Source organism: Nicotiana tabacum, chromosome 7 (genome assembly GCF_000715075.1).
Source record: "Nicotiana tabacum cultivar K326 chromosome 7, ASM71507v2, whole genome shotgun sequence".
NCBI lineage: Eukaryota > Viridiplantae > Streptophyta > Magnoliopsida > Solanales > Solanaceae > Nicotiana > Nicotiana tabacum.
In genome coordinates, this window is record NC_134086.1 from 8,784,734 (window position 1) to 8,856,822 (window position 72,089).

Genomic DNA, 72,089 nt, shown 5'->3' on the forward strand with positions numbered 1-72,089 from the left:
CCATCCGATTACCCTTTTTCGCTTTTGAAGAACCGCTAAGGTGGCCTCAACCTACATGTTAGTAAGGCAAGAAGAAAGAATAACAGGTAAAGTAGAATTTGAACCCAAGAATTCATACCTGAGGTGTAGATGAAGTGGCTTCAACTCCAACACCGGTGGCTCCTCAATCGATGGCTTTGTTGGTGGAGTTTTGCGATTTTCAATATCTAACTATAGCCTTCTAGGCTCATAAAATATGAACCCATACCATGCAATGCATTCACGCACTCCACTCTACTAGCATCATCATTGACATCCATGTTAAGAAGCACGGCCTCAAGAGGATCTTCAACATTGATCATGGAACTTGTGTCATCCACTATCATGGTTGTGACAATGTCCACAAATGAACACACCTCTGTGCTATTGGGTTGTCTCATTGATTTGCAAACATGGAATACCACCTTCTCATCTCCCACTCGGAATGTCAACTCACCCGCTTCAACATCAACCAATTCCTTCCAGTAGCTAGGAAAGGTCTTCCAAGAATAATCGGCACTTCAAAATCCACCTCACAATCTAATATAAACAAAGTCGGCCGACAATATGAATTTATCAACACGGACAAGAACATCATCGATTATGCCCAAGGGTCGCTTTATCGATCGATCCACCATTTGAAATCTCATTGAGGTAGGTCGAGGTTGCCTAATTCCCAAAGTCTTGAAGACCGAGTACGACATCAAATTAATACTAGCCGCCAAGTCACAAAGGGCCTTAGCAAAATCCGCACTTCCGATAGTACATGAGATAGTAAAAGCTCGGGGATCCTCAAGCTTGGGTGCCATTTAATGCACTATGGCACTCAATTGATGAGTCATCTTAATTGTTTCACACTCCATCGACCTCTTCTTTGTAACCAAATCTTTGATGAACTTCGCATACCCCGACATTTGCTCAAGTGCCTCAACCAAAGGGACATTGATTGTGAGGCTCTTCATCATGTCAATGAATTTTTTGAATTGATTGTCACTCTTTTGCTTTGCTATTCGTTGAGGATAGGGTGGAGGTGGCCTAGGCAAAGGTGCCTTGGTTTTTTGTACAACCGACCCAGGCATGTCAATCATGTGTTCCCTAGACGGGTTCACGGCATCTTGAGTCTCTACCTCGGCTTCATCATTAATATCGATCCGCACATCATTGTTCATATTTTGATTAACCACATCATCAACAATCAAAGGTACATCATCATCCCGCGACTCAACATCTTCATCCATAACTTGCTTTTGCATTGAGGCATTCATATCACCGCCTCTCCCATTTCTTGTCGTAACCGCCATCACATGATTATTATTCCCACCCTTCGGATTCACCACTGTATCACTCGGTAGCGCACCATTTGTATGAGTATTCAATGTTTGAGAGATTTGGCCTAATTGCAACTCCAAGTTCCGGATAGATGCGTTATGCAAAGCTAATTGGGCCTCGGAATCTTGGTTCTTTTTCATCATTTGCTCGAACATGCTTTTAATTCTCCCCATATCACTTCCGGACGAAATCGGACCTTGAGTAGGAAAGGGGGTGGATTGTTCGGTTGTTGGTACATGGGGGGGCCTTTGAAAGCCTTGCCCCCGGTTGCCTTGGTTCCCGCTATTGTTCCACCCTCCTTGATTGTTGTTGTTGCCCAATTATTGTTACTACTATTCCAATTTCCTTGGTTTCTTTGATTACCCCAATTGTTGTTTTGGTTGTTGTTATTCCAATTACCTCTGCTTTGTTGTTGATTGCCCTAATTTCCTTGAGGACGCCATTGTTGATTTGAAGAGTTACCTCTATTCCCTTGGTAGTTGTTAACATATTGAACCTCTTCTCTTTGATCATCATAGCACTCATTTGAATAACCACCACCATCATTGTTGTTGTCATATTGTTCACAATTACCTTGAGGTTGTTGTCCTCTTTGCCTCCTTTTCAACATAGAAACACCTTCCATTGCATTGACTTGGCGCGGGTTTTGGACTTGTTGCAATTGTGCCTTTGCCAATTGATTCATAGTTGTTGTAAGCTCGGCGATGGCTTGGCCATGATCGTGCAATTCCTTGTGCAAATAGATCGCCATGGGGGTCACCTTGGGGCACATTTTCTCTTCTTTCCAATGTCGAAGAGGTGTCGGCCATTTCATCAAGTACATAACATGCCTCTTGGTAAGAAAGTTTCATAAAGTTCCCTCCTGCCAATTCATCCCATGTTGTAATAGAATGATTGGGGAGCCTTTCTAACCAATCCAATGTTTTACCCCGAAGAGAGAACGGGAAAAGCCTCAATCTCAACGCATCCTCAGACATGTTTGTCTGCTTTCTACCCCAGCATGTATCCACGAACCCCTTCAAGTGCTTGTAGGCATTTTGATTGGAGGCACCCGTGAAATACCCTCTTTGCTCGAGCAAGGTCAGCATAACATTTGTGATTTGAAAGTTCCCTGCCCGGATTCGGGGAGGAACAATAGCATTGGCGTATCCTTTATTTGGTAAAACTCTGGGAGCCACTCTCGGCGGTGCCGGAGGAGGGTCTGGAATATTGTTGTTCTCATTTGCATTTACATTGGCATTTCGGCCTCTCCGCGGAACATGAGGTAAGACCTCATCTTGTTCTAGATCCTCTACCTCCTCCCCCCGCTATCACATTGCCGAGAGGGTCATTTGCATAAAGAGCCATAGTACTTGATGGATCGACACAAACAAAATTAGTAAACAAGAAGGAAAGAGAAGCAAAACACAAAACTAACCAAACAGATAGTCAACACCGTAAGATCCCCGGCAACGGCACCAAAAAATGATCACTGCCGCCTCGACACGACACTATGGTAGGAAGAGTGGGTCGCAATAGCTTTTACCCGAATAGAGGTCCGAGATTGAATTTTCACAGGGAGCTAGTCGTGGAGTTGTATTTTCTTTCTAGCCAAGAGTTGCGGTTGTGCTTCTAATGTCACTTCAAACAATTTTGGATTTTCTAATTTATAACTATTTTTATAAAACTATTGAATGGCACTAAATTATACTACGAGAATATTTCTAAGTTGTATTTAATGTGAAGAAGGGCACTAGGGTCGTGGCATTATCTTGGTGGCTAATTGACAGGTAGATGTTACTTAGGTTCGATTGACTTATTTGGGGCTTATGCTATAACCGTTGCACAATTTTACCCACTCTTACACCTCTCGGTAGAGAGAGTGATTTTGCCCAATTGACTCTCTCAAGACCAAATGGGTAGGAAAATTAGACCAAGCAACTAGGGTTCAAGTAAGGTGATTACTCTCTCGAGATTTAACCCGTTAATTGGGACTATCATTTCTCATGAGTCCATCCCAATTCCTTGTTGGGTCAATTTTGGGGTCATAGACTCTCTTTCTCAAGAAGAGTTAAACCCACAAAGCTTGAATCAGTGTTTGCAACCACTAATTCTAAATTAAATCATAAAATCAACCCAAATAACAAACACCCATAGTCAATCTAACCCTAGATGGCAACACCCATCAATTACCCACACTAGGGTTGAGCCACAACCCTAGCTAATGGGTTTAGTTACTCATGCTAGATACAGAATTGAATAAATAGATGAAGAACTAAACATATTAATTAATTACTGAGAAGAAACTACAATAATCTATTGTTAATGGGAAGCAAATATGCCAAAAATGGCTACAACACCAAGCGCAACTTCTGTCTATCATTCCTAAATATCTCGATACCTAAAAAAAATAGTAAAATGTTCTATATATACTAGGCTAAAAAACCTGGACAAAAATACCCCTGCGGGGTTAGTGCGAGCCGCGCAAAATGGACCGCAGCCGCATTGGCTCTTGGACTTCAACTATTTGCTAACTTGGACTAGGGGATGCGGACCACGTGGAAGTGTACCACGACTGCGATGGCCACTGGCGCGGTCTGAGCAGACGTGACCGCGGACCGCGTGAGGATAAATGCCCTTTGCTGAATCTTATAAACGCGGACCGCACAGAGCAGGAGTGCGGCCGCGAAGCTTCACCAGGGACCGCGAGAATCCTACCACGGTCGCGTGACTTTAAGTTTGAAAATGTCCAGTCTCTGAACCTCCTAGTGCGGCCGCGGTCACTGTTGTGCGGTCCGCACTAGCCCATTTTTTCTTCAATTTTCTTGGTCTTTGGTACTTGATCAGGTTTCACTCCTTTTTGAGCCGATCTTTGACATTTCGTCAATTTGTCGATCAAACCTGCAATCAAGCACAACTTGTGAGCATTTTGGAGCTAATTTGTAGCAATTTATATTAAAAGCTTAGACAAGTAGGGGCATAAACACGTTAAAATCCTAACTTATCAGCAATCAGGTGCCCACCTGGAGAACAAGGGAATACAGTTCAAGTTTCGGCAATCAGGCGCCCACCTGGAGAACAAGGGAATACAACTCAAGTTCTGGAAATCAGGCACCCACTTGGAGAACAAGGAAATATAGTTCAAGTTTTGACAATCAGGCGCCCACCTAGAGAACAAGGGAATACAGTTTAAGTTTTGGCAATTAGGCAACAAGGTAATACAGTTCAAGTTTTGGTAATCAGACACCCACCTGGAAAACAAGGGAATATACTTCAAATTTTAGCACTCAGGCACCCATCTGGAGAACAAGGGAATACAGTTCATGTTTTGGTAATCAGGCACCCACCTTGAAAACAAGGGAATATAGTTCAAGTTTTGGCACTCAGGCACCTATCTGGAGAACAAGGGAATATAGTTCAAGTTTTGGCAATCAGGCGCCCACCTGGAGAACAAGGGAATACAGTTTAAGTTTTTGCAATCAGGCGCCCACCTGGAGAACAAGGGAATACAGTTCAAGTTTTGTTAATCAGGAGCCCACCTGGAGAACAAAGCAATTCAAGTATCGGTAATCAGGAGCCTACCTAAAGAATGAAGGGAAAGCAGCAATGTTCGAAGGAAGACGGTTCAAATTCAGCAACCAGGCGCCCACCTGAAGAAAAGGGAAAGCATCTCAAATTACAATTCAAGTCGGCAACAAAGGAACTTCACCTGGAAAATACAAGTCAACAAGGCAACATGAATCATAAGATCAAGATTGAGGATATAGATAGGATTTTTGTAATGCATAGATCATAGTTTAGTCTAGCTTCTTTTATTTTGTCATGGTGTAATAAGGGATTCAGTAAGCAGTAGCAGCAACAGCAACAGTGAAATCACAGCTTCATGGTAGTCCCTGCTACCGAAACTTCCTGAACTATACTGAACTGATTCCTTTATAGCTAAGAATATGTAGGCAACCTCGGGAGCAGTGTGCGGTCAAATCTTTCAAAATTGCTTCCCCCGGAGTATTCAAGCGGGCAAAAATCGCTCGTATCCGCTCACTTTATATTTGCACGAAAATTCTTTGTGTTTTCGAGCAAAGAGGGCAGCTGTGAGCACGTGATCTTTGCCCTATAGGAATTACTCCCATAAATACAAGAAAAATAATTTTTTCTAATTTTATAGGATTTTGTAAAAATTTGTGTTGATTATGTGCATTTTTCTGTTCATGTTTATTTTTATTAAAAATCATGAAAAGCCAAAAAAATACATTGCATTCGTATTTAGGATTTAATTTCGCATTTTTGGATTAATTAGTAATTTAGTTGTTTTACAAAAGTAAAAATCATAAAATAGCTTTATTGATTTTTTCTCTTTTAATTTAGAATTAAGTGATGTTTATAATTTTCATAAATAGATAATTAGTCTAATTTTACAATTTAGATAATTTAGGATTTTAATTTTAGGATTTCATTAATTAAAAAAAGAGATTAAACAAAAAAAATAAATAATAAAAGAAAGTGGGAAAAAACGAATTTTGGAAGGGGTCTAACACATTTGGGCTGCTCTTCAATTGGTCTTAATCCCCAGCCCAAAATACCCCTACTCAGGCCCAATAACCACTAAACCCGCCTAGCCCCATCGGTCCGACCCGACCCGTTCCCAAAAATTAACAACACAAAAGAAACAATGGACAGAACCCTAAATCCTAAAGACCCATCACGCCTACTATTCTTCTTCTCCAAAACCACCGAATCCACTCCCAAAGATTGCCAAAAAATTCAGGTGAGTGAGCCCCAATCTCGCCTCACGCGTTCCCCCTCTCTCCTCGTCACCATATTTGTAACGGTTTCTGATAGATTCTCTCATCCCCATCTCATTCTCACGTGATGGAATCCTCTAGAAGGCATATGTTCGATGAATGAGGAGCGTGGGATCGATTTGGATTAATCCCAGCCCCTCATTCATCAGGTGTTTGCCTGATAACTAGAGGATTGTGTGGAGAGATTTGAATAGGAAGATTTTGGAGAGGATTTGAGAGGAATTTTCGGAAGAAAATTAAGTTTATAGAAATATTCTTTTTCTACTCTACTGTCTCTCTTCATCCTGAGTTTAATTCTAGTAAAACAATAATACAAAAACATGTTCAATATTCTATGATTTCACTGTTGTTTGGTTTACTGTCCACAAGCTTCAAAATATATAGATTCCGTCTCTTATTTTAATCCGAATTTTGTTTAAAATGGAGTTCAATTGAGAGATAGTGGAATTCGTTGTTGCTCAAGGCATCGATTTGTGGCTGTTGTTGTTCTGTGTTGATTTCAGTGTTGAGGCTAGTTCAATTTTTATTCCAGGTTCACTTCTGTTCCTCCTTTTATTTCTGTTGTGAAGTGAGCCATGGACGGACTGTAAAAAAAATTCATTTAAAATAGTAGATGAGGCTTGTGTGGTTATTTTCGATTTTATTTACTGTTCTGCTTTCAACTTCTTCCATGATTTAATATGTTGGTTAATGAATGTTCAGTTGATTCTCTGATATTGAAATTCATTTAAACATGTAGTTGCGTGTGCTCATCCGCCTCATCTATCACTGATCGACCATAGTTTAGTTTTGAAAATGTTTGAGAGTTGGTTTCTAAATGGTCTGAAGGTTGACTTTGCTTGGTGTTCTTTTATCATAAGCTGTCGGAGTTGGTTTGTTGTTACCAGTTGAATAAGTTTGAATGACTCGTGTATTTTTGAAGTTTCATGCCTATTTGTGTACTAGCTGCCAGTCAGTCAAGTTGCTCGTAGTTTTCGTTTATGCCTAAATGCTAAGAATGTACAGACTATCTTAACGCTTGGATTCCAATCAGTTGAATTAGCCATTTGTTTGCCCACATTTCCAGTGATCTGTTTTCACCCTTGGCTAATGTTGGCACCATTATATTTTTACTCTACTGGAATTGGGACTAAGGATGCATGTCTTGCTGTTTACTGAAGTCAGATTGGTCATTTCTTTTTGTAAGACCAAATAGATGGATTATTTCAAAATGAGTTATATAGTCTGCCAAGCCTTTTTATCCATTTGTTCCCTTTCTTGCTTTTTTAAAACATGATTTAGCTGAGTCAGGCTATTTGAAGTGCTAGTTTCCGTTAGAGTGTTTGCATTTGGCAGCTGTGATTGTGATAATCTTTGTCCTTAGATTTTGGTTTAAAACAGAGGTTAAGTTAAAGTTGTCGTGCGAAATAGGTATGTGCAGAACTGCATCCATTTTTTTCTCTTTCACTTGAATATCGTTCTTGCATTTGGTCTTAAAATAACTGAATCATCTTCCCTTGAAGTTTCATAGTTTTCTATTGCATACTCACCGATACTCGGACGTGAACTGAGCATTGAACGATTCCTTGACTGCTGCTAGTTTGAGTTCTTAATTTACAACTAAGTTTTGTTCATTCTGCTGGTAGATAGTTGCCTCATCAATTTGAGCTTCACTTATGGAGTTAACTATTAAATCGTTCTTAAGAAGTTAAATATTTTGTAGTTTTCCCCTCTTAGTTTCTCCTTATCTCATTGGAAGTAGTATTTTGATATGAGTGTTTATCTTACCCAGTTAGATTTGTTTGGCAATGAGCAGTAGGCTATCAATAAACATCTTTTCAGCCTTCTTTGGCAATTGATTTCTTAGTTTGCTTGTTGTTGCCGATGCGTGCTGTTTTTTTTGGGGGGGTAATTTCCATTTCGTTGTTTATTCAGTGACAAGATGTCTTTTATGTGCAATGTGTTTGTGAAAAGTTACGTTTTACTTATAATGAAGTACGACATATATATTGATTATCCAATCCCTGCAACACTAATGTCTTATCAATAATTTTCAAACTTTTGCTCTTAATTTCAAACAAGCTTAGGAAATAACAACTTATGAATGTTCGTAGAAAAACCTTTGGGGCCGTTTAAAATAATATTTTGATTATGTATACGTTCGCGTACCATAATTATGATTTTTTTAATCTAATTCGGAGTATGCGTTTGCGCAACTTTGAACAAACTTTCTTAATAATAAAGTGGTTAATTCATATGGTTCGAGGTGCGCCATCCGCAATTTAATCATACATGGCCCTCGTATTAATCTCATAACCTAGATGTGAAAAAAGAGAATGTTCGTAGATGCCTTAGGTGCGCTTAATATATCGTTGTGATTGTGGACACGTTCGCGTGACATGATTACGATTTCTAAAAAAATAAAACCGGAGTATGCATTCGCGCAACTTTGGCCAAACTTTTCCTAATAATAATAAAGTGTTATTAATTGTGGACACGTTCGTGTGACATAATTTTTGACGTACCAAACAAATGGGTACACGTACGCGTGACCCGTTTCAAGATAATTTTAATTAAAAGAGGCAAATACATATAGGTTCTAAAAATGAGTAATTAGACAATTTAATAAGCCAAGTATAATCAAAGCGACCGTGCTAGAACCACGGAACTCGGAAATTCCTAACACCTTCTCCTAGGTTAACAGGATTCCTTACCCGCATTTTTGTATTTGCAGACCGTAAATAAGAGTCAAATTTCCTCGATTAGGGATTTTAAACCGGTGACTTGGGACACCATAAGTATCCCAAGTGGCGACTCTGAATTTTAAATAAATAATCATGTTTCAATTGTCATGTAAATTGGAAAAACTCATTATGCCCCTTTCGGGGGTAGTAAAAAGGAGGTGTGACAGTCACACTTAATCAAGAGCCACTACTTATCAAAGAATATTTTTCACAACAATATAACTATTTTATTTTTCTTATTTTTTTTCAAGTGGCTCTTACTTATTCAAAACCGTGCACCGTTCTCCTAATTTCATTAGTTCCACTTAAAAGCCAAACCAACCACCCCACACTTTAACTTTTCCCAGTTTATCATAATTAAAGTGCTTATGGGAGGTAAAAAGGTTCAAACAGATGGTTCATTCAAACAATTGGGTAAGGTTTGTAATGTGGTTGCCATGAAAATAGGATTACAGGCTCAAAGGGTTAACTACGGTACATAACAATTAGATGGGTAAAATATACATATCTAGTTCAACAAAGAAACGCCTATATCACTTTCAAAACTGAATAAAACTACTATTTCTCTTTGAAAACACATAGGGCAAGTTCTAGGCACCAAATGCAGTGCATATAATACAAAAATTCTCACACACACATGGCACATGACTCACTCCAAATTGGATTATCAGAACACTCTCGTCTGTGTACTTAAGTCAAGTTAAGAACATACAATTTAAGGTACTCTAACAAGAATCAACAACTGAGACTAAGCATCACACTAAAGTGTCTACTGTATTCCAGGTTTAACAATGTTAAGAGATCCTCTTTCCATCTCACCTCATAGGCCATAAGTACCTAAAAAAAACTAACTACACCCGGTTCAAAGAAAACCCTTGGAAAAGAACCGCGGTCCAAAGAAAACCCAAGAGGGAATTAATACACTACCTACAAAAGAAAATCTTTTCTTCTCTTTTTCTTATTTTTTTAATAGACTTAGACCCTCAAGAAACTCGTCGAGTGATATCCATCGTCGGGGCAAGTCGAATCACACATTTAGACAAGTAACTAAAGACCAAAATCAAGCTATGTTCCTACATATATACAATATACAAATGAAGTATCCCCCACCCCACACTTAAATTTATGGCATGCCACCATGTCATACAAAATAAAGAAATGCGAGGTAAAGGAACTTCCTTGACAGATCAGTCCTGATCGGAGACAGTGTCAGGGTCAATGTGACACACCTGCCCCAACGCACGCAGCCAGCCCTGGATTTTCTTCTCTAATTTAGCATTTTGGGTGACCAAAGCATCAACTCTAGTCCCCAAGTCTGTGACAGTGGTACACATCCCTGCCATCTCCTGCTCTAAGTCTGCTAACCGAGTAACCCGACTAACCCCAGACGGTCCTGCGGCTTCCGCAACATGCTCATGGTGGGCGACTTAGCTCCCACTTCCTCCTGCTCATCCTCTCCCTCCTCAGGTGCATCCGAGTCATCACTATTATCACTAGGTGCCACAGGGTCTTTCCCAATAGTCACCTTATCCGCTCGAAACTTTGCCTCTTTCTGCACTTTTCCATCGACGCTCAAGTTCTCCAGCACTCGAGCTGCCCAGAATAGCCTAGTGACTAGGGAAGGGAAGAAGAAACCATACCTCTTCACCGGACAAATAGTAAATATCTCCTCGTGAATAATCTTGGCCCTGTCAAAATTGTGGTCATTCATGAAACGCCAAATCAATGCAGCTCGAGGAGCATTCACTTCAGTGGTGTTGGAGGACGGGAGCAGACGGTTATTGATAACATACATCCAGCACTTCCTTTCAAAGGTTAGTGCCGCGGAATGGAACTTACGCCCATGTTTCACCCACACAATTTCCTTACCATGCACACATATTATTTCAAAGAATAAATCCAATTGGGTGTATCGTCTGTCGTGGGCTTCATAGCAGTCCTCCGCCTCTGCCACAGGTGTGGGCATCTGATATGCTCTCCGAATGGCCTCAATAAAGGCATCCACATTCTTCTTGCGCACTGTGCACACTCCGTTCACATATTCTTTAATATTGGCATAAATTTCACGCACAAACCATAAAATTTACGTCATCTGGTTCTTCAAAGAATATATCCAGCCCGCACCGGACCAACTCATTGTACAAGTTGGGACAGCCATATTTGAGAGACCCTATATCAATACCCCTCTCCGGTATGGGTTTCTTGGATGCCTTGTCACCCAAACGGTCCTGAGCTTTGGTGGAGATGAACTTGTAACTATCATAAAGATGAGCATGAGTTGAAACGTGTTCTCTAGAGGATCCAGCTTGGCCGCTATATTAAGCACTGGTGGTGCGGCATTTCCTGGGGGGCGCCATACTACCTGAAATAAAGAACATTAGTAGCGAAACACAAGAGATATGAACCAAAGGCGTTTACTCAGGCTTCATCTGCACAATTGGTCACAATTGACATTAACAACTCACTGTAGCATTTTAACAAACACTTTATAAGCACCATTCACTGGAATCCCCAATTAACAAAGTTATAAGCCAAATCCCCCCACAATTGCTCCAATGTCACCCACACATGTCAAGAGACACATCTACATTAACCTCAACAAAGCCACTAGAATACAAGAGCACATTACACAAGAAATCTACTAAAAAAAAAGAAAACTACTACATAACCAAGAACTCAAATGTCACGACCCAAAATCTAACCATGATCGTGATGGAGCCTATCGTGTTACAAGGCAAGCCTATTCCCAAAATATTACTACTAGTTTGATTATAAGAATTTAATAAAACATTTGCAATAATTTGATTCTTGATAAACTAAACCAACTCTAAATATATATAATATAAAATATGAAAATGAGTCCCAAACATCGGTGTGTCACTAAGCCATGAGCGTCTAAAACTATAAACTAAGATATATAAATTGTCTAACTGTCCAAAAGAAGAAATGACAAGATGAGTAACAAGGCCCTACGGACGCTAGCAGCTACCTTGCAGTCTCCAAATATAGTCGGCCTGAACTCAATGAGTGTCGCGCTCTAACTCACCTGGATCTACACATAAAGTGCAGGGTGTAGTATGGGTACAACCACCTTAGTAGTAACAGAAATAACTAAGAAACTGAGCAGTAGTGACAAGCTAAGTAAAACAGTCCAATTATTTATTTTCACAATTTTAAAAAAAATAAGCATGAATAAATATGTAAATTCCATAACTCAGTTAATACCACAAAGAAATTTAACAGATAAATGCAGCAACAACAAAAGCAAATGCAACTTCACAGCAATGTCACTCCATCACTCAGCACTCACACTCAGCAATCAACACACAACACTCAATACACTCAACACTTTGCGCTCACTAGGGGTGTGTACAGACTCCGGAGGGTCTCCCAAAGCCCAAGCGCTAAGCACGGACAGCTCACGTGCCATAATATCAATACCTGGATCTGCACGGTCAGCTCACATCCTACGCGGACAAATTACGCGCTATGGTATCATTACCTGGATCCGCACGGTCAACTCACATGCTACGCAGACAATTCACGTGTTATGGTATCAATATCCTCACAACCAGGCCCTCGGCCTCACTCAATCATGTACCTCACTAGCCTCACCATCATCAACAAATAAGGGGGCACAACCCACATCAAGTATCACAACATATTAACAAATAATAGAGACTGGTAAACATGTACAATAATTTCTATGACTGAGTACAAATAATGTGAGCATGAATAAAGCCTAATCATGATCTCTAACATGAAGGTAGACAATGTCAACAACAAGTAACTACGTAAATAGAAATGATGGCCATGAGGCCTCATGGGATGGACCAAGTCTCCATCCCTCGAGGTATACACCAACACGCCCGTCACCTAGCATGGGTATCACCTCCAAACAGTCACAGGATATCAAATTCTCTGGGTTTATACCCTCAAAGCCTGAGTTAAAACTGTTACTTGCCTCAACCGCATAAAATCCTACTCTGGGATGCCCTCGTCTCTAGACTCGGTCTCCAAAAGCACCGAGTCTAACCATAATCATATTAATACTATCAACATGTACTAAAGAATCGAATTCCACAAAAAAAACCTACAAAATATGCCAAAAATCCAAAATCGGCCAAAATCCTGTCCCGGGACCATATCTCGGAATCAGTCAAAAATGATAGAATAATAATCCTCGTCCTCTTCCGAGTCTAACCATATAAAATTCATCAAAATCGGACTCCGTTTGGTCCCTCGAATCCTCACTTAAAACTCTCCAAAACTAAAGCCCTAACTCCCTCAATTTCACTTTGAAATCATCAATCAAATTCCAAAAACGATGATGGATTCATGAAATATAACCAAAACCGAGTAGATAACACTTACCCCAATCCATATAGTAAAAATAGCCTCAAATATTGCCCAAATCCGAGCTCCCCAACTCAAAATATGACCGAATGAACAAGCCCTTATTTTATATATTTTCTGCCAGCTATTCTACCTCGTTTCTCATTTTAAGTAATCCCTAAACTCGTATTTTATGCATCTTATCGATTCCTTGTGAAATTCTAGTCATGTTAGGCTTTTGAATCACTCAATTTTACCTTATAATGAATGAGATATGTAGGTTTTAATATTTACAAATAGTGCAGATTTTTAAATACGCTTTCAGTGGCAATTTTGTAATTAATCTAAAAAGAATCTGGCAACCTAATTTTTAGTAAAATGACCATAAAATCCTCATACGATGTCCAAATTCGATGATTTTTTTTTTGCTATGGGTCCGTAATTATGATACGGATCTAATGCTTCAATCAAAAAAAAAGAAATCGGAGCTCATTTGTTCAATATGATATCATTTATGCTTGAAGAAACGACGCAATACAACGAGCGCAATACATAAGAAACTCACCTGACGCCCTCGGAGCCTCAACCAATAATTCCAATGAGTCATATATCACTACCCAAACTTAGTCGAACCTCCGGAACGCCCAAAACAACACCAAAACACCAAATCAACCTCGAATTCAAGCATAAGAATTTCTAAACTTCAACTTTCGCCAATTCAAGCCTAATTCTACTACAGACCTCTAAAATATATTCTGGACACACTCCTAAGTCTAAAATCACCCAACAAAGCTAATCGAATCGGAAAAATCCAAATCCCAATTCGTTTACTCATAAGTCAATTTTCGGTTGACTTTTCTAACTTAGCTTTCTAACTAAGAGACTAAGTGATTATTTCACTCCAAAACTACTCTGAACCCAAATCTACCAACTCAATACAACTCGAAACAGTTGAACAACACATAAATACACATAAATAGGGGAAATGGGGCTATAACTCTCAGAACGAACGACCAGATCGTTACATTCAAATATCCCAACAATAATTGAACAAATGACCTTACCTGGTGGAGTTGTAGTTAGGTTATGTGAGGGGTAGGGGAGAGTGGGTGTGTTTTGATCGGTGATTTGGGAGTATGAGGGTTGGGGTTCTTTGGGAGAAAGAGAGGAGTTGTGTATTTTGATTTGTGAAGGAAGGTTTAGGATGTTAGGCGTGATTAAAGAGAAAAGAGGGGGGCGGTAATAAAAGTTAGAATATTAGAAGTATAAGAACAAAATAAATAAATAAAACTTAAACTAAAGTGGTAGGCATAGCAGTCCGAGCGCGGCCGCGCACGCGAGGCAGAATACTTGGCGATATGCGCGGTCTGAGCGCGGCCGCGCACGTTGAGGCAGAATAGTTGGTGTTTTGCATGGTCTGAGCACGGTCTGAGCGCAGACGCGCACCTGGGCTTTGAGATTTCTCAAATTTTTTTACCTATACCTTTAGCGCCTGATGGATTTTGTCACTCGCCCAAGCTCACCTGCACTTGTTAGTACTTCCAAAAATCAAAATAACAAATTCTATCTATACTAAAAATTACTACACATTGGGTTGCCTCCCAACTAGCGCCTTAGTTAATGTCGTGGAACAATAAATACAACAAATCAATGGGTTGTCTCCCATGAAGCGCCTGATTTAACGTCACATCATGGCACAGATAAGCGCATTTAAGGTATGCTCAACTTTGGAGGCTCGATCATTGACACTTTCTTTGCTTCCTCCATGCCCACATAATGTTTTAATCTATGCCTATTGACTCTAAATTTGTGAGAGTCATTACTCGCAACAATCTCTACTGCTCCCATGGGATGAATTTCAACCACACGAAAAGGGCCTGACCATCATGATTTCAATTTGCCCGAAAACAACCTCAGACGTGAGTTGTATAGTAACATCGTATCTCCAGGTTTAAAATTCCGCTCAATAATATTCCTATCATGTATCATCTTCATTCTCTCCTTGTATAATCTTGTGCTCTCAAAAGTGTGATATCTAAACTCATCCAACTCATGCAATTCTGTTACTCTACTTGTTCTAGCTGCTTCACTATCAAGATTCAACTGTCTCAACGCCCACTAAGCTCTATGTTCCAACTCTACGGGTAAATCGCCTTCCCAAACACCAATTTTTATTGCGACATGCCAATTGGAATTTTGAAAGCGGTTCGATACGCCCACAATGCATCGTCTAACTTCCTTGCCCAATCTATTCTAGAGGGAAAAAACCACGGCCCTAAGAAGAGCAACTGATATCACTATAGCAAGAAATTTTACACTTTGTAGGTCCGAGTAAAATACTCAAAAGACCACTACAACACTCAAAAGAAATAACCCTCTTTTGATATCCCCATCTCACTACAATATCGCTCACTCTCTATTTTTCTCATAGACTATTTTCTTATACCATGTCTGTGAAACCTCACTCTTTCTTTGTCTCTTTGTTGCTATGTGGAAATGAGAGTTGAAGCTCTCCTTTTATAACCAAAGCTTCACTCTCTAAAGCCTACCATATTTGGCAATTTACACACACTTTTCTCAATTCAACAAAGTTGGCTACCAAACCAAAGAAATTTAACAGGGTTGGCTTCCAAATCAAACCAAGTCAACAAGGTTGGCTACCAAACCAAAGAAAACTTTTATTAGACACATGCCTAATACTTTTTCAATGAGATGGACATCATCAAATGGTACATGATGAGCAAGAGTTTGTAATGGTGTTTCAAATTTCAATGCTCGATATGACATTTGATTCAATAAATAAACAACAACAACTGCATCTATCCAATAAAGTCGAGGTACATGTGCTACTGTTAAGAACGCTCGAGCTGTTTCAAGAATATGTCTATTTTTCTCTCCGCAATACCATTTGTTGTGACGATTGATAGCAAGTAGTTTTATGATACTTGCCATGTTCTTTAAAGTATTCTCATAGCTCTTTATTGTCATATTCCCCACCACTATCAGACCGAAGAATTTGAAGTTAAACATAGAAATGAATCTTGGTCATGTTATAGAAAGAGCGAAAAATTGCAAATACCTCATTCTTATTTTTCATTAAATAAAGCCAAGTCATACATGTACAATCATCTATGAATTTCACAAACCATCTATAACCTGAGGAAATCGATATAGGAGTTGGTCCCAAACATCCAAGTGGATCAACATGAAGGGTGTCTCACCATTTTTTGAACTTATTGGATAACAAAAACGATGACGTTTGGCCATGATACAAGGTTCACACCTAAAATCAGATTCACTTATGTTGGAAAACAAACTTGGAAACAAATGTCTTAAGCGAGAAAATAAGGGATGTCCCAGTTGACGATGCCACAACCAAATCTATCGTTCTTTTTCACCGGTCCCTCGTCCAATATTTGCCTAGCCAAGGCTGATATCATCCATGTAGTAAATCCCATCTCTTTTAGTACCACGACCAATAATCTCCTTGGTGAGAATATCCTGAAACAAACAAAACTTAGGGTAAATTAGTGCACAACAATTCATTTCCTCAGTAGCTTGGCCAACAGATAAAAATTTAGTTGAAAGAGATGGAACTAGAAGAGTGTTTGGTAGTGAAAAAGAGGGTGATAGTGCGACTTTTCTAGCCCCTATAACTGGATATGTTACTCCATTAGCATTAGCAATGCACGTTCTTTTTGGTTGACTGGATTCAACAAAGTTTCTTGAATCAAACGTCAAGTGATCAGTCGCCCCTGAATCAATAATCCAATCAAGGTTACCTGAATCATTAAAATCCATAGATATATTCACTGCACGAAAAGAAGAGTCTGTTTGTTGAATAAGTTGAGAATTAATGTTTGTCGTAGCAATAAGGAAGTCTCTAGTGTTCACTAATGCATCTCCACCAGCTTCATGTTTGCTTTTTGCCTTGATCTTATGCCACCATTTTGGATATCCTGTCAACTTGAAACATGTATCTTTAGTGTGCTTCATATTTCCGCAGTGTGTGCAGCGCCCATCCTCTGATTTTGACTTTGATTTTGCTGATGTACTAGGCTTCCCATTTGAGAGTTGATGAAGTGAAAGTTGTTGATGTTGCTTCTGTCCTCTCTTTGAGATCATAGCAGTAGCACCAGGAACAACATCTCCCTTTGTTAACATCACCGTTTGTCTTAGATCTTAACGGCGAACATGGGCAGAGGCCTGTTCCACTGTAGGAAATGGCTGAAGTTGAAGCATATCCCCTCTGATCTTGTCAAGACGATCATCTAATCTATCCAGAAACATGTATACTCTATCTTCCTGTAAAATAGAGTTATACCCTTTTTTTTCACGACCTAAATAGTACAAAAAAAATTGAGAGCTATTGTTGGTTTGTGTTCAAGCAAAGTCTTCATTGATAAAATACATAAAAGCCACTCAATATAAAGATGAGCGATTATATAAACATAGGAATGAGGTCCTAGATAGTAAAAGCAAGGATATGACTATTGATAGAAATTATAATCTTCGATTAGGTGATAGATCATGTGTAGCATATGTAGATGGGTTGAGACGGGTTATATACTCTTGATTAAGCCCAAGACTTTTGATACACGAATATGCACGATAACCTGAAGCACTTATATTGGTGGGAAGGAAAACAAAATTTACTAATTTTATTTATAGTTATTGAACTTGTCAGCAGGACAAGGTTGAACATCCATGGCCCTCTGGCCTACTACAGTAACTAGAGATCCCATAGTAGAAACATGAAAGAGTTATCATGTATTTTGTGACGGGGCTACCTTGAATGCTTATAGGTCATGAAATTATGTGGGTAATTGTAGATCAGCTTATTAAACTAGCATACTTTTTATCGATCAAAACTACATACAGTGGGGCGAGATATGCGTAAATATACATGAAAGAAATTTCTAACTTCACACGAGATTCCCGTGTCCATCATCACTAGCAAGGATCACAATTCACCTTACACTTTTGAAAATCATTTCAAGAAGTATCAGGTACACGATTAGATCTTAGTATTACATTTCGTTTGTAGTCAAACGGGAAGTCTAAGTGTAACGATCTGACCGGTCATTTTGAGTTTTTGCACTTTGCTCACCAGTTCTCGGGTATGTGTTGCCCCGTGTTATGGATTATGACGCATGAAAACTGTTGGTTTTGGTTTTTAGGGTAATCAGAATGAATTTGGAAGGACGGTTCTCAGTTTGAAGCTTGAAATTTGAAAGGTTTGACCAAGATTTGACTTGTTTGTATATGATCTCGGATCGGAGTTTTTATGAATTGGTTAGCTTCGTTAGGTGATTTGGGACTTAGGAGCGTGATCAGAATGCATTTTGTAAGTTCGTGGAATATTTAGGCTTGAATTGGCGAAATTGAGATTTTGGCATTTTCCGGTTGATGGGTGAGATTTTGATATAGGGGTCGGAATAGAATTCCAAAAGTTGCAATAGCTCTGTTGTGTCATTTGTGACGTGTATGCAAAATTTTAGGTCATTCGGACGAGGTTTGGTAGACTTTTTGATCGAAAGAGTAATTTGAATGTTCTTGGAATTATTAGGGTTGAATCCGATTTTGGTGTTTTGATGTTGTTTTGAGTGTTCCAAAGGTTGGAACAAGTTTGAATGAGGTTATGGGATATGTTGGCATGTTTGGTTGTGGTCTCGAGGGGCTCGGGCAAATTTTCGGATTGATTCTAGGCTATTTTTCCTTCATGTTTCACAGCTGTATTCTACTGATATCTTGTGCCTCAGTCCTTTATCGCGTTCGCGAGGCACGTGTCATGAACGTGTAGTGTATTCTCATGGCAGTAGAAAATTTCTCTTCGCGATTGCGAAGTGTGTCCCACGTTCGCATAGTTTTAGGGGAGGACTTCTTCACGTTCGCGTATGGCATATCACGTTCGCATAGAGTCGGGCTAGGAGCTGGGCTGGAGGACCTTTCTTCATCGCGTTCGCGAGTCTTGGGACGCGTTCGCATAGCTCTGTATCCAGTGTGTATCGCATTTGCAAGGCTGGTGCCGCAAATGCATAGAGCATTTTGATGGTTGGTGTTTTTGTTCAACGCGAACACGATGGTTATCCCGCGTTCGCGAAGACGATTTTTGATGCATTTGCAGAATGTTTAAATAGCCATTGTCCGCGATTTTGGGGCTAACTTTCACCATTTTTGGGCAATTTTGGAGCTTTTTGAGAGGATTTGAAGAGGGATTCATGAGATAACACCAGGAGGTAAGATTTTTGAACTCAATACTCGATTCTTGTATGAATTCTACCTAATTAATCATGGAATTTAAGTCTAGTATTGAAGAACTAGAGCTTGTAATTGGAGACCTAGGATTTGGGATTTGAGGGATCGTTTGTAATTGGATTTTGGTACTTTTGATATGTATGAACTCGTGAGAGGATGAGGATTTTATTGATGTGACTTTTATCGAATTCGGAAACATGCGCCCGGGGGCCGAGTTTGAGCAATTTCAGAAATTCTAACGTAAATTGGATATTTTTGAGTGGGCTTTATTTCCTTAGAGTATTTTGATAGTTATGTACTGGTTGTGGCTAGATTTGGAGCACCCGAAGGTCGATTCGTGAGGGTAAATGCATCGCGGGCTAGAGTTGGACCGGATCGAGGTGAGTAATGATTGTAAATGATGTCATAAGGGTATGAAACCCCAGATTGCACATCGTTGTGCTATATTGAGGTGACACACACGCTTGGTGACTAGCGTGGGGTCGTGAACTGTTGGGGATTGTGACTTACTCTGTGCCGAATGACTATTTAACTGCGTATTTGACTAAAATCTATTTGCTATCATCATGTTTTGGGCTGAATGCCATATTTTGGCCTCGTACCAACTATTTGAACCCTTAGGGGATTTTTATTAATATTTCCTCAGTATTTTGACTTTATACTTGAACTCAGTCATGCTATATTTTACTGTTTTCATAACTTAGACATGTTTACTCTATTTTTAACACTTAAATGATATTTTAAATGATATTTTGGGCTGAGCACTATGTATCACGGTTGCCCGAGTGGCTGTGAGATTCTGATTGAGTAAGGCCAAGGGCCTATGTTTTGAGGGAACACTGATATGATTATGAGGCTGAGGGCCTGAGATATGTACGCCACAAGGTGGCTTGTTGATATGAGTCCGAGAGCCTAGTGATAATGCCACGATATGGCATGATATTGCACTTGGGCCGTAAAGGGCCCCTCTAGGAGTGTACACACCCTAGTGAGAGCGGGTACCCATTGTGATGTGAGATATAGCTTGAGGGGCTAGTATTGTTCTAAGATATTGCCCGAGGGGTGGATTTGTTGACATTGTACCCGAAGGGCGAACCTTTATGTGTTTAACTTTCTTATTTGCCTGTCATTTACCTGCTTAAATTGTTGAAAAGGCATTTCATGAAGTTTAAACTGAGCTAAAATGATTTTTACATATCTTTACTGATTCACGGTTTTACTGGATTTTACTACTTCATTATAGCTTGTAATATGCCTTACGTGATTTCTTTCTTTTAGTCTTTATTTATGATTATTACTCACTGAGTTGGAGTACTCACTTTACTCCTTGCACCTCGTGTGAAGATTCAGGCGTTGTTGATCCTGCTAGCGAGACTTTAGAGCTCCTGGTAGACTTCGGAGTTCACGAGGTAGCTGATTGGCGTCCGCAGTCCCGTGTTTCTCCCCCTTTATCTCATTTCTTGCTCTTTCAGTGATTCTGTAATAGTTTGTAGACTCTTTAGACTTGTGTTAGAAATGATAGATGCTCATGGCTAGTGACACCCCAGTACAAGGCTGTGTTGGGTTTATTTTCCGCAAACTGTACTATTAACTGCTTGCTTTGGGATTATTTATTATGTTTTAAACTTAATTCTTATTGTTTAATTGCTTAAAACTGAAATGGGTAAGTGTCAGCTGGCCTTGTCTTCACGAGAGGTGCCATCACGACCGGGTCCAGGTTTAGGGTCGTGACAAGAGTGTATCAGAGCCTAGGTTACATAGGTCTCATGAGTCATGAGCAGGTTTAATAGAGTCTTGCGGATCGGTACGGAGACGTCTGTACTTATCCTCGGAAAGCTGCATAACCTTTAGGAAAAACTTCACATTCTTGAATTCTTATCGTGCGTCCTTGATTCAGGTTGAAAAGTAACTCATTGAATTCTTTCCATACATTCACATGTGCGCATGAGCGCTCGGTATCAGATCTGCATCAATGGCTTGTGATTCCCTAATCGAGGGGTGAGATGCGATCTCTGTGTGTTGATGTTGGGCCAGTCTGGAAGACTTGGGGCCGGAATTTCACTTATAACTTGAGCCCTGAGTTGTTGATTGCGTGAGCACATGCTTCTGGATCTATATGTTCTATTGTGTCCCTATTAAGGGGAGTAATGACTGGATAGCTACATGATGAGTATGTTATGACTGCGAGGTGTATTCATATGATTTGGAAATGACGAAAAGGGTGTACTGGAGGATGGAAGAACTATCAGGTACTTGATTTTCATATTGATTTGAGGTATAGCCCCGAGTTATGGGAATGTGAAAAATCTTTTCATGTTTCCTAGCTGGGAGTGAAGTAATTTTCATGTTGCGGTATGAATTCAGACTCTGGAAGATCAAGCGACTGCGTAATGTCTATAACAGTGGAAGGTATACAGAAATGTTAGTTCGAGGCAAAACAGGTAGGTTATTTCCTTCGGAGTGTTCTGAAGCTGTGTGATCCTTATGTTGACGGTTAGAAGATCTCATTTACAAGTGAAATATATGTGTTGAACTTTAAATTTGGGGTCGCTTAAGAGAGTGGGTTTAACTTTTATGAGAGTGAATGTGAGATGTGCAGAAGATTTAAAGTACCAGATGGTCTGTGTTTCACAAGCTTATGAAGGATTGTGTTTAATCTTACTATGGTATTATGGTAGCAATAGAGTATATGCGTTATGAATTATTGAGTGTCTTGTGATATATGGCTTCGAGCCAAGTGGGGGGGTCTGCTATTTATCAGTTGATGGCACGGTTATGCGCTATGTTAGTTCCAATTTGAGGCATGCGGGTGAATCAGTTATGGCTTACGGGGATTGAGACCGAGGATGGCTCGAGTAAAGTAAAATTCTTGGCAAAGGTTATAGTATGCTTCATAGGTGTGTGAAAATTCACGGAATGTCTTTAGTTGTTGTTGGTAAAAGATGCTCGGTGCATAGAGCAAGAAGTTGCTTGGTTGTTTTAGGATGACATTACACTCTGCGGTGTCGAAGTGCTAATGAGGCAGAGGTTGTTCGGTTCGTTTGATTAGGTTAATTGCAGTTTGAGTAGAGTGAATGACTCTCGATAATGGTTCTAATGTGTTCAAGATTTTATATGTAATAATATGAGATTTTCAAGTGTATAATTTGGCTAGAAACTGAGGTTTACATTGGAAGGTGCCAAGACTTGTGTCATTTCTATATCAATTATAGAATTCTATATATCAATATTAGGAAGGTAATGGTTCCAGATTCGCAGGAATTCTCTTCGGGGTAGGTATTTTGAACGTGGTGCTTTTGGTAACATTTAAGAGAGTACTCAATGGCTTGTGAGCCTTAGATGGTGTGATTTTATGCTTGGGTCTCATGTGGTTAGTCTGGGTTGAGGAATTGTGGTGCTACAGCAAGAGGGAATATCAAGTTGGAGGTAAATCAGAAGGAAACTCAAATAGATAGGGTAGCCTGGTAGTAGGCCGGATCGGTATGGTTAGGATATGATTAGCTCTTTGGATGTTTATGAGGTAATGCATTATACAAGTGTTTCACGGCAATAACCCAAGTGGCCTGCGTAGCTGGGTTGAGTTAGAAGGTTTCAGTCCTGACGGATTAGTGTTTTACAAATGGAATTCGGAGAGTTCTTGATGGTTTTTACCACAGTTAGAGATGCATATTTTGTACGAGTGTGAGGAGCATGGGATGTATAGCAATTTTCTTCTAACCGGTGGAAAGTTCTTGGCTAGTTGAGTACATAGTTGCTTATGGCTCTGAATAGATATGAAGTCCTCATGTTTACCTTAGGACAGTATGGTTTATGCGGTATGTGGTGTAGGCTTGAGATTTGCATGTGTAAGGTCTCGTTCAGTTCTGAAAGGAAAGTCATAGAATTCTTAGGCAGCACGGCCAGCTTTAGATAATTAGAGAAATGAGCTTTAGATAATTGGAGAAATGAGCTTCAGATAATTAGGGAAATGATATTATTAATTGGTGTGGCTTGACCAGGGTATACGTTTCAGATAAACGCAATGTGGCTAAGTTGATGGTACTTTGGTAGTATTGCGGCACTCTCTTGTTAGATCGACTGTTGATATTCGAGTTTCCTTGGTGACATAGAAGAATTTTAGAGTATCTCTCGTGGAATGATTAGGTATTAGAGGTGTGGTATGTATTCGGACAGAGAAATTGGGATCGGATATGGTGATCCGTGTGCTATATGGATTTGGAGATGGGAAGTTCTCATAAATAGGTTATGTTGTGGTTATGGGTCATGTGTATCGGCACTGTATAGTGACTATCGGGGTTTGGAGACCCGAGTGGATCTTTTGCTGTTTGGTATGTTAGATTATAATATAATATTAGGTACAGACTGGTTGTCTCTGTGTCGTTTTATTCTGGACTATTGCGCTAAGGCAGGGCTGTTGACTATGCCGGGAATGCCACAGATTGAGTGGCGAGGTTCGACGGATTATGTTCTAGTAGGGTGGTTTGATATTTCGAAAACCCAGCGGATGGCTAGGAATGATTGTCTTTCTTATCTGGGCTTTCGTGATAGATATCAGTGCAGAGACTCTTACCATTGATTTAGGTCCGGTGGTGAGGGACTTTTCGGGTGTGTTTCTTGTAGTCGGGCATGTCACCGGGCAAGGTTGTCGATTTTGGTATTGATTTGATGCCAGGCACTGGCAGAGTTGAAGGAGAAGCTTCAGGGTTTCTTTGATAAGGGGTTCATTAGTAAACCTATATGGATGTGTGTTCTGCATCGAGACGGTTTTGTTGACTTGAGTTGCTATTGGTGAGGGATGTGTTGAGTCAGTTGTTATTGAGCTATTAGTGTTCTGAGGTGATCTATGAGTTACTTTTCTGTGTTGCGAGGCACTATGATATGCTGGTTATAGGCACATGTGGTGCGGTTCCTTTGGGGGTTTTGTAGTGGAAGTCGAGCGAGAAGAGTATTGGGTATTGCTCGACGGACGGCGTATCAGTTATGTCCTTTCGGGTTTGTGTAATGTTATGTCAATTGCTTTGCGATGGTTATGATGATTTCTTTTGTTTTAGACATCATATTGCGCATGGTTATCAATTTTGAGCATAATGACTTGAAGTGTTTTATATGGATTAGTGTTTGGATGAGGTCGTGCATTAGAGAGAAGCTATGTGAAGGTATGATCCCGCGGGTTAGATTTGTGTGTTTTGTTTCTATGATGTGTGACGGGTTCTCAGCATTGTGTATGGTGGTACTGGTGAGCTTGCGGTACAACTCATTCATTTGAGTCACTTTTCATGATTTGAGTATGCTCAGATTGTTGCTTATTAGTGCGTGGATTGTGCAAGTTGCGGCTTTAGTCTGTATTGAGGTGTCATGTCACCAGAGTGGTTGTGTTGGATTAGATAAGATCATTGGGATCTTTAATGAATACAAACGGATTCGATTTCAGCATGTTAGAAGAATAATATCGAGGTTCGACTGAAAAATTTGCTATGGTCTTTGCCAAAAGAGAAGTGGCTTCATGAATGGTTGATCTGAGAAATGGTTATGGATTACTGCGTGTTTCATTTATCATTAGCAGTATATGAAAGTGTTGGAATGAGACTTTAGTTGATATGAGGTTTTCTATCGGTATTCGGTTGTTGTGTGCAACTACTGTGATTGGAAGTTATCGCTACAAGTGTTGGAGTTATGTGTTATATCATGTAATTGCGCCTGAGGCTACATGTATGGGTTATTACAGCTTGTTCGGGATTATGCAGACTATACATGTGAGATTTTGATCTTGTGGATGATTTCAGGAGTGGAAATGTGGTTCTAAGGTTTATGGGCTAGGTTGGATTGTGAAATTTCAGTTGCATTGTGTTATCGGACCTATATGAGATAGGGTGATGTGGGATCACCCCGGGTATATGCATGGTAAGGTCATTCATCTATTGGTTGGCTTTTGGAACAACTTTGGGTACGTTCGAGGACGAACGTATGTTTAAGTGGGGGAGGATGTAATGATTCGACAAATCATTTTGAGCTTTTTCACTTTGCTCGCCAGTTCTAGGGCATGACTTGCCCCGTGTGATGGATTATAACTCATGTAAACTGTTGGTTTTGGTTTTCAGGGTAATCAGAATGAATTTGGAAGGACAGTTCTTAGTTAGAAGCTTGAAATTTGAAAGGCTTGACCAAGATTTGACTTGTTTGTATAAGATCTCTGATCGGAGTTTTTATGATTTGGTTAGCTCCGTTAGGTGATTTGGGACTTAGGAGTGTGATCAGAATGCATTTTGGAAGTCTGTGGAAGGTTTAGGCTTGAATTGGCGAAATTGAGATTTTGGCATTTTCGGTTGATGGATGAGATTTTGATATAGGGGTCACAATGAAATTCCGGAAGTTGCAGTAGCTCCGTTATGTCATTTGTGACGTGTGTGCAAAATTTTAGGTCATTCGGACGAGGTTTGGTAGACTTTTTTATCGAAAGAGGAATTTGGAAGTTCTTGGAATTCTTAGGCTTGAATCCGATGCGATTTTGATGTTTTGATGTTGTTTTGGGTGTTCCGAAGGTTGGAACAAGTTCGAATAAGGTTATGGGATATGTTATGTTTGGTTGTGGTCCCGAGGGGCTAGGGCGCATTTTCAGATTGATTCCGGGCTATTTTTCCTTCATGTTTCACTGTTGTATTCTGCTGATACCTGGTGCCTCAGTCCTTCATCGCGTTCGCGAGACACGTGTCGTGAACATGTAGTGTATTCTCATGGAAGCAACAAATTGCTATTTGTGATTACGAAGTGTGTCCCGCATTCGCATAGTGTTAGGGGAGGACTTCTTGGCGTTCGCGTATGGCATATCGCGTTCGCATAGAGTCGGGCTAGGAGCTGGGCTGAAGGACCTTTCTTCATCGTGTTCACGAGTCGTGGGATGCGTTCGCATAGCTCTGTATACAGTGTGTATCGCGTTTGCGAGGCTGGTGCCATGAATGCATAGAGTATTTTGATAGCTAGTGTTTTTGTTCATCGCGAATGCGATGGTTATCCCGCGTTCGCGAAGAATGTTTTTGATGCCTGGGCAGAATGTTTAAATAGCCATTGTTCGCAATTTTGGGGCTAACTTTCACCATTTTTGGGCGATTTTGGAGCTTTTTGAGAAGATTTGATGAGGGATTCAAGAGATAACACCTGGAGGTAAGCTTTTGAACTCAATAGTCGATTCTTGTGTGAATTCTACCTAATTAATCATGGAATTTAGGCATAGTATTGAAGAACTAGGGCTTGTAATTGGAGACCTAGGATTTGGGATTTGAGGGGTCGTTTGTGGTTGAATTTTGGTACTTTTGATATGTATGAACTCGAGAGAGGATGAGGATTTTATTGATGTGACTTTTATCGGATTACGAGACGTGGGCCCGGTGGCCGGGTTTGAGCAATTTCGGGATTTTTGATGTAATTTGGATATTTTTGAGTGGGCTTTGTTCCCTTAGCATATTTTGATAGTTATATACTGATTGTGGCTAGATTTGGAGTACCCGGAGGTCGATTCGTGAGGGCAAAGGCATCGCGGGCTATAGTTTGGACCGGATCTAGGTGAGTAATGATTGTAAATGATGTCCTGAGGGTATGAAACCCCAAATTGCACATCATTGTGCTATATTGAAGCGACGCACATGCTTGATGATGAACGTGGGGTAGTGCACTGTTGGGGATTGTGACTTAGTCCATTTCGAATGACTATTTATTGCGTATTTGACTGAAATCTATTTGCTATCATCATGTTTTGGGCTGAATGCCTTATTTGGGCCTCGTTCCAACTATTTGAACCCTTAGGGGATTTTTATTAATATTTCCTCACTATCTTGACTTTATACTTGAACTCAGTTGTGCTATATTCTACTATTTTCATAACTCAGCCATGTTTACTATATTTTTAATACTTAAATGATATTTTAAATGATATTTTGGGCTGAGCACTATGTTTCACTATTCTCGAGTGGCTATGAGATTCTGACTGATTAAGGCCGATGGCCTATGTTGTGAGGAAACACTGATATGATTATAAGGCCGAGGGCTTGAGATATGTACACCACGAGATGACTTGTTGATATGAGGCTGAAAGCCTAATGATGATGTCACGAGATGGCTTGATATTGCACTTGGGATGTAAGGGGGCCCTCCAGGAGTTTGCACACTCCCAATGAGCGCGGATACCCATTGTGATGTGAGATATAGCCCGAGGGGCTGGTATTGTTCGGAGATATTGCCCGAGGGGCGGATTTGTTGACATTGTGCCCAAGGGGTGAACCTTTATGTGTTTATTTTTCATATTTGCTTGTTATTTACCTTCTTAAATTGTTGAAAAGGCATTTTATGAAGTTTAAACTAAGCTAAAATGATTTTTTACACATCTTTACTGATTCACTGTTTTACTGGCTTTTACTACTTCATTATAGCCTGTAATGTGCCTTATGTGATTTCTTGCTTTCAGTCTTTACTTATGATTATTACTCACTGAGTTGGAGTACTCACTTTACTCCCTATACCCCGTGTGCAGATTCAGGCGTTGTTGATCCTGCTAGCGAGAGTTGAGAGCTCTCGATAGACTTCGGAGTTCACGAGGTAGCTGCTTGGCGTCCACAATCCCGTGTTTCTCACCTTTTATCTCATTTATTTCTCTTTCAGTGATTCTGTAATTGTTTATAGACACTTTAGACTTGTGTTAGAATTTATAAGTGCTCATGACTAGTGACACCCCGATACCGGGCTGTGTTGGGTTTATTTTCCGCAAACTATACTATTAACTGCTTACTTTGGGTTTATTTATTACATTTTTGACTTATTTCTTATTGTTTAATTGCTTTAAACTAAAATGGGTAAGAGTTGGCTAGCCTTGTCTTCACGAGAGGCGCCATCACGTCCGGGTTTAGGGTCGTGACACTAATCGTACTTCGCAAATCTTGGAAGACATGTTGAGAGCTTGAATATTTGCTCTCGAAGGTTGTTGGGATGATTTCCAACCTTTAGCTGAACTTACCTATAATGATAGCTTTGGGTTAGAGCATGGCATCGTATGAAATATTGTGACGAATTCGCTCCCTTATTTGATGATTAAAAACAATGAGGCTAATGTATTGGGTTCAGACTTAGTAGTATAAGAAGCTATTGATAAGTCCAGTTAATTAGATAGATATTACTTACATCACAAAACAGGCAAATCAATAGCCAGTTAATCAGATAGATATTACTTACATCACAAAACAGGCAAAAGTCTTATGCAGATAAGAGAAAAAAATAGACTTAGAATTTACAGCTAGAGACCGAGTGATCATACGAGTCTCCCTTGTGAAAGGTGTGATACAATTTGGAAAAACAGGAAAGATAAATCCAAGGTTTGTAAGATTGTAAGAGATACTAGAAGGGGTGGGGTTATTTTTTTGTTCTTTCTTTTCTATCTAGTGTTCCATGTTTCTATTCCAAAAAATGTATATTGGACTCATCTCAGGTGCTTGAAGCATCAATTACGCAACTTGATGAAAAATTAACTTATGACGAAGAGCCATTGGCTATTGTTGATAGACAAGTAAGAAAATTACGATGGAAAGAAATTGTGTTCGTGAAAGTATTATGGAGAAACCATACAGTTGAAAAAGCTACAATGGAAGTGGAAGATACTATACGAGTCAAGTATATGCCTTTATTTAAGTCTATAGGTATGTACCTGAGCTAAATTCGGGGACCGAATTTCATAAAGTGCAGAGAATATCATACCCCATATGTAAAATAAGGGTATAATTAATTTTTTTTAGCTAGAACTTAATTGAAAAAGACAAAAAAAGAAAATAAGATAAATAAACAAGTAATTAAATAACAAAAAACTAGGTGGGTCAAAGCCCACCAAAAGAGGAATGGTGAGGAATGGTGTAACTGGAAACTAGAAAGGAGTTTTGAATCATTTTTCTTATAGGATTTTAATACAATAAAAAAGAAAGATTTGGGGGAAAGGGAATACAGCCTTGCCATGTCTAAAACAGAAGCTACACAAGTGGGGGCAAAATGGGACGCAGAAGAGGAACAAAGGAAGAGAAGAAGAAGAAAGAGGTTGGAACCAAACTTTAAAATTTTTAAATACGTACGAATTTTTACGGGTAATACTCGAACTTATCATATGAGTTCTTTTTCTTCTTGTAAATTTTTTAAATCTCGTTTCCATTTGAAGGATTCCACAATATATAGAAAATTAATAATCAATAAGAAATACTATGGCAGCAATGATATTTTAAGTTACGTTTGATACCTATGTCCAGGAAAATAATTTTTCTTCTTCTTTGACATTATAGAAAATAAACTATATGAATATTTTTTTTAAGAAGATACTGGACTAGTTTAGGTTATTTCAGAATTAAACGAGATATCGTCAGAGTTAGGTATACTAGTTGATCCGCACAAAATAAGTCATATCCCGTGGAATGAAAACAAGGAAAGAATTATGTTCAACAAAATTTAACTGACTATGCTTGTCACGACCCAAAATCTAAACATGTCGTGATGGCGCCTATCGTGATACTAGGCCTTCCACTTATTTCCAAATACTCCATTTTTCCAATAAAAACTTAAGAAAATCATAATTTTAACAGAAATCCAATAAGATAAAGTAGAAATCCAAAATCCAACGGAAAGAAACACAATCTCGACCTCGAGTGTCACTAAGTCATGAGCGAAAACTACTACATCTGTTCAAAATAACATGACCAACACGGTTTGAGAATATCCAAATAAACAAACTATAAAGGAAGATAAGGAAAGGAGAAGGCGGAACTGCAGTCGCCAAACAGCTACCTCACAATCTCCATAGAAAGTCTCCAACTGGCAAGATCAGCAACCGCTACCGTGCCCCGAGATACCTGGATCTGCATAGAGGGGTGCATGGAGTAACGTAAGTACGACAACTCAATAAGTAAAGGGTCCAAACTATGGACTGACTGTAGTGACGAACCAAACCTCAACATGTAGCAATATTTAATTGTACAGAAAAGTAGACATTCTTACAGTTCAAGTACATCCTCAGCAGTGAATAAACACATTATGAAAAATGCAGAGTATAAAGTTTAGGAATCCCTAAGTACGAATGCACAGATAGCAAGATCACTGTTACATATAATACTTTCACTAACAATGCTCAACCACTCGGTACTGTATATGGCCCATTCGGCCTAGAGAAGATCCATGCCGAAATATATATATATATATATATATATATATATATTATATATATATATATATATATATATATATATATATATATATATATATATATATATATATATATATATATATATATATATATATATATAATTGACTATAAGTCACCCAGTACCGAGGAAACAGGCCAATCTAGCCTCATGGATAAGATCCATCTCTATACCAATACTTCGGACAAGATCCATGTCCAGGGAAGATCCATCCCTCAATATCATCAACTGCGTGCACTGGGGGTGTAAAGACTCCGGAGGGGCTTCTCTGAGCCCAAGCGCTATATCAATGCCAGCGAAGGCATGATCAATATCTTGCTGCGGCGTGCAACCCGATCCCATACTGTCAATCAATATCAAGCTCTCGGCCTCACTCAGTCAATACTCTCTAGTCTCACACACGCAGACTAAAAATGTCATGATACAGGCCCAAACGATGATATGATATGTCAAATAGTAATAATCGAGACTGAAACATGATATAATATGCATGAACATGACTGAGTAAAGATTATAAATGAAGCTAATGACATGACAGCAAGAAACGACCTCTTGGGTTTCAATAGTGTTGGCGTGAAGCCTTAACATGATAATTAGCATGATTTGTAGCTCATTTGCTTAATCACATAATTACAACACAGATATCAACACAAAAGAGTCAATAAGCGGTGCTATGGAATGATCCAGGCCGCATTTCTCATGGCACATGCCCACACGTATGTCACTTAGCATTGCGCCACCTCAATAGTAATCATAGAACACATAGTTCGGGGTTTCGAACCTCAAAACCAAGTTTGGAAGCGTTATTTATCTCAAGTCAAGCCAAGCTCTAGCCTGCGATGCCCTTACCTCTCGATTCGGCCTCCAAATGCCCCGAATCTAACCAAAATCAGTATATAACCATCAAAATATGCTAAGGGAACAAAGTCCACTCGAAAATAATTATATTACATCAAAATCCTGAAATTGGTCAAAACCCGACCCCGGGCCCACATCTCGGATTCCGATAAAAGTCACAAAACTAGAATCTTTATACTCTCATGAGTTCATACATACCAAGAATGCCAAAATTCGACCACAAATGGACCCTCAAATCCCTAGATTAAGATCTCCAATTTTCAAGCACTAACTAACTTCAAACTTAGGCTTCAAATCCCCCAAATTTCATGTTTAATTAGGTAGAAATCATAATAGGATCGAGTATTAAGTCCATAAATCTTATCTCAAAAACGTTCTCTTGAATTCCCTCTTCAATCTCCCTCAACAAGCTCCAAAACCGACTCAAAAATGGTGAACTATGACCAAAAATCGCAAAAATGGCTTTTTAAACATTCTGCCCAGCGATTTAAATTCCTCAATCGCGATCGCGAAAAATGCCTCGCGATCACGAAGCACAAAAGCTGACTGACCTCAATTAACCTTAAACGATCGCAATAAACTCCACGCTATTGTGAAGCACTGGCTCTGCAAACTTACGCGATCGTGGCCTCCACCACGCGATCACGTAGAACAACCTGCCTACTCCTCACCAGCTCCCCTCCTTCTACGCGAACGCGACCCTGACCCTACGTTCACGAAAAATAACTTCATAGCCTATCGCGATCGTGCCCTGACCTCTGCGATCGAATAGAACAATTTTCAGCCCTACCCAACTGATCCTAAGTGATTGCAAACACTCTTATGTGATCGTAATAAACAACTATCTGCAACAGACTTGAAGGAAAAATTTGCAACTTTTCAAACATGAATTTGATCCGTTTAACCATCCGATACTCACTCGAGTCCCTCGAGATCTCAACCAAATATGCCAACATATCCCATATTCTCATTCAAACTTAGTCGAACCTTAGAATAACTTAAAACAACACTAAAACACCAAATCAACCATGAATTCAAGCATAAGAACTCCAAAAACTTTCGAATTCCGATTTCGATCAAAACGTCTATCAAACCTCGTCCGAATGACCTGAAAAGTTGCACACACATCACAAATGATACAACAGACCTACTCCAACCTCCGGAATTCTATTTCGACCCCTATATCAAAATCTCCCCTATCAACCGGAAAACATCAAAATTCCAATTTCGCCAATTGAAGCCTAAACCTACTCCGGACCTCCAAAACACATTCTGATCACGCTCCTAAGTCCCAAATCACCTCCCAAACCTACCCAAACAATCGAAATTTACATCTGAGCCCTTTTTCACATTAGTCAACGTCCGGTTGACTTTTCCAACCTAAGTTTACTCAAAAGAAACTAAGTGTCTCATTCCTTTCCAAAACCTCTCCGAACCCAAACCAACCAACCCGATATCACATAATACAATTGAACAAGACAATAAGAAGCGGAAATGGAGAAAACGTAGTGATAGCTCATGAAATAACCGGTCGGGTCGTTACAATACTAGTGCTCGTGGAGTTAATACATAGACTGGATTTGTAAAGATATAGGTAGCTGAAGAAGTCGAATGAAGTGCTCGTAGCAGCAAGTTCAATATTTTTGCACAAGTACTGTGAGTAGTAATCTCAGCGCAATTTGTATTTTCATAACCTGCATGATTTATACATTATTTTGAAAATAAAATGTATTACCAAATGTTTGAAATTGCATGTGGGATAAGTCCCTTACTTGATATGGTATTGAATAGTTTACCTGAGAGGTTTACAGTTGTTTAAAATGTTCTTGTTGTTACTAGACATGTTTTACTATTACTTGAGATATGATTACCGCTACCGAAATCGGATACATGATTTGATAAGAATTAAAATGCCCTGTACTATTTTGGAAATGTTTTTTTTTGTGAATATTTATTATTTACAAAGAAAAGTATAAATGGGAGGAGACTTTGAAGGATCCTGTAGCTAACAGCGGGTTTGTTAGACCTGCACCTTGTATTTACAGATTACCGATTACAGTTATAGCCCTTAATGGGAAGGTAAAACTAGCATACAATTATAATTTTCCCTCAAGTAGGGACCTACAGTTATATTTGACTCCTTTTACGAAGGGGTCTACACAGTGATACAGATTACATGATCCTTTCTTGGAAACCTCCCAAACATAAGATTTCATATGACAATATTTGCAGATTTTGTTACTGAATTGTTAATTGATTCCTGCTTACATGAAAACAAACAAGATGGATTGTTGTTACCAATTCTGAAAAAGGAATTTATTTCATGATATTTTATGATTATTATACAAGCATGTTTTCTAACTTGTCCCTATTAAGAACGGTTGTGGTTAAGTGTTATTACTCACTGAGCTAGTGACTCACTCCCCGCTGCTATTTTTACAGAGGCAATAGTAATTGCAGGCGAGGATTCCGTTCATTAGAGTGCACTAGTTGGCAATCCTGGTTATTCACGTGGGCAAAGATTGTTATTTATTTGTTATAGTCTTTTTCTTGAAATTCTTAGAGTCTCTCCAATTTGTTTTGTTAGTATCATGAGTATTCATTCATTAGTTTAGTCCTATGACTAGTATTGGACTCTCTTATAGTATTTTGGAGATGAGTTTAAGATTACTGTGTTGCAAGTGATTGATTAATAGTAGGGAATAACTATTTGATTAGTTGATGAAGAATATAAGATATTTTTGTTGATATAGGTTGGTTTTGTTATTGATTTTTGAGACATGGTAAATTTTTGGATAGTCCTAAAATAGGGAAAATTATGTCCGATTTTCTAAAAAATACCGATGAGGCTTACTTGGGAGTACTTGCTCATAAGCGCCGGTCATGATCCTAAATTAGGTCGTGACATTTGTCCATCGATTTCACATTTCATTGGACTTGGGCGACGAAAATCAAATTCTCTCCATAGACCTTGCAGGTTGTTGTAATAGGTCACAATAGATCCTCCACTTTGTTTGTGTTGCGTCACCTTCCTATTAAGATCATAAACCTGTGAAGTGTCTCCACCGTCAAAATATGTTGTAGCAATAGAATCCCATACAACTTTTGCTATTGGAAATCTGACGTAGTTACCAATTAGACTTGGATCCATAGAGTTGATCAGCCATCCCTTCACCACAGAATTTTCTATTATCCACTTCCTGAAACAATGATTTGTTTCAAAAGGTTGTGGGAGATCTCCATTTATGTATATCTCTACAACTTGGGACCAAATTCCATAATTGGTGTCATTTAACTTGATGCCAATCAGTGCTGCTCTACGTTCATGACTGGTTATGGTTGGTGTTTGGCTTAACATCTGTGATATTCTAGATGTTAAATCGATAAGGACTGAGTTCTCACCTCGGGAGTCTTCTGTTGAGGGTGTAGATTCTCCCATTGCTTCAATCTCTCGTCTCTTTATTATCTTTCTTCCTGTTATTCCTCAGAAAGATGCATCCTAGAGCATACGCCTACCCTCTGATACCATGTCAAGAATGGTAATCTTTTATTTCATACTATACTCCTAAAATACAATGAATACAAGCTGTTGTTTATATAATATATACAAAGGATCTATACTTCGAAGGTAATAACTATTGTACATAAGTTTAGGCTATGAGCTTGGAGTCTATAATTGAAGACAAATAAGAAGGAATCCATGTAATCTTTCCCTAAAATCGTTGCACAAATCTTTTGTTACAGCTCATGACAACATCAAATGTGATGACCCGACCGGTCATTTTAAGAATTAACGCCCCAATCCCCTATTAACTGCATTCCTCATGTTTGTTTCTACTATTGTGAGCTGGCGGGATGATTTATTTGGAATTTCGGAGAGTTTTGGGATACTTAGTCCCTAAATGAGAGTTTAAGTTGTAGAATTTGGGCCATAGTCGAAGCAGTGTGAAGATGACCTCGAAATAATTTCGACGGTTACGTTAGCTCAGTTGGGTGATTTCGGGCTTAGGGGTGTGTTCGGATTGTGTTTTGGAGGTCCGTATCTAATTTAGAACTGAAATCCCGAAAGTTGAATTTTTGAAGTTTCCGGTTCGATAGTGAGATTTGGATCTAAGGGTAGGAATGAAATTCTGAAAGTTGGTGTAGCACCGTGGTGTTGAATGTGACGTGTGTGCAAAATTTCAGGTCATTCGGACGAGGTTTGATAGATTTTTTGATTGAAAGCGTAATACGAGAGTTTTTGAACTCCTTAGGCTTGAATCCGATGTTAATTGGTTGATTCGATGTTGTTTTGGGTGTTTTGAGGATTGGTATAAGTTTGGATAGTGGTATATGACTTGTTCGTACTTTTGGTTGAGGTCCCAGGGGCCTCGAGATGATTTCGGATGGTTAAAGGAAAGTTAGGAAATTTGGAGTTGCAGTTGAAGTTTATGGCTGCTATCATAACCGCATCTGCGGTTGAGACGCCGCAAGTGCAACTCCCGCAGATGCGGAATCAAGCCGCAGAAGCGGTCAGGCGCGTAGAGGACCAGAGTTGCAGGTGCAAGTGGATGAGTGCACATGCGGTACCGCATGTGCAGTATGTCGGTCGCAGGTGCGGAAGCTTGAGGTTTAATGAATATTCCCAAGTGCGCTCCTTTTTCGCAGTAACGGGACCGCAGGTGCGGTCCTATGACCGCAGAAGCGGATTTGCTGGGCAGAAATAAGATATTTCGAGGGTTTGAAATCAAAAGTTAGAAAATTAATCTGGAGCTCGGGAGAGGGCGATTTTGAAGAGGAAATCAGTGGGTAACGATTCCTAATCCCTTTCTAGTTGTATTCCTATAATCTAATCTTAGTTTTGTCATTTAATTTCGGATTTGGGATGAAAATTGGGAAAAAAATTTGAGAATGTTCTTAGACCTAAATTTCGTGTTTTGATTGGGAATTTGATATTGGATTTAGATTATTTTGGTATAGTTAGACTTGTGAGAGTATGAGAATTCTGAAAATATAAAGTTTACCCGATTCCGAGACGTGGGCCCGGAGGGCGTTTTGGTTATTTTTCCTAATTGCGCGTATTAGCTTAGAATTTATTTGTAGAATCAGTTACTTGAAGTGTTATTTACATTATGCAATTGAATTGAATAGATTTGGGTCATTTGGAGTCGAGTACTCGTGGCAAGAACGTGGTTTCAGGTTGATTTTGAGCTGGTTCGAAGTAAGTGGCCTGCCAAACCTTGTGTGGGGGAAAACTTCCCTTAGAATTTGGTATTATTGATATTTGAAATGCCTTGTACGTGAGGTGATGAGTGCGTACTTGTGCTAATTGTTGCAAATCCGGTTTTCCTTAAGTAACTATAATTGTGTTTCCTTTCCTGTTTATACTACTTGTAATTTAAGCCTGTTGTTAGCTTAGGGAAGCATGTCTAATTGACTTAATTGTTTTACTTGCTCAAACTGCCTTATTTGGATTTTGTGCTGCTAGGCTAGAAATACCTGTTTTACCTTGGTATTGAATTTGAATTGAATTTTGTATTCTTCGTATTATTGCTGCGTGTTTACTTTGGGACTACGGGACGGTATCCTGGGAGATCCCCTTGCATGTTTACTTTGGGACTATGGATTGGTATTCCGGAGAGATCCCCCTGCACTTTTATATTGGAACTATGGAACTACACTCGGTAGATTCCCCCTGTACCGAGTATTTACATTTGAGACTACGGATCGGTATTCCAGGAGATCCCCGCGCGTTTTGAGTTGGACTACGGGATATTATCCCGGGAGATCCACTTGATATTTATATTTGGAACTATAGGACGATATCCTGGGAGATCCCAGGTTGTTATCTCTGTATTGAGTTGTATTCCTTTCCGTGATTATTTCGTCTCTGTTATATTTGTTGTTGTTCTTTCCATTCTGTGTTACTTCTTACTGTTGCACTTATTATATTGTCTTATTCTACACTTGTTATACCTTGTATTTCATTTAACCTCAGTAGGGCCCTGACCTTCCTCGTCACTACCCGACCGAGGTTAGGCTTGGCACTTACTGAGTACCGCTGTGTTGTACCCATGCCCTTTCTGCGCATGTTTTTCATGTGCAGGTCCAGGTGCTTCCACTCACTCTTATCATCCTTGAGGTGAGACGCTTTGTAGAGACTTCGAGGTATATCTGCCGCATCCGTAGACCGAGGAGTCCCTTTCTATTTTTTGTACTAGCATATCCCTTTTGTATTTTCCTTTTGATAGACATTCTGGAGTTAGAGCTTTTATGTATCTCTTAGCTTGTGATTCATGGGGTTCCGGATTTTGGGAGTGTTAGGTTGAGATTCTTGTATTGTTATATGTCAGGCGACATCTTAAACACTGTTTCATTTTGTTATCTCGATTTTTAATTATTTTCTTTCTGAAAATTTTCTTTTTTCGCATTTGTTAGGCTTGCCTAGTTGTAGAGACTAGGTGCCATCACGATAGTTCACGGAGGGCAGACTGTGGTCGTGACATCAAACTACTCAGGTAGTCTGAGATTTAATAAATAATAATTTAATTCTTTTAAATTTTGGACCTCTGTAGTCGGAAGATTTAAATAAAAAATAATTATTTATTAAATGTTCCTACTTCAGTAGTCTAAATTCTAAAACCTGATTAGTTTGAGGTCTTTTTGCATTTTAACATGTACGACTGTCAGTTTTTCGGCTATCTGAAAATATTCGGAATGTACCCGGAAAATTGAGTTTTACAACTGTTTCAGCAGTCGGAAACTCACTATTTTCTAGTAGTGAGTAATATTTTAAAGATTAATGTACTTGGCTTCAACAATATAATTTACTTTTATGTTTGTTTTTGTTAGAGCACTAGAGTAAATAATTTTGGTGACAACTTTTTGTTGCGACCTCTTTTGTCGCCATCGAATGTAGTACTATGTCGCTATTCCGATTATCGATTTACATACTCCACAAGAAACAAGTTTTACATAGCGACTAAGATGGTTGACACAAAGGGGGTGCTACCTATCGCTATTTGGAGCGGCGACCTATATTTGCAAGAAATAAACTTTTAGTTATCGCGTTTGCTTACTATTGTGGCGGGCTTAATTGCCACAAAGCTAATAATAAAACAATAGTAACAATGTAGCAGGGGTGGATGCATATTCACATTGATCCAAACCTTGGCAGACAATTTTAACAAAAATTATATGTAAAATAAAAATAAAAATATTGAATTTAGATAGATTGTTTTTTAATAAATTACATTTAGATAAAATGTTGTACTTTTCAGTACAAAAATATATAACGACTTGGCCGGTCATTTCATGAGTTACCGCTCTATTTTCCATATTTCTGCTTTTTTATATTTTGGTTATCCGTGTTATGTGGTATCGGGTTAGTCGGTTCGAATCCGGAATGGTTTTGGAAAGTAATGAGACACTTAGTCTCTTTTAAGTAAGCTTAGGTTGAAAAACTCAACTGGCTATTGACCTATATGAAAAAAGGCTTCGATGTGAATTCCGATGGTTCGGATAGCTTCGGGAGATGATTTAGGACTTAGGAGTGCGATCAGAATATGTTTTGGAGTTCCGTAGTAAATTTAGGCTTGAATTGGCGAAATTGGAAATTTGGCGTTTTCCGGTTGATAGGTGAGGTTTTGATATAGGGGTCGGAATGGTATTCTTGGAGTTGCAGTGGGCCCGTTATGTCATTTGTGACGTGTGTGCAAAATTTTAGGTCATTCGGACGAGGTTTGGTAGACTTTTTGATCGAAAGAGGAATTTGGAAGTTCTTGGAATTCTTAGGCTTGAATCCGATGCGATTTTGATGTTTTGATGTTGTTTTGGGTGTTCCGAAGGTTGTAACAAGTTCGAATGAGGTTATGGGATATGTTATGTTTGGTTGTGGTCCCGAGGGGCTAGGGTGCATTTTCGGATTGATTCCGGGCTATTTTTCCTTCGTGTTTCACTGTTGTATTCTGCTGATACCTGGTGCCTCAGTCCTTTATCGCGTTCAGGAGGCACGTGTCACGAACATGTAGTGTATTCTCATGGAAGCAGCAAATTGCTATTTGTGATTACGAAGTGTGTCCCGCATTCGCATAGTGTTAGGGGAGGACTTCTTGGCGTTCGCGTATGGCATATCGCGTTCGCATAGAGTCGGGCTAGGAGCTGGGCTGGAGGACCTTTCTTCATCGTGTTCGCGAGTCGTGGGACGCGTTCGCATAGCTCTGTATACAGTGTGTATCGCGTTTGCGATGCTGATGCCGTGAATGCATAGATCATTTTGATAGCTAGTGTTTTTGTTCATCGCAAATGCGATAGTTATCCCGCGTTCGCGAAGAATGTTTTTGATGCCTGGGCAGAATGTTTAAATAGCCATTGTTCGCAATTTTGGGGCTAACTTTCACCATTTTTGGGCGATTTTGGAGCTTTTTGAGAAGATTTGATGAGGGATTCAAGAGATAACACCTGGAGGTAAGATTTTTGAACTCACTAGTTGATTCTTGTGTGAATTCTACCTAATTAATCAGGGAATTTAGGCATAGTATTGAAGAACTAGGGCTTGTAATTGGAGACCTAGGATTTGGGATTTGAGGGGCCGTTTGTGGTTGAATTTTGGTACTTTTGATATGTATGAACTCGAGAGAGGATGAGGATTTTATTGATGTGACTTTTATCGGATTCCGAGATGTGGGCCCGGGATCCGGGTTTGAGCAATTTCGGGATTTTTGATGTAATTTGGATATTTTTGAGTGGTCTTTATTCCCTTAGCATATTTTGATAGTTATGTACTGATTATGACTAGATTTGGAGCACCCGGAGGTCGATTCGTGAGGGCAAAGGCATCGCGGGCTATAGTTTGGACCGGATCGAGGTGAGTAATGATTGTAAATGATGTCCTGAGGGTATGAAACCCCAAATTGCACATCGTTGTGCTATATTGAAGCGACGCACATGCTTGATGATGAACGTGGGGTCGTGCACTGTTGGGGATTGTGACTTAGTCCGTTTCGAATGACTATTTATTGCGTATTTGACTGAAATCTATTTGCTATCATCATGTTTTGGGCTGAATGCCTTATTTGGGCCTCGTTCCAACTATTTGAACCCTTAGGGGATTTTTATTAATATTTCCTCACTATTTTGACTTTATACTTGAACTCAGTCGTGCTATATTCTACTATTTTCATAACTCAGTCATGTTTACTCTGTTTTTAATACTCAAATGATATTTTGGGCTGAGCACTATGTTTCACTATTGCCCGAGTGGCTATGAGATTCTGACTGATTAAGGCCGAGGGCCTATGTTGTGAGGAAACATTGATATGATTATAAGGCCGAGGGCCTGAGATATGTACGCCACGAGGTGACTTGTTGATATGATGCTGAAAGCCTAATGATGATGTCACGAGATGGCTTGATATTGCACTTGGGATGTAAGGGGGCCCTCCAGGAGTTTGCACACCCCCAATGAGCGCGGATACCCATTGTGATGTGAGATATAGCCCGAGGGGCTGGTATTATTCGAAGATATTGCCCGAGGGGCGGATTTGTTGACATTGTGCCCAAGGGGCGAACCTTTATGTGTTTATCTTTCTTATTTGCTTGTTATTTACCTGCTTAAATTGTTGAAAAGGCATTTTATGAAGTTTAAACTGAGCTAAAATGATTTTTTGCACATCTTTACTGATTCACTGTTTTACTGGCTTTTACTACTTCATTATAGCCTGTGATGTGCCTTATGTGATTTCTTGCTTTCAGTCTTTATTTATGATTATTACTCACTGAGTTGGAGTACTCACTTTACTCCCTATACCCCGTGTATAGATTCAGGCGTTGTTGATCCTGCTAGCGAGAGTTGAGAGCTCTCGGTAGACTTCAGAGTTCACGAGGTAGCTGTTTGGCGTCCACAATCCCGTGTTTCTCACCTTTTATCTCATTTATTTCTCTTTCAGTGATTCTGTAATTGTTTGTACACACTTTAGACTTGTGTTAGAATTTATAGATGCTCATGACTAGTGACACCCCGATATTGGGCTGTGTTGGGTTTATTTTCCGCAAACTATACTATTAACTGCTTACTTTGGGATTATTTATTACGTTTTTGACTTATTTCTTATTGTTTAATTGCTTTAAACTAAAATGGGTAAGAGTCGGCTGGCCTTGTCTTCACGAGAGGCGCCATCACGTCCGGGTTTAGGGTCGTGACACTAAGCGTACTTCGCAAATCTTGGAAGACATGTTGAGAGCTTGAATATTTGCTCTCGAAGGTTGTTGGGATGATTTCCAACCTTTAGCTGAACTTACCTATAATGATAGCTTTGGGTTAGAGCATGGCATCGTATGAAATATTGTGACGAATTCGCTCCCTTATTTGATGATTAAAAACAATGAGGCTAATGTATTGGGTTCAGACTTAGTAGTATAAGAAGCTATTGATAAGTCCAGTTAATTAGATAGATATTACTTACATCACAAAACAGGCAAATCAGTAGCCTGTTAATCAGATAGATATTACTTACATCACAAAACAGGCAAAAGTCTTACGCAGATAAGAGAAAAAAAAAGAATTAGAATTTACAGCTAGAGACCGAGTGATCATACGAGTCTCCCTTGTGAAAGGTGTGATACAATTTGGAAAAACGGGAAAGATAAATCCAAGGTTTGTAAGATTGTAAGAGATACTAGAAGGGGTGGGGTTATTTTTTTGTTCTTTCTTTTCTATCTAGTGTTCCATGTTTCTATTCCAAAAAATGTATATTGGACTCATCTCATGTGCTTGAAGCACCAATTACGCAACTTGATGAAAAATTAACTTATGACGAAGAGCCATTGGTTATTGTTGATAGACAAGTAAGAAAATTACGATGGAAAGAAATTGTGTTCGTGAAAGTATTATGGAGAAACCATACAGTTGAAAAAGCTACAATGGAAGTGGAAGATACTATACGAGTCATGTATATGCCTTTATTTAAGTCTATAGGTATGTATCTGAGCTAAATTCGGGGACCGAATTTCATAAAGTGCAGAGAATATCATACCCCATATGTAAAATAAGGGTATAATTAATTTTTTTTAGCTAGAACTTAATTGAAAAAGACAAAAAAAGAAAATAAGGTAAATAAACAAGTAATTAAATAACAAAAAACTAGGTGGGTCAAAGCCCACCAAAAGAGGAATGGTGTAACTGGAAACTAGAAAGGAGTTTTGAGTCATTTTTCTTATAGGATTTTAATACAATAAAAAAGAAAGATTTGGGGGAAAGGGAATACAGCCTTGCCACGTCTAAAACAGAAGCTACACAAGTGGGGGCAAAATGGGATGCAGAAGAGGAACAAAGGTGGAGAAGAAGAAGAAAGAGGTTGGAACCAAACTTTAAAATTTTTAAATACGTACGAATTTTTACGGGTAATACTCGAACTTATCATATGAGTTATTTTCTTCTTATAAATTTTTTAAATCTCGTTTCCATTTGAAGGATTCCACAATATATAGAAAATTAATAATCAATAAGAAATACTATGGCAGCAATGATATTTTACGTTACGTTTGATACCTATGTCCCGGAAAATAATCTTCTTTGACACTATAGAAAATAAACTATATGAATATTTTTTTAAGAAGATACTGGACTAGTTTAGGTTATTTCAGAATTAAACGAGATATCGTCAGAGTTAGGTATACTAGTTGATCCGCACAAAATAAGTCATGTCCCGTGGAATGAAAACAAGGAAAGAATTATGTTCAACAAAATTTAACTGACTATGCTTGTCACGACCCAAAATCTAATCATGTCGTGATGGCGCCTATCGTGATACTAGGCCTTCCACTTATTTCCAAATACTCCATTTTTCCAATAAAAACTTAAGAAAATCATAATTTTAAAAGAAATCCAATAAGATAAAGTAGAAATCCAAAATCCAACGGAAAGAAACACAATCTCGACCTCGGGTGTCACTAAGTCATGAGCGAAAACTACTACATCTGTTCAAAATAACATGACCTCACGGTTTGAGAATATCCAAATAAACAAACTATAAAGGAAGATAAGGAATGGAGAAAGTGGAACTGCAGTCGCCAAACAGCTACCTCACAATCTCCATAGAAAGTCTCCAACTGGCAAGATCAGCAACCGCTATCGTGCCCCGAGGATAGCGGTCCCGGAAGATCACTGTTACGTATAATACTTTCACTAACAATGCTCAACCACTCGGTACTCTATATGGCCCGTTCGGCCTAGGGAAGATCCATCCCGGAATATATATATATATATATATATATATATATATATATATATATATATATATATATATATATATATATATATATATATATATATATATATATATATATATATATATATATATATATATATATATATATATATATATATATATATATATATATATATATATATATATCTATACCAATACTTCGGACAAGATCCATGTCCAGGGAAGATCCATCCCTCAATATCATCAACTGCGCGCACTGGGGGTGTAAAGACTCCGGAGGGGCTTCTCTGAGCCCAAGCGCTATATCAATGCCAGCGAAGGCATGATCAATATCTTGTTGCGGCGTGCAGCCCGATCCCATACTGTCAATCAATATCAAGCTCTCGGCCTCACTCAGTCAATACTCTCTAGTCTCACACACGCAGACTAAAAATGTCATGATACAGGCCCGAACGATGATATGATATGTCAAATAGTAATAATCGAGACTAAGACATGATATAATATGCATGAACATGACTGAGTATAGATTATAAATGAAGCTAATGACATGACAGCAAGAAACGACCTCTTGGGTTTCAATAGTGTTGGCGTGAAGCCTTAACATGATAATTAGCATGATTTGCAGCTCATTTGCTTAATCACATAATTACAACACGGATATCAACACAAAAGAGTCAATAAGCGGTGCCATGGAATGATCCAGGCTGCATTTCTCATGGTACATGCCCACAGGCCCGTCACTTAGCATTGCGTCACCTCAATAGTAATCATAGAACACATAGTTCGGGGTTTCGAACCTCAAAACCATGTTTGGAAGCGTTATTTATCTCAAGCCAAGCCAAGCTCTAGCCTGCGATGCCCTTACCTCTCGATTGGGCCTCCAAATGCCCCGAATCTAACCAAAATCAGTATATAACCATCAAAATATGCTAAAGGAACAAAGTCCACTCGAAAATAATTAAATTACATCAAAATCCTGAAATTGGTCAAAACCTGACCCCGGGCCCACATCTCGGATTCCGATAAAAGTCTCAAAACTAGAATCTTTATACTCTCATGAGTTCATACATACCAAGAATGCCAAAATTCGACCACAAATGGACCCTCAAATCCCTAGATTAAGATCTCCAATTTTCAAGCACTAACTCCCCAATTCTAGGCTTCAAATCCCCCAAATTTCATGTTTAATTATGTAGAAATCACAATAGGATCGAGTATTAAGTCCATAAATCTTACCTCAAAGAAGTTCTCTTGAATTCCCTCTTCAATCTCCCTCAACAAGCTCCAAAACCGACTCAAAAATGGTGAACTATGACCAAAAATTGCAAAAATGGCTTTTTAAACATTCTGCCCAGCGATTTAAATTCCTCAATCGCGATCGCGAAAAATGCCTCGCGATCACTAAGCACAAAAGCTGACTGACCTCAATTAACCTTACACGATCGCAATAAACTCCACGCGATTGCGAAGCACTGGCTCTACAAACTTACGCGATCGTGGCCTCCACCACGCGATCACGTAGAACAACATGACTACTCCTCACCAGCTCCCCTCCTTCTACGCGAACGCGACCCTGACCCTGCGTTCGCAAAAAATAACTCCACAGCCTATCGTGATCGCGCCCTGACCTCTGCGATCGAATAGAACAATTTTCAGCCCTACCCAACTGATCCTAAGTGATCGCAAACACTCTTATGCGATTGTAAGCACGTGATTTTTGCCCTATGAAAGAATTACTCCCAAAAAAATTCAAAATAAAATGATTTTCCTTGGTGTGCAATTTTGAGAGTTTTTGTGACATTTTTGGATAATTATTTGTATTTGTCTGTGCATGTTTATTTGTTAAATTAATAAAAAATACAAAAATATGTCACATTTTGCATGTAGGATTTTATTCTACAATTGTTAGTAATTAAGTTTGTTTTACAAAAATTGAAAATTACAAAAATAGGCATCTTTTGCATTTTTAGCATTTAATGTCCAAATGTACAATTTTATGCTTAATTATTACTTAATTGTGCGTTAATTGTTTGTGGGAGTTAATTTTCGCTTTTATAATTTAATAATAATTTAAGGATTTTTAGAATTTAGTTTTAGAAAAATAAAAGAAGAAAAGAGAGCAAAAATATAAAGAAAATCGGAATTGGGCTCTTCTTCAAATTCAAGCCACAAGCCCAAAAAATACCCAACCTTCCCTACGACCCGGTCCATTTCAAATCGGGTCGACCCAGTCCATAACCCAAATACCCAACACTCCTCCTAATCTTCATTTCCTAAACCTAAAACTAAATGATCCGCCCCCTCTCTCTTCTTTTCTTCTTCTCCAAAAAAACTCCCAAAAACCCATCCATGGCTGCCCCTTCACAACAGCCCCATGACCACCTGCTTCACTCCTTCTTCTTCTGCTGAAATACCAGCAGCTCCCCAATCGACCTCCCTCCAGATCCATACTAACCAGCGACCCCATTTCCTCTTGAGTCCAAACAGGCCCTGTCACTGCTGCTTCGTCTTCTTCGTCTCCGTCAAGCTCCCATGGCTGATGCGTTGCTGTGTCTTCTGCTACGTCCAAACGGAACCCATTCTGCTACTTCTTCGACGAACAACAACCAGCCACAAACGACCACTGCCACTGCTTCATCCGCCATGAACGACGTAAGCTCCAAGCTCGATTGTGTGTCGTCCAAACATCGGCTTCTACTTCTGCTTGCTGCGTCTCCTTCACGCACAAAACAACCCCGCTGCTTCTGCCTTCATCTTCTTCGAGCTTGAGCTTGACACCCATGGCTGCTGTTGCGTCTTCTGCTTCACCACTGTTGCTTTTGCTGTGTCGTCTCCTCACCATGTCGGACGACCACCTGAAGCAGTCACGATTCTGCTGCTTCACTGCCTTCATCTCCTTCGTGGCCTTCACTGCCCAGCCTATTGGCAGCTGCTACAACTTCGTCCAACTTCGACGGGGTTCCACTGCCTCGTTTTCGAACGACACCAAACGACCATCTTCTTTGGTCGTCCATTCATGGTCATCTTCGGCATCGAGCTATTTTGGCACGATAATTGTTTCCGAGCAGATTTGTTTTTGTTCAAGTTTATCGTCGTTCCAATCCGGTTAGTTGGTTTAACCAATTCGTGTTTATTGTTTTTCTTATTTTTCTTCAGTTTGTTTCATGTTTGTTTCATTGTTCTTGTTTATTTTTAGGTAGAAATTGTTAGTAATTATAATGGTTTTAAATTTAAGTTGAAGTTCAACTAATTATGTCTTTAGTTTGTTCTGTTGATTTTAAAAGGATTTAGTATAGAAGAGTGTTAGTTTAAATCATTTGAATCCGTCATGTTTGTTGTTTAAAATAGATTTAATTCATGTTCATTTTTGTTTGAAGTTCGTTTTTAATCCAGTGGTTTAATGCGAGTTTATGTTTTGGTTTTTGATTTGTTGATTTAGTTTGAATCATGTATTTTGTTGTTGATATTGTTGTCTCTTTGCTCATTCATTTATTGTCTAAGTTAACCAGGATTAGTTCCCAATATGGTTAACTTATTCCCAGTAATTTGAAGCTGTATGATTCAATGTGTTCATGAGATTTGTTGTTGAAATTTATTTAGAAATTGGTCATATTTGCTGTATTTTGGTTGAGATTGATTAGGTGATTGGTTATAGCTGATGGGGGTAGTTTGGTAATTTACAGTACGTTCAGGGGTAAAATGGTAATTTCAGTAAGGTTGGAGCGGTATTTTTGGAATTGAACATTTGAACAATTATTTAATATAATGGGGGACAAGACATAAATTAGTGGGGGAATAATGTAATTGTTTATGTTAAGCATGGGGGACAAGATGTAATGGGGTGGGGTTGATATAATTGTTTAATATAATGGGGGACAAGACATAATGTAGTGGGTGGGAATAATGTAATTATTTATGTTAAGCATGGGGACAAGGGTTTAAAATAAAGAAAACATTAAGTAGTGGGGACAAAACATGCAATTGGGAGAATATTTCGGGTTGGGGATTCAAGACAAGAGTCTTGTTATATATAGAGTCATTTTGACACATTTTGAGGAGGGCTTTAAGACTTGAGAGGGGAGGACTTAGACTTGAACTTGAACGATTTTTGAGGATTATTTTGAGAGAGGAATACATTCTGAAAATCTGAAGAGAATGTGATAGAGTTTAAAAAGAGAAAACAAAAACAAAGTGAGAAACGAGTTTAGTTTCGGGTTTTAATACACGCGTGAGTTGTTGCTGTTTAGTTTGTTTACAAACTTTGGGTTTGTTCTATTGAGTTGTTCGGTTTTTCTTCAAAGTTTTCTGGGCCTTGAATCTGGTTCGAATTTGTTGTTGTTGGGTTGCTGCTGTTGCTGTGTATTTGCACTATTACTGCTTCTACTGATCTTCATCTTCTTTCCTTGCTTTCCAAATACCAGGTACACAAACGGATACATTGGTTCATCTTGTAAGCCACTCGAAGCATGAATGCAAAAATGAGAAAGATTTGAAGTTGTAATTTAATGTAGTCTTTTCTTTCTTTTACTGTCTGTATGTATAATGTTCCATGCGGTACCATGTAAACTCTTTAAACAACTCACTTTCGAAACTTAACTATCATAACTCGAAAGTATGTAAATAAAGTAGGACCTTATCTTCATTTATTTTAGAAAATGAAAAATAAAAATATAGTCATGCTAAGATTGGTCGCGTGAATCCATGGAGACGAGCCTCGCCAAATAAAAATGCAAGCTGCGGGGCCCTCAATAATTGGTCATAATAAATACTTAGAATTTGGGATGGACTGTTTAGTGAATTTCACTGCCTTCCCCAAAGACAATAACGCGTTAGACTCTTTAGGCGCGATTTAATTAATCTTACCTTCTTAAACTCGGGTGCGCATTTCATGCGACCCAAATCCAAATCCCAAAACATTGAATAAAACTGTGTTCCGTATCGCGGGTGCATTTCATGTGACGCAATCCAAAGACATGTTTTTTAAACGATGTTCACATTCTTTTAAAAATATAATAATAAAAGCGGTAAAGAGTTAAAACTTGCATAAGAGCGCATAATTGTATAAAATCAGATAAACAAGCCGAATATGACATTTGAGCGACCGTGCTAGAACCACGGAATTCGGGAATGCCTAACACCTTCTCCCGGGTTAACAGAATTCCTTATCCGGATTTCTGGTTCGCAGACTGTAATATGGAGTCATTCTTTTCCTCGATTCGGGATTAAATTGGTGACTTGGGACACCCTAAATCTCTCAAGTGGCGACTCTGAAATAAATAAACAAATCCCGTTTCGATTGTCCTTTAATTGGAAAAAAATCCTTCACCCCTTGCGGGGGCGGAAAAAGGAGGTGTGACAGCGATCGCAATGAACAACTATCTGCAACAGACCTGAAGGAAAAATTTGCAACTTTTCAAACATGAATTTGATCCGTTTAACCATCCGATAGTCACCCGAGTCCCTCGAGATCTCAACCAAATATGCCAACATATCCCATAATCTCATTCAAACTTAGTCGAGCCTTAGAATAACTTAAAACAACACTAAAACACCAAATCAACCATGAATTCAAGCATAAGAACTCCAAAAACTTTCGAATTCCGATTTCGATCAAAACGTCTATCAAACCTCGTCCGAATGACCTGAAAAGTTGCACACACATCACAAATGATACAACAGACCTACTCCAACCTCCGAAATTCTATTTTGACCCCTATATCAAAATCTCCCCTATCAACCGGAAAACATCAAAATTCCAATTTCGCCAATTGAAGCCTAAACCTACTCCGGGCCTCCAAAACACATTCTGATCACGCTCCTAAGTCCCAAATCACTTCCCAAACCTATCCAAACTATCGAAATTCACATCTGAGCCCTTTTTCACATTAGTCAACGTCCGGTTGACTTTTCCAACCTAAGTTTACTCAAAAGAAACTAAGTGTCTCATTCCTTTCCAAAACCTCTCCGAACCCAAACCAACCAACCCGATATCACATAATACAATTGAACAAGACAATAAGAAGCGAAAATGGAGAAAATGTAGTGATAGCTCATGAAATAACCGGTCGGGTCGTTACAATACTAGTGCTCGTGGAGTTAATACATAGACTGGATTTGTAAAGATATAGGTAGCTGAAGAAGTCGAATGAAGTGCTCGTAGCAGCAAGTTCAATATTTTTGCACAAGTACTGTGAGTAGTAATCTCAGCGCAATTTGTATTTTCATAACCTGCATGATTTATACATTATTTTGAAAATAAAATGTATTACCAAATGTTTGAAATTGCATGTGGGATAAGTCCCTTACTTGATATGGTATTGAATAGTTTACCTGAGAGGTTTACAGTTGTTTAAAATGTTCTTGTTGTTACTAGACATGTTTTACTATTACTTGAGATATGATTACCGCTACCGAAATCGGATACATGATTTGATAAGAATTAAAATGCCCTGTACTATTTTGGAAATGTTTTTTTTTGTGAATATTTATTATTTACAAAGAAAAGTATAAATGGGAGGAGACTTTGAAGGATCCTGTAGCTAACAGCGGGTTTGTTAGACCTGCACCTTGTATTTACAGATTACCGATTACAGTTATAGCCCTTAGTGGGAAGGTAGAACTAGCATACAGTTACAATTTTTCCTCGAGTAGGGACCTACAGTTATATTTGACTCCTTTTACGAAGGTGTCTACACAGTGATACAGATTACATGATCCTTTCTTGGAAACCTCCCAAACATAAGATTTGATATGACAATATTTGCAGATTTTGTTACTGAATTGTTAATTGATTCCTGCTTACATGAAAACAAACAAGATGGATTGTTGTTACCAATTCTGAAAAAGGAATTTATTTCATGATATTTTATGATTATTATACAAGCATGTTTTCTAACTTGTCCCTATTAAGAACGGTTGTGGTTAAGTGTTATTACTCACTGAGCTAGCGACTCACTCCCCGCTGCTATTTTTACAAAGGCAATAGTAATTGCAGGCGAGGATACCGTTCATTAGAGTGCACTAGTTGGCAATCCTGGTTATTCACGTGGGCAAAGATTGTTATTTATTTGTTATAGTCTTTTTCTTGAAATTCTTAGAGTCTCTCCAAGTTGTTTTGTTAGTATCATGAGTATTCATTCATTATTTTAGTCCTATGACTAGTATTGGACTCTCTTATAGTATTTTGGAGATGAGTTTAAGATTACTGTGTTGCAAGTGATTGATTAATAGTAGGGAATAACTATTTGATTAGTTGATGAAGAATATAAGATATTTTTGTTGATATAGGTTGGTTTTGTTATTGATTTTTGAGACATGGTAAATTTTTGGATAGTCCTAAAATAGGGAAAATTATGTCCGATTTTCTAAAAAATACCGATGAGGCTTACTTGGGAGTACTTGCTCGTAAGCGCCGATCATGATCGTAAATTAGGTCGTGACATTTGTCCATCGATTTCACATTTCATTGGACTTGGGCGACGAAAATCAATTTCTCTCCATAGACCTTGCAGGTTGTTGTAATAGGTCACAATAGATCCTTCACTTTGTTTGTGTTGCGTCACCTTCCTATTAAGATCATAAACCTGTGAAGTGTCTCCACCGTCAAAATATGTTGTAGCAATAGAATCCCACACAACTTTTGCTATTGGAAATCTGACGTAGTTACCAATTAGACTTGGATCCATAGAGTTGATCAGCCATCCCTTCACCACATAATTTTCTATTATCCACTTCCTGAAACAATGATTTGTTTCAAAAGGTTGTGGGAGATCTCCATTTATGTATATCTCTACAACTTGGGACCAAATTCCATAATTAGTGTCATTTAACTTGACGCCAATCAGTGCTGCTATTCGTTCATGACTGGTTATGGTTGGTGTTTGGCTTAACATCTGTGATATTCTAGATGTTAAATCGATAAGGACTGAGTTCTCACCTCGGGAGTCTTCTGTTGAGGGTGTAGATTCTCCCATTGCTTCAATCTCTCGTCTCTTTATTATCTTTCTTCCTGTTATTCCTCAGAAAGATGCATCCTAGAGCATACGCCTACCCTCTGATACCATGTCAAGAATGGTAATCTTTAATTTCATACTATACTCCTAAAATACAATGAATACAAGCTGTTGTTTATATAATATATACAAAGGATCTATACTTCGAAGGTAATAACTATTGTACATAAGTTTAGGCTAGGAGCTTGGAGTCTATAATTGGAGACAAATAAGAAGGAATCCCTGTAATCTTTCCCTAAAATCGTTGCACAAATCTTTTTTTACAGCTCATGACAACATCAAATGTGATGACCCGGCCGGTCATTTTAAGAAGTAGCGCCCCAATCCCCTATTAACTGCATTCCTCATGTTTGTTTCTACTATTGTGAGCTGTCGGGATGATTTATTTGGAATTTCGGAGAGTTTTAGGATACTTAGTCCCTAAATGAGAGTTTAAGTTGTAGAATTTGGGCCATAGTCGAAGCAGTGTGAAGACGACCTCGAAATAATTTCGACGGTTCCGTTAGCTCAGTTGGGTGATTTCGGGCTTAAGGGTGTGTTCGGATTGTGTTTTGGAGGTCCGTATCTAATTTAGGACTGAAATCCCAAAAGTTGAATTTTTGAAGTTTCCGATTCGATAGTGAGATTTGGATCTAAGGGTAGGAATGAAATTCTGAAAGATTTTTATGCAGATCCAGGTATTGATCATTAGTAGTGGTGCAGATTCTTGCTGAGAAGACTCAAGGTATACCTACTACAGCATTCGCAGGTTTCGGAGTCACCTTCCTATTTTGTATTTACACTGTTTTCACTTATTTCCAAACATTTGTATTTAGAAGTTGTAGTAAACTCTATAGAGCTTATGACTTGTACCACCGGTTTTTGGAAATTTGGGTCGTGACAAGTTGGTATCAGAGCTCTAGGTTCATAGGTGCTAAAGTCTTGCGAATCAGTACGGAGATATCTGTACTTATATTCGAGAGACTACGGAACTATTAGGACAATCTCACTTCTTTCATTCCTATCGTGCGAGCTTATTGATCTCGGAGTTTGAACTTTTATAATTCTATTCTATCACAGATGGTGAGGACACGAGCTGCAGTTATCGGTGTCACTGCTCCTGGAGCAGATGTCGCTAGAGGAAGATGCAGAGGCTGACCAGGAGTACGTGCCGCAGCTAGAGCACCTATAAGAGTAGTAGTTGAAGAGTCGCCAGTAGCTCCAGTTGGAGAGGCAGGTATCATAGGTGCTTATTGTTACCCTCGGACTTCAAGAGACTTTAGCACAGTTCCTGAGCATGTTTGGTATATTGGCTCGGGCGGGGTTGATTCCGGTTGCACCAGCTACTTCACAGACCAGGGGAGGGACTCAGACTCCCGCCGCCCACACTCCAGAGCAGCGGGTTCACGTTGGTGAGGTTCCATGTTAAGGTTGTATTGTGGTCCGAGCCCAGCCCGGGACCGGACCGGGATTGCGAGCCCACATAGGCTTTGGCTAAACGGGCTGGCCCGTATGGTCCGGTCCCAAGGGGTCCTAAGAGCCCACTTTGGGTCGGTCCTGCATGTAGAGACCGCGAGCCCGGGACTGGCTAGCGGGCCCAACATCTATTTTTCAATTTTTTTTTTTAAAATTGGACAACGGTTGGAAGTTTAAAAACTAGTCATTGGCCTGCCAATTTAGCCGTTTGGCTTTTTAGAAAATAGCCATTTGCCCCCAAACTTTGTTTTAACCCCAAACTTTTTATAATTACATTTTTTCCCTATTCTCAACTATAAATACCCCCTCATTCTTTCATTTTTACTCACAAAATCACCAATCTCTCTCTAATTTTCTTCTATAATTGCTTACTTTATTATTGCAATTTGTGAAAAATTGTGAAGTTGGTGAATTGAAGTATTCAAGTCTTCAACGATATACAATTTTCAAAAAGTTGTTCGTCAATTCGGTAAATTCATTCCAACTCTTAGGTTTTAATATTATAGTTTTGTTTGTTTTAGTTTGTATAATTATAATTAATATGGCATTTTCTTTGACTAGACACATAAAGAGACACCCTAAAGATAAAGCTAGATTTCTTCAAATGAAAGTTGTGGGAGAGGGGACAAGTGTAGGTACTCAGGTTAACCCTAGTACCGGGTCAAATCTAGTTCAACCGGGAATTAACACTATTACCAGTGGCATTTTATATTACGATCCAAATAAAGATCGTGAAGAATTGGCAAAAATGGTTACTGTTATGTGCTTACCCTATAGTTTTCCTTCTATCCCTCAAGGTGATAATATTGGTGATAGTTCACAACTAAATGAACTTCAAGTTTATTTGTTGCAGGGACTTGAATCAGAGAATCCCAGACGATCCTTTGATGTTTTGGAATGGTGGAAGGACAAAGAAAAACACTATCTGATTCTTTCAAGGATGGCTAGAGATATTTTAAGTATTCAAGCTTCAACAGTGGCATTGGAGAGCGCTTTCAATCAAGTGAGACTTCAAATCAGTGATCATAGAGCGTCTATGAGGGAGAGCTTGGAAAAATCAGTACTCTTCAGAGATTGGATCCGTTCGAAAAGAAGAAATTTTGGACTTGTTGAATCACAAATAGAGATAGACGAAGCTTATGAAGAAATTCTAGCGGAACTTGCGGAGGATGCTACTTCACCCAGAAGCGGTGATGAACAAGCTTTTTTTCCGCCACCACCAACGGAAATTCCTCCGAACCTTGAAGGATTTATGAAATTTGTTAGAGATAATATGTAGACTAATATGTAACTTGTATTTTGGCACATATTCATTAGTTTTTTTCCTTTTAATGGTGGTATTAGCACCTTGTTGTGCTCGTTCCATTGGGGGAAGAAAGACTGAAGATATTGCAATTTTTTGTTAATGTCGTAATAATAAAAATTATAAGTCATTCCCTTGAATATTTGTTTACAATTTTTTTGTTTAAATTTGAATTAGAAGATTTAAGTCACAATTATATAATATAATTTACAAGAAATTGCCTTAGATAAAAACAATTTTAAAAAAAATAGCCCGGAACACTTAGGCCCGTGGTCCCGACCCATTTAGCCCAGGACCATGTGGGCTTAGGCCCACAGTGCGCCGGTTCTACCCTCTAGGACCGTTAAGCCTAGGACCTCTTGGGCCCGGCCTGCCAGAGCCCGAGATTATTTGGTCCGGCCCGTTTAGCCCATTTAGGCCTGGGGCCGGACCACAATACAACCTTATTCCATGTGTTATGGAGACACAGCCTATGGTTCCAAGTCCAGCTCATGGTCAGGGCAACAGCATCCGAGGAAGGTCAGCTTAGATTTGTAAGGTTCAAAAAATATGACCCTCCTACATTCAGCGGTTTGGCTTCAGAGAGTGCACAAGGTTTTCTAGAGGAGTGCCATATCATTCTCCGCACTGTGGGTATGGTTGAGACGAGTGGGGTTGCTTTTACTACATTCTAGCTTAAGGGAGCGACTTATTAGTGGTGACGGGCATATGAATTGGGTAGCCCGACTAATGCAACTTCACTTACATGGGTTCAGTTTTTAGAGATGATTTTTAGAGAGTTTATACCTCAGCCCGTTCGGGATGCATGGCGCGCAAGGTTTGAGCAGTTGCGCTAGGGCACTATGTCAGTATTAAAATATGCCATCAAATTCAGTTATTTGGCCAGACATGCACTAGCCTTGGTCGCTATAGTTAAAGGGCGAGTCCGTAGATTCATTGAGGGGCTCAGGCATGATATTCAGTTAAGCATAGCTCGAGAGTTAGAGTCAAATGTTTTACTCTAGCAGGTGGTAGGGATTACTCGTCGGTTAGAGGGCATGTGGGACCGGGAGCGAGAGGACAGACGAGATCAGGAGAGAGAGTACAGGGAGACGAGGAAGCCTCGTAGACTGAAGAGATCTGTTGGTCCTTATTTTGGAGGTAGAGTGCGACATGGTAGAGGTTTCGTGGGTCAGCCAGTTCAGTTTATGCTTCAGGCTTCGCATAGTGATTAAGGTGTTCTTGGGTCTTAGAGTACTCGTACCGCACAATTCCCATAGCCATATCAGCAGCGAGGTTGCTTTGAGAGTAGAGATACTAGCCATAGGGTGAGAGATAGACTCCGGACAAATGTGTCACAGACTCCGGACAGATATGTCATAGAGAGGTATTTAGGTGAGTAAAGGGCGCCCAAGAGGGGGAGGCCCGACCCGTTAATGTATTTCATATGGTAGGCTTGAGGCTGCTGCGTTAGATGATGTCATACAGCTATGCTTTTGATTGTTACAGAGGGGCACCATTCGTTTTGTTTCGGTTTTGCTTATCGGGACAAGTTCCCTTATTTGTTGCCCCACTTATGGGTGAGATTCATGATTTGCACCCTGTTTATGTGTTTGCCCTATTGGGGAAATTCTATGAGTTCTAGCCCATGTCTATCGTTTGTTTTTATTCATTAATGAGAGTTACGAGACTAGTAGTGAGTTCCTATTGTCCATTATGGTAGGTTTTGATGTGATTCATGAGTATTCTTGGTTACGAATTTTGATTTGATGCTCTACCGGGGTGAAAGTTCAGTGAGTGTTATTATTTTATTGGTAGAACTGAGTTAGTGGAAGATTTCAATTGGTATTCGACCTATGATTTAGAGTTAATGGCGAGACCCTCGTGATTTCATGTGATTTGATATGTTGAGTCGGCTGCGTGCCGTGGTGGAGAGTTATATCAGGATGAGATCCTTGTGATTTGTTCATATACTTTAATTTTATTTCCTTGTAAATTGTTTCGTAGAATAGTACTGGTAGAGAGTTGTGCCTGTCGAGCTTGTTTGATATTTCTCTTATGTGTTTCCTTTTGCATATTCAGTCATTTTCGTTATGTGTGTCTCGAGTTCTTGCCTTGCAGGATATGTGCCTGGTGGTGTTGGTTGTGACTTGTTGATTCGGGTATATAGTTATGAGGCCTTCCTGGTTCTTGCATCATCGTCAGTGTTATGGAGTTCTGAAATAGGGTTCTACTGGATATGAGGCTAATTGTCGGTGTTGGATTTGATTTCAGGAAGCTACTGTGATAAGAAGTGGTATTATAGGCCTATGTGTGGAGTATTATGTTGTGTGGTCGTACCTTGTGGGTGTAGGCATGAGTAGCTATAGCTGATTGAGATTGGTACTGGATATGGAATTTAAATCGGGTCTTTTGGAAATAAATGGAAGGTGAGGATTTTGGCTATAAGGCTTATCGGTGTTGGCAGAAAGGCAAAAATTCAGTTGGGATGGTATCATCATGTTTATGTGGGTTTGGGTGATGTGGGGTCACCCGCTGGTGTATGTTGGAAGTATGCATTCAGTGATTTGATGAGTTCGAGGCTAATCTTGGCACGTTCGAGGACGAACACTTATTTAAGAGGGGGAGGATGTAATGACTCGACCAGTCGTTTTGAGAATTTAAGCTCTGTTCAGCGGCATAAGGTCTTGAGCGGCTGCGTATTATATGTTTCGACTTGCGTGCGTGGTCGAATTCTGTTACCGGGCGATTCAGATTAAAATTGGAAGAAGAATTTTAGATTTAAGCGGTAAAAAGTTGATCGGAATTTGACTTTTGAGTAAACGGCTCCGGAATGAGTTCTGGATGATTTCTATAGCTTTGTATGGTTATTTGGGACTTAGGCGTGCGTCCGGATTTGGATTTTGTAGGGTAAATTGAAGCTTTTTGGAGAAAGTTTAAAAAGTTGAAGTTTGGAAGATACAGAAGTTTGACCAATAGTTGACTTTTGAATATCAGGGCCGGAATGCGATTTCGATAGTTGGAATAGCTCTGTCATGTCATTTGTGACTTGTCTGCAAAATTTGGTGTCACTCCGGGTTGAATTGATTGGTTTTGGCACGAGTTTTTGAAGTTGGAAGATTTGGAAGTTCATAGTCCAATTCATGGTGCGATTCGTAGATTCGGCGTGTTTTGATGTGATTTGAGACCTCGAGCAAGTCCGTGTTGGGTTATGGAACTTGTTTCTGTGTTTAAACGGGGTCCCTGGGGACTCGGGTGTGTTCCGGAAAGGCTATGGGCCATTTTCTCCTATTTTGAACTATTGTTACCTGTCATCTAGTTTTCTTCTTTACTTTCGCTTCTGCTCCTCCGCGTTCGAAAAGAGTAATTTTGGAGAGAGAATAAATTGTTCATCGCATTCACATGACCTCGTTCGCAATTGCAAAAGTCTATTTACTCCTTGGCGTTTGCATCTTCTCTGTCCGTGTTCGCATAGTTCTTTCATCTAGGTAGCAAATTATTCCTCAAATGCGATAGCATCTTCTAGTTTACGATCGCAAAGTGTGGCTTTGGGCAGCAGATAATTCCTTCACTGTGCGATCGCATAAGTCCTTTCGCGATCTTGTAGCACATTTTGGATATTAGCCATTTTCCTTCTACGCGATCGCATCATTTCTTCCGCGGTCGTGATTTACAAATACCTAGGCAGGCAGAATATATTCCCTAATTGAGGGTTAGACAATTTTTACCATATTTTGAGTTGTAATGCTCGGTTTTGAGCGATTCTTTTTGGGTTTTCAAGCAAATCCATTGGGTAAGTGTTCTTCACCTAGAATTAAAGATATTCCATGATTATATCTTTGTTTCTGTCATTTAATTTGTGTTTTGAGTTGAGGAAAATATTGGTTTTTGAAGAAAATTCTCAAAATGAAAAATCATGATTTGAGAGACGAAAGGGTATCGGAATTTGATAATTTTTATATGGTTGAACTTATATTGGAATGGGTATTCAGATTTTGTAAAATTTATCGGGTTCCGAGGTGCGGGCCCGGGGGTCGACTTTTGGACCGATTATTAAAATTTGATAAAAATTGAGACGATATGATAAGGAATAGTTTCTTCTGTGTTTTATTTGTGCTTTGAAGTTATTCGGTTAGATTTGAGCCATCCGGAGGTGATTTCACCCGAGAGGTTCATTTTAGAGTTTCAGTTTGTCTTCTTTGAGGTAAGTATCTTGCCTAACCTTGTGTGGAGGATTTTCCCTTACGATTTGAGTCTTCTATGTTGATTGTAGTCCGTGTACCCGAGGTGACGAGTGTGTGCTCGGGCTTATTTGTGGAAAACTGGCCTTTTAGGGTTCGTAGGTCCTTATATTCACTAAGTAGGAAGTCGTTCTTGATATGATTGAGTTTCCATTTGCTAGTTTCACCTCTACATGCTTAATTGGAATTAATTGCTTCATGATCCACGCTTATTGCCTATTTGACTCTTATTTGACTTAACTGAAGATTCGTATCACTCTTATTATCATGCGATCTTTTCATAAATGTCTACATTTAACTGAAATTATTACTATCTCATCCTATATTTTTAGTCTTAATTGAGGTTGCGATTATCTTTCAGTCGCTTATCCTTAATTGAATTGTTGAATAACCTTCGTAATTGTTAAACCTTAAGTTGCTCTCTTTACGCCTGGAATTCTTTACTATGGTTATTCCTTATGAATAAGTTCTACTGTTTCGTTGTGATTTTAAGTTCTTGAGTTGATTTTCTTGTCGTACTTTGTATTATTTTCATTGTGCTGTTGTACTTGTTGTGGTGATGCACGAGGTTTCTGCCATGCTGTAACTGATATCTCTGTTGGTTGCGCTGCACTTTTATTTTGAGACTACGAGGCAGTACCTCTGGAGATCTCCTTGCACTTTTATTTTGAGACTACGAGGCGGTACCTCGAGCGATCTCCTTGCTCTTTTATTTTAGGACTACGAAGCGGTACTCCGGGAGATCCCCCTGTCTTGCATATTTATTTTGGGACTACGGAGCGATATTCCGGAAGATCCTCATGTTCTGCATATTTACTTTGGGACTACAAAATGGTATTTCGGGAGATCCCCCTATTCTGCAAACATTCTATGTGTTGTATGTTCTTTCCTTATGCTTACTAGCTAGTATGAACTATGTTAGGACACTTGCACAAGCATACACGTAGCTAAGCACCCTTATCGGATAAGAGGTTCTCTTGATATTGTTGAGTATAGATGCATACCTTTGTTTACTTGCCTTCTATGTGAGAGTGGCTCTGTTTGGCACAGGAGATGTCAACATGATTATGAAGTGTGATGAGGGCACATGATGCCCAGTATTAGGGTCATGTATTGAGACCCGTGAGTTGTGATTTGTCTGAAAATTGGTACTTCGTGGAGTTGTTGACTGAAACCTGAGGTGAAATCGGTTGTAGTTGCTGAGTTACTACTCGTCCTTACCATATATGTGGTTCCAAATTTAGGTTGTGTTTCATTTACTCTTCTGTGTTATTTTAAGTTATTCCACTGATACTTGTTGTTTCCTTTCTTATTGCAAATTTTTGTATTGTTAGCCATATTGTATAGTCTTTATGTAGATCTCATTTCTAGTGTCCCTATACTTATACTTGTTTAGTTTATTAGACCAGTGGGTGTCACGACTGTTCCTCGTCACTATTCCACAGAAGTTAGTTTTGATACTTACTGGGTACTATTGTGGTGTGCTCACACTACACTTTAGCACATGTTTATGCAGATCCAGGTATTGATCGTTAGTAGTGGTGTGGATTCTTGCTGAAGAGACTCAAGGTAAACTGCTACAGCATTCGCAGGCTTCGGACTCACCTCTCTATTTTGGATTTGCACTGTTTTAACTTATTTCCAAACAGTTGTATTTAGAAGTTGTAGTAAACTATGTAGAGCTTGTAACTTGTACCACCGATTTTGGGAAATTTGTAAATTTTGTAGAGGTTTCTATTTCAAGACGTCTAAATTGTATTTATTATTGTTGTTATTCACTACAAGTTAGGCTTACCTAGTCCCTAAAACTAGGTGCCATCACGATATCCAAATGGAGGGAAAGTTGGGTCGTGACATGTTGCATTGATTATTTTTTATGCTTCGGAAAATCTTTTGGCGACCAGGTCCAGGCTCCCGGGCTCATGCAGGAGGCGTGGGCTATAACACACGAAAATCTGGGAATAGGGCAGAATTCCCATTTTATGACCCTAAAACGCCAAAAATCGAGTAGCGGTCATGGCTTGTCGGTAACTATTGTATCTTAGGTTGTTTTGGATGGTCCGACCAAATTTTAGGCAATCCGAGTCCAATCACTCGGGCCCATGAAGGAGGCGTGAGCTATAGCACATGAAAATTTGGGACTCAGATGGAATTACAGTTTTATGGCCCTAAAACGCCAAAAAATGAATAACGATTATGGTGAGGTGGTGACTATTATTCCTTAGGTTATTTTTAATGGTCCGCCAAAATTTTAGGCGATCCGGGTCTAGGCGCCCAGGCCCATGCAGGAGGCGTGGGCTATAGCACATGAAAATTTGGGAATTAGGCGAAATTTCAGTTTTATGGTCCTAAAACGCCAAAAAACAAGTAACAGTCATGGCGAGGCAGTGACTATTGTTCCTTAGGTCATTTTTGATGGGCCGAAAATTTTTAGGCGATCCTTGTCTGGCCCCCCAGGGCCATGCATCAGGCATAGGCTATACCACACAAAATCTGGGAAACGGGCGGAATTTTAGTTTTATGGCCTAAAACGCCAAAAATTAAGTAACGGTCATGGCAATATGATGACTATTATTCCTTATGTCATTTTTTATTTACCGACAAAATTTTAGGTGATCCGGGTCCGGGCTCCAGGGCGGAGGCGTGAGCTATAGCACATGAAAATCTAGGATTTAGGTGGAATTCCTGTTTTATAGCACTAAAATGCCAAACAAACGAGTAATGGTCAAAGTAAGGTGGTGACTACTATTTCTTAGGTTGCTTTTTATGGACTGACAAAATTTTAGGTGATCTGAGTCCAAGCACCCGGGCCCATACAGGAGGCGTGGACTATAGCACATGAAAATTTTGGAATCGGATGGAATTTCAGTTTTATGGCCCCAAAACGCCAAAAAATGAGTAATGGTTATGGAGAGGCAGTGCCTTTAATTCCTTAGGTTTTTTTATGGGATGACAAAATTTTAGGTGATCCGGGTCCAAGCGCCCGAGCCCATGCAGGAGGCATGGGCTATATCACACGAAAATTTGAGAACGGGATGGAATTCCAGCTTTATGGCCTTAAAATGCCAATAACGAGTAATGGTCATGGCGATGCGGTGACTATTATTCCTTAGGTTATTTTTGATGGACCGACAAACTTTTAGACGATCCAAGTCCGAACGCCCGGGCCCATGCAAGAGGCGTGGGCTATGGCACACGAAAATTTGAGAATTGGGCAGAATTGCTATTTTATGGCCCTAAAATGTCTAAAAGGTAGTAACGGTCACAGTGAAGTGGTGACTATTATTCCATAAGCGATTTTCGATGAGCTGATAAAATTTTAGGCGATCCGGGCCCGGGCGCTCGGTCCAAGCAGGAGGCGTAGGCTATAACACAGAAAAATCCGGAAATCTGGAGGAATTCCAATTTTATGGCCCTAAAATGCCAAAAAACCGAGTTACGATCATAGCGAAGCAATGACTATTTTTCTTAGGTTTTTTTTATAAGCTGGTAAAATTTTAGGCGATCCATATCAGGGTGCCCGAGCTTATGTTGGAGGCGTGGGCTATAGCACAATAAAATATGTGAATCGGGCGAAATTTTATCTTTCTGGCCCAAAAATGCCAAAAAAGTAACGGTCAAGGTGAGATGGTGAGTATATTTCCTTTGGTCATTTTTGATTGGCAAGAAAAATACCAGGCGATCAGGATTCGGGCGTACATGCTCATGCAGGATACGTGAGCTATAACTAACGAAAATGTGGGAATCGGGCGAAAATATACTTTTATGGAACTAAAATGCCAAAAAATAAGTAATGGTCATAGTGAGGCAGGTGACTCTTGTTCCTTAGGTCATTTTGATAGGACAAAAAAAATCGAGGCGATCTCGGCTCGGGTGCATGGGCCTATGCAAGATGCATGGGCTACAACACATAAAAATCTGGGAATCGGAAGGAATTCCAGTTTTATATCCCTAAAATGCCTAAAATCGAGTAACGAACATGGCGAGGCGGTGACTATTTTATGGGCGATAAAGTTTAGGCAATCCAGGTCCAGCAACATGGCCATACAGGAATCATGGGCTATAGCATACGAAAATCTGGAAATCAAAAGGAATTCGAGTTTTATGGCCCTAAAACGCCAAAAACGAGTAACAGTCATGGCGTGGCAGTGAATATTATTCCTTAGGTCATTTTTATTGGGCCTGCAAAATTTTAGGCTATCCGGATTTGAGCGCCTAGCCCTATGTAGAAGGTGTGGGCTATAACACACGAAAATCTGGGAATCTAGCTTAATTCAAGTTTTATGACCCTAAAATGCTAAAAAGGAATAATTGTCATGGCGAGGCGGAAACTATTATTCCTTAGGTCTTTTTTGATAGGCCAGAAATTTTTTAGGGAATTCGGGTCCAGACACCAGGGCCCATGCAGGAGGCGCGGGCTATTCACACGAATATATGGGAATCAGATGAAATTCAGTTATTTGGCCCTGCCCTAAAATGCCAGTAAATGTGTAACGGTCATGACAAGGAAGTAACTATTGTTTCTTAGGTTATTTTTTATTGTCTGGTAAAATTTTGGGCGATCTAGATTCGGGCACCCAGGCCCATGTAGTAGGTATGGTCTATAGCTCATGAAAATCTAGGAATCTGGGGAATTTCAGTTTGATGGCCCTAAAACGCCAAAAAAATGAAAAGCAATCATGGCTTGACGGTAACTATTGTTTCTTATGTCGTTCTTTATGGTCTGGCAAAATTTTAGGCGATTCAGGCCTAGATGCCCGGCCCATATAGGAGGCGTGGGCTATAGCACAAGAAAATCTGAAAATCGGGTGTAATTCTAGTTTTGTAGCCCTAAAACTCCAAACAATTGAGTAACGGTCATGGTGAGACAGTGACTATTATTACTTAGGGTTTTTTTATGGGTCGACAATATTTTAGGTGATCGGGGTCAAGGCACCTAGGTCCATGCAGGAGGCGTGGGCTATAACACACGAAATTATGAGAATCGGGAGGAAAGTTTTATGGCCCTAAAACGCCATAAAATGAGTAACAGTCATGGCGAGGTGTGACTACTATCCTTAGGTAATTTTTGATGGGCTAGAAAAATTTTAGGCGATTCCGGGAGCCCCGGTCCATGAAGGAGGCGTAGGCTATAGCACACGAAAATCTGGAAATTATGCGAAATTCCAATTTTATAGCCTAAAATGCCAAAAAACAAGTAACGTTCATGGAGAGGCAGTGACTATTGTTCCTTAGGTTATTTTCTATGGACCGGAAAAATTTTAGGCGTGGTTCAGTGAGCCCGAGCCCATGCAGGAGGTGTGGGGTATAGCACACGAAAATTTGGAAATCTAGCTGAATTCCGGTTCTATGACTCTAAAATGTCAAAAAATAATTAATGGTCATGAAGAGGCGATGAATATTGGTCCTCAGATCATTTTTTATTGGACGAAAATTTTTAGGCGATCTGGGTCCAAGCGCCTATGCCATGCAGGAGGCATGGGCTATAGTACACGAAAATTTGGGGATTAGATGGAATTCGTATTTTATGGCCCTAAAATTCCAAACAAACAAGTAATAGTCAAGATGAGGCAGTGACTATTATTCCTTAGGTTGTTTTTGATGGACTGGCAAAATTTACTCAATCCAAGTCCGGACGCTTGGGCCCATGCAAGAGGCATGGGCTATAGCACGCGAAAATCTGATAATCGGCAAAATTGTAGTTTTATGGCCCTAAATATCGAAAAAGAAGTAACGGTCACGGAGAGGCGGTGACTATTGTCCCATAGGTCATTTTTTATGTGGTGATAAAATTTTAGATGATCCGGGTCCGGACGCCCGTGCCCATGCAGAAGCGGTCATTGCACAACGGTGGCTATTGTTCCTTAAGTTGTTATTATAGGCTGGCAAAATTTTAAGTGATCCGAATAAGGGTTCCCAAACCCATGCAGGAGGTGAGGGCTATAACACACGAAAATCTGGGAATCGGGCGGAGTTCTAGTTTTATGGCCCTAAAATGCAAAATAAAATAAGTAACGGTCATGGTGAGGCGTTGACTATATTTTCTTCTTTTGTTTTGATGGGACGGAAAAATATTAGGTGATCTAGATCCGTGCACACAGGCTCATGCAGGAGGTGTGGGCTATAACATACAAAAATTTGGGAATCGAGCGGAATTATACTTTTACGACACTAAAATGCCAAAAAACCAGTAACGGTCAAAGCAAGGCAGTGACTATTGTTCCTTTGGTTGTTTTTGATAGGTCGGTAACATTTTAGGAGATCCGAGTTCGGGTGTCTGGGCCAATACAAAAGGTGTGGGCTACAACACACAAAAATCTAGGAATCGGAAGGAATTCCAGTTTTATTTTCCTAATATGCCAAAAATCGAGTAACGCACATGGAGAGGTGATGACTATTATTCCTTAGGTAATTTTTTATGGGCCGATAAATTTTAGGCGATCCAGGTCCAGCCCTGAGCCCATGTAGGAATCATAGGCTATAATGCACGAAAACTTGAAATCAAAAGGAATTTTAGTTTTATGGCCCTAAAACACCAAACAATGAGTAATGCCAATAGCATGACGATGACTATTATTCCTTAGGTCGTTTTCGATAGGCCTGCAAAATTTTAGGCAATGCGAGTTCGGGCGCCTGGCCCTATGTAGGAGGCATGGGCTATAGCACACGACAATCTGGGAATCTGGCTGAATTCCAGATTTATGATTCTAAAATGCCAAAATTGAGTAATGGTCATGGAGAAGCGATGACTATTGTTCCTTAGACCATCTTTTATGGGCCGCAAAATTTTAGGCGATCTGAATCCAAGCGCCTAGGCCATGTAGGAGGCTTGGGAAAAAGAAGATATAAAATAAAGACAGATTGAATTCAAGAAAGAGTTTCTTGAATTTAAGAAGTCTATTTTTGAAGTTGAATCATAGCAATAATAATTAGCTAACAAAGAACTAATCGCAATTGGTAGAGAACTGGAAACAAGAGATATGTTGTGAAACCCGACCCTTTTGAATAACAAGGATAACAATAAGCCTAAACTTATCACATCTTGAATACCTAGAAGTGATCTAAGATTTCAAAAATGGTTTAATCTTAACACCTTAAGTTGATTCTTGAAGGTTGAAAAATAACTCTAAGAGTAGCCACACACAAGAGTGTACGAAAAATCTCACAATTTTTGTTGATATTGTCTATCATAATCTCCCTAAAAACAAAGAAGACACCCCTTTATATAGAGAGGGAGTCACGAAATTCTACTAGAAAAATAAAGAAAGAAAGTCCAAACTAATTTGGACAAAAAGTTCAACTACCTCAGGATAGGATCTTGAAAGTCCAAACCAATCTTGGAAATCTTAGAAATCTTGGAAAAGAAACAAATTCCTAACTACTTTGGACAAAAAGTCCAACTACCTTAGGATAGGATCTTGAAAGTCCAAAACCAATCTTGGAAATCTTAAAAATCTTGGATAAGAAAGAAAGCCCTAACTACTTTGGAAAAATGTCCAACTACCTTTGGATAGGATCTTGAAAGTCCAAAACCATTCTTGGATAGAATCTTGGAAATCTTGAAAATCGTGAAGGAAATTTGCAAGCAACTTGGCACCAACTTTCTCTCAAATTCTAGCAAGACTATTGTACCTTTCTTTGACATCAAGTAAATCCTTTTTATATTATAAAAACGTGACTTTATTTAGGACTTATTAGGCTGCAAGTTTGGACACATTTTAGGTGCCAACATGGTCCAAAAGTGGACTGATCAGGACCTTCTTCAAGGGATGTCTCTTGGGATCCAATACTCCTCTTCTTGGAAATAAATTTAGGACTTTAAAACAATTGTAATACCTAGCTAATTCATATCTTTTATCCTTTAGCTCTTTCTCCCAATTAATAACTTCTTTATTTGCACTTGAAGTTTAATGACCTTATTTTTCACTTCTTTAGCTTGATATCTTGTTAAAGGCCATTTTTAAGATTCCAAAGTTTCATTTTTGTCTTTGAATAGAATTAAGATTCCTAGGATGCTATTATTCCCCTCTTTTTGAAGAAAATTCATCCTTGAATTTCAACCTTGCAAGAAACAGAAGACAGACACTAGTACATGACATCAACTAATATGAAAAAATGGTAGGAATAAAACAAGATAGTGACCATGTGTCCACTTAACCCAATTAAGCCTAATAGGTATATATACTCCCCTATAAAGTATATGAAAATCATTATCCCAATAAAATATATACTTACTTAGATTTGTCTAATACAAACCTCTTTTAAGGTAGTCCAAAAATGTGCATGACAAAGAAATTACAAAAGATTGATCACACATCCATTTAAAACAAGTATATGTACCACATTTATCAAATAAGATACTTTTATGATAGCCAAGTGTCAATTACAAAACTCATGAATTCTTCTACATATAAGCTATTCAAAGAAGCACATAAATTCTCAAGAAGGTTAGAAGAAACCATAATTCTCAAAATAAAAGTTTCAGTACATTCAAGCCGAGATTATAACTTTCCCCACTAATATTTCTAAACTACATGGATTATAAACAATTGCTCAAACTGTCATAGAAAGAGTAATAGATAAGCTCATGAAAGAGTATTTGATCACTAACGTCACAATAATCATGCATAGCCTCTTTACTAGTAGAAAATATTTTTATAGGCTCACAATCAACATGACTTGAAGAATGACTTCCTATCATACAACAAAACTCACATCCTAGTGATTTATCATATGAAAACTCATTCTCAAGCTTCTTCTCATAAATTTCATGCTTCTTTCCACAAAGTTGGTATATATAATCATCTATGTCATACTCAATTTCAATAGGAAGTAAATTACTATTGCACTTGAACTTAGATATTATAGTTAATGACTTGATATGCATCAAAATATCATCATCCACAAAAATAATGAAGTCACCAACATAAGAAATAAGAGCGTAGTTCATTACCTCCAAAAATACCTTAGGTGTTCTAGAAAGCCCAAGAAATCAAATAAACCAATTATACATACCATACTTGGACTTATTTACCAATGGGACATCATCACCTTGCATTCTTTTATGCAATGGCTCCAACTTAGCAATTTCTTTAGGGAATGTAAGTAAGGATCAAAATAGTCAAAAGGTTCAACAACAAAGAAATTAACCAAGATTTTATCTTCCACCATCCAACAAAAATAGATTTCGCCAAATTCATGTTGGAATGCAACTAGATCCTTTACCACCATCTCTTGCACCTCACCTCCCCTTTTCAAAAGGTGTTTGAACATGTGGCTGCACAAAATCATAAGAACTAAAACAAGAAAGAGTTAATGTGTTAGGAAGTAAAGACATTTTTTTCTTACTTAAACTCTCTTTGACTTTTATCACAAGACTAACTTTCTCCTCACCCTTAGCCTCTTTTCTCTCACTAAAGTTTTTTTATTTTTCTTCACTCAAGCCCTCTAGTTTTTCTCTCTCTATCTCACATACTTTTGTTATCTCATTGCCTTCTCTCTTTTCTTTTCCCGTAAGCTCACTCTTTTTCTCACTTGACATCCCATTCTCTTCTCTAAACACAACCTCTCCTTTTTCCTCTCTTGGGATGTCGATATGCACTCCCTTGCTCCTCTCATTCTTTTATCTCTCATATTTTTTCATATTCTCTTTAACATTCTTTTCATATTCACAAATTTGAGAAGGAGTCAAAAGTCCAAGAATAAGTTTCTTCCTGTTAACCTCAAAAGAGTATTTTTTTTGAACATAAAAGCACGATACTTATATTACTTAAAACAAATTACAAGAGGAGGACATAGACTTTAGGGCATTACTATTGCCCATACTTGCTAGGTAAGTACAAACATCAGTAGAGTTAGTTTTAATACTATTACAAAGTTCATGCTTATTCTTTAGTACTTTTTCTTCAGCAAAAAAAAGGAGGACGAGCATGATAAACACATTTGTTACTGGGAGGATGCTTCATTGCTTCTTTTGCCAGTCGATGAGCCACTTCATTTCCTTCCGTAAAATTGTGCTTCAGTATTGGGAGCCTCAGTTGGTGCATTAACCATCTGCATTCAAAAATAATGTTATGGAAATTAGTACAATCTTCATGCATTAGTTTGATAACGTCAGTGCTATCAGTTTCAATTTCCATATTTGTATCATTAAACTCCATTGCAATTCTTAGTCCTTCAAGTAGGGCTAATAATTCTGCATGAATTGAAGAGGAGGCATGTATTGCTTTATGGTAACCTATAATCCAATCTCCATTGCTGTTACGGAATAATCCACCAATTCCTGTTGCATTGTTAGTAGAAGAGAAAGCACCATCACAGTTTAGTTTAATAACATTCTTTGGCAGTTTATACCACTTGATCTTAATTGGAACTTTTTTGGTAGTGAATGGGTTTTTTCCTGTGAAGAAGATATATTCCCCTGCAAAATGCATGGGTTTTTTCACGTCCAAAGAACAACTAAGGTTATTTATGTTATTATTATTTCTAATTTTTCAAAGTTCCCATATGCAGAATGGGAAGAGAGTTTCCCAACCAATATTATGAGAATTTTGATTGATGAAGGAATCACGAAGATCCCTGAGTCAGTTAACATCGCCAGTAGTGTTAAGGTAGCTGATACCCATGGATTTCCAGAATTGTTGGGTGGAAGTGCAGTGCAAGAAGATGTGTTGGATGTTTTCAATGCCTATTCTGCATATAGTGCATGTGGCATCAATGTTCATACCAATTTTGTATAGATAGGCTCTACGAGGAACACGATTATTAGAGCATTTCTAGAGAAAGATTTTAATTTTGTTAGGACAATGAATGCCCCATATCCATTTATAGGAGTTTGAAGAGGGATAAGGATTAGTGAGGAGATTATAGCAAGACTTTGTAGAGAAAATGCCATTTGAGCTTAGTTTCTATCTAAATTCATCACTTTTGTAATTATTAGAGGGAGTTGGAGTAATACTAATATTGTGGATCACTTCGGGAGGTAATTCAAAGGATATTGCCTTTAAGTCCCAATTATTATCCTTAATTAAGCAACCTAGAGAAAGTTTACTCTCACTTTTGCTAAGGAGGCCCTCAATAGAGCTTCTTAGGGAGGAGGAATTACAAATCTATTTGTTGTACCAAATATTCAAACGAGAATTATTTGAGGGGTGCCAAAGGATTCCTTTGTTGCATATTTTCCATCCCTGAAGAATGGATTTCCAGATGAAGGAAGTATTAGTATTAGACGTTGGATGAGCATATTTGGACATAATGAGATGACACCATGGAGTGGAAGGATTTTTTAAAAGTCTCCATACAAGGCCTAAAAGGATAACCAAGTTTTTCTTTTTTGCCTTATGAATACCCAAACCACCCTCTTTTAGATCCTTGGTGACAGTATCCCAACTTATTAGATGAAGCTTTTTTATAGTACTTGTAGAGCCCCAATAAAATTCATTTGTATTTTATCAATGGATTTTAGTGTTTTGGGTAGAAGGAGAGTGTATTGCATTATGTGCGAGGGGATTGCTCCTAGAGTACTTGTTGCTAGGGTGGTACGCCCAGCCATATTAAGAAATGAACATTTCCAGTAAGATAGTCTGGAATGTAACTTGTCCAAGATAAATTGGAAGTCTTTGGTTTTAGGATATTTACTAAGGATTGAAAAGACAAGGTATTTACCAAACTCGGTGGTAGATTTAATGCCAAAAAGAGATGTTAGGAAGTTTGATTGATCTTTTGAGCAAGTTGTTGGAATGACAATTCTAGACGTAGTTTTATTTATGGCTAGCCCAGATTCAATAGAAAAAAAATCCATGCATCTTTTTATGCAAAGGATAGTCTTTTTATTAGCTTTTCCCATAAGAGTTAAGTCATCCGCGAAAAGGATATAGGACAAGGAAGGGCCTATATGGCCAATTTGGATGGGATCCCAATTTCTAAGGTCAACTTGGTGATTAATAAGTCTAGAAAGTAGTTCAATACATAATATAAAAATATAGGGGGAGATAGAAGAACCAGTTCCAAGTGTCTATCTTTTATTCTAGTTCAATTGTAGTAGGTGATTTTACATTGTACCTTTCAGCTTTTATAGAAGCAATTGTATTAGGTACCTAGAGCGTTCAAGTTAGAGTTAACTTGAAGTTGTCGCAATAGTTGAGGCTGTGTGCCACAACGGAATTAGAGTTAATCCTAGGTTTACAAAAGAGTTTTTGTAAATGCAGTTTTTGGCTAAGTGATTTTAGTGGAAGTTTTGTGAAAATCCTACTGAGTAGTAGGTCATGGTTTTTTCATCTTTTGATCTAGATGCTTTCCATGTAAAAATCTCTGTATTCTTTATTTTCTTTCCTTATTATTGTGCAAATAGTAGTAGTTGGAACACATAGAAGAACCAGGTCCTTCTATAATCTAGTTAAGCAAAAATTGGGTACCACACAAATCACCCCCCCTCTTGTGTGGTATTGACGTATAAAACATCATTTGGTATCAGAGCGAGTTATCCTTGAAGAGGTTAATACCTTAGGAAAAGATCAAGATGAGTGCACCACCTGGAAACTAGGAAGGGTAATCCACTGCTAGGCCCCCACTCTTTAATGGTCAGTACTATTCTTGGTGGAAGAACAGGATGAGAGATCACATCATAGGAGAAGACTATGAACTCTGGGACATAGTCACTGATGGTCCCCTGGCTACCACAAAGAAGAATACTGAAGGAGTGGACGTGCCAAAGATAAGAGCTGATTGCACTGCTGAAGACTTGAAGAAATGGGGAAAGAATGCCAAGGCCAAGAAATGGCTTATGTATGGACTGGGTCCAGACGAGTACATCAGGATTCAAAGTTGTACCACTGCTAAGGAGATATGAGACACTTTACAAGTGGCTCATGAAGGAACTCCTCAAGTAAAGAGATCAAGAGGAACACTGTTATATTCTCAATATGAGAATTTCACTATGAAGGAAGGAGAAACTATCCAGGAGATGTACACAAGGTTCACAACACTAACAAATGAACTTAAATTTCTTGGGAGAATTATCCTTGAAGAAGACAAGGTTGAGAAAATCTTGACAAGGGTCTTACCAGTAATTTGGGAAAGCAAAATCACTGCTATTCAGGAATCAAAGAACATTGCTATTCTCAAGTTGGATGAACTGATTGAAAATCTCACTGTCTATGAACTAAGAAGGCAAACCATACTGCTAGAAATTGATGCATGCATCTCTTCCACTCTAAGGGGTCGTTATGCTAGGCCATGTATTGAACTTCCATTGGAGGTCCGTGTTACACTGTTCATTTATATTGGACAACATAAACAAGAAATTTACTATGAAGGGGTGAGTTTCCTATGAAAGATTTGTGGTAGATTAGGGCATTGAATGGCCTCATGCAAC

The 72,089-nt window shown here is 39.0% G+C and overlaps 2 protein-coding genes across 2 annotated transcripts; both read right to left on the bottom strand.

The window, feature by feature from the left end:
- Positions 1 to 17,368: 17,368 nt before the first annotated feature.
- On the bottom strand, positions 17,369 to 34,957 carry LOC142161973 (uncharacterized). Its single transcript, XM_075218266.1, has 2 exons — positions 34,489 to 34,957; positions 17,369 to 17,526 (listed from the first exon to the last, which is right to left on the bottom strand). The coding sequence occupies exons 1-2, from the start codon at positions 34,955 to 34,957 to the stop codon at positions 17,369 to 17,371; spliced, it is 627 nt and encodes a 208-aa protein (XP_075074367.1).
- A 33,665-nt stretch (positions 34,958 to 68,622) lies between these two features.
- Positions 68,623 to 69,150, bottom strand: LOC142161974 (uncharacterized). The gene has a single exon (XM_075218267.1). It carries the CDS (start codon positions 69,148 to 69,150, stop codon positions 68,623 to 68,625), a length of 528 nt encoding a protein of 175 aa, XP_075074368.1.
- Positions 69,151 to 72,089: the final 2,939 nt, after the last annotated feature.

Excerpts from the sequence above, each read along its gene's own strand:
- LOC142161974 (XM_075218267.1), bottom strand. The coding sequence starts at position 69,150 with ATGCATTTTGCAGGGGAATATATCTTCTTCACAGGAAAAAACCCATTC.
- LOC142161973 (XM_075218266.1), bottom strand. The coding sequence starts at position 34,957 with ATGGGAGAATCTACACCCTCAACAGAAGACTCCCGAGGTGAGAACTCA. Across the intron at positions 17,527-34,488 it reads CTATTACAACAACCTGCAAG|GTCGTGAAAAAAAAGGGTAT; the intron begins GTCTATGGAGAG and ends TGTACTATTTAG.